The sequence below is a fragment of the Stegostoma tigrinum genome, chromosome 35, assembly GCF_030684315.1.
Source record: "Stegostoma tigrinum isolate sSteTig4 chromosome 35, sSteTig4.hap1, whole genome shotgun sequence".
In the NCBI taxonomy this organism is placed as follows: Eukaryota; Metazoa; Chordata; class Chondrichthyes; order Orectolobiformes; family Stegostomatidae; genus Stegostoma; species Stegostoma tigrinum.
In genome coordinates, this window is record NC_081388.1 from 11,251,611 (window position 1) to 11,323,699 (window position 72,089).

General features: G+C 47.0%; 2 protein-coding genes across 2 annotated transcripts; one reads left to right on the forward strand and one right to left on the reverse strand.

Moving 5' to 3' along the window:
• The first annotated feature begins 20,100 nt into the window (after positions 1–20,100).
• On the forward strand, positions 20,101–31,226 carry LOC125447604 (keratin, type I cytoskeletal 47 kDa-like). The gene is made up of 10 exons (XM_048522156.2): positions 20,101–20,676; positions 22,435–22,517; positions 22,655–22,811; positions 23,806–23,967; positions 26,454–26,579; positions 27,300–27,520; positions 28,239–28,276; positions 29,214–29,247; positions 29,903–29,922; positions 30,715–31,226. Exons 1-10 carry the CDS (start codon positions 20,221–20,223, stop codon positions 30,723–30,725), a joined length of 1,308 nt encoding a protein of 435 aa, XP_048378113.1. The 5' UTR covers positions 20,101–20,220; the 3' UTR covers positions 30,726–31,226.
• A 13,997-nt stretch (positions 31,227–45,223) lies between these two features.
• Positions 45,224–56,846, reverse strand: LOC125447618 (keratin, type I cytoskeletal 14-like). Its single transcript, XM_048522183.2, has 10 exons — positions 56,248–56,846; positions 52,982–53,064; positions 52,107–52,263; positions 51,696–51,857; positions 50,151–50,276; positions 49,814–50,031; positions 47,937–47,995; positions 47,397–47,424; positions 46,838–46,854; positions 45,224–46,085 (listed from the first exon to the last, which is right to left on the reverse strand). Exons 1-10 carry the CDS (start codon positions 56,692–56,694, stop codon positions 46,066–46,068), a joined length of 1,317 nt encoding a protein of 438 aa, XP_048378140.1. The 5' UTR covers positions 56,695–56,846; the 3' UTR covers positions 45,224–46,065.
• Positions 56,847–72,089: the final 15,243 nt, after the last annotated feature.

The window sequence follows — 72,089 nt, forward strand, 5'->3', positions numbered from 1 at the left end:
GCCTGGGATGGGGGTGAGGGAGGAGGTGTGGGGACAAGTGTAGCATTTCCTGCGGTTGCAGGGGAAGGTGCCGGGTGTGGTGGGGTTGGAGGGCAGTGTGGAGCGAACAAGGGAGTCACGGAGAGAGTGGTCTCTCCGGAAAGCAGACAGGGGAGGGGATGGAAAAATGTCTTGGGTGGTGGGGTCGGATTGTAAATGGCGGAAGTGTCGGAGGATAATGCGTTGTATCCGGAGGTTGGTAGGGTGGTGTGTGAGAACGAGGGGGATCCTCTTGGGGCGGTTGTGGCAGGGGCGGGGTGTGAGGGATGTGTCGCGGGAAATGCGGGATACGCGGTCAAGGGCGTTCTCGATCACTGTGGGGGAAAGTTGCGGTCCTTAAAGAACTTGGACATCTGGGATGTGCGGGAGTGGAATGTCTTATCGTGGGAGCAGATGCGGCGGAGGCGGAGGAATTGGGAATAGGGGATGGAATTTTTGCAGGAGGGTGGGTGGGAGGAGGTGTATTCTAGGTAGCTGTGGGAGTCGCTGGGCTTGAAATGGACATCAGTTACAAGCTGGTTTCCTGAGATGGAGACTGAGAGGTCCAGGAAGGTGAGGGATGTGCTGGAGATGGCCCAGGTGAACTGAAGGTTGGGGTGGAAGGTGTTGGTGAAGTGGACGAACTGTTCGAGCTCCTCTGGGGAGCAAGAGGCAGCGCCGATACAGTCATCAATGTACCGGAGGAAGAGGTGGGGTTTGGGGCCTTTGTAGGTGCGGAAGAGGGACTGTTCCACGTAACCTACAAAGAGGCAGGCATAGCTGGGGCCCATGCGGGTGCCCATGGCCACCCCCTTAGTCTGTAGGAAGTGGGAGGAGTCAAAAGAGAAGTTGTTGAGTGTGAGGACGAGTTCAGCTAGGCGGATGAGAGTGTCGGTGGAGGGGGCCTGGTCGTGCCTGCGGGACAGGAAGAAGCGGAGGGCCTTGAGGCCATCTCCATGCGGAATGCAGGTGTACAGGGACTGGACGTCCATGGTGAATATGAGGTGTTGGGGGCCAGGGAATTGGAAGTCCTGGAGGAGGTGGAGGGCGTGGGTGGTGTCACGGACATAGGTGGGGAGTTCCTGGACCAAAGGGGAGAAAATGGAGTCCAGATAGGTGGAGATGAGTTCGGTGGGGCAGGAGCAGGCTGAGACGATGGGTCGACCAGGGCAGGCAGGTTTGTGGATTTTGGGAAGGAGATAGAAACGGGCCGTGCGGGGTTGGGGAACAATGAGGTTGGAGGCTGTGGGTGGGAGGTCCCCTGAGGTGATGAGGTCATGAATGGTGTTGGAGATGATGGTGTGGTGCTCGGGTGTGGGGTCATGATCGAGGAGGCGGTAGGAGGTGGTGTCGGAGAGTTGGCGTCTGGCCTCGGCGATCTCTCTCTCCCCACCTCAAAGACAGCAATGGCTTAAAGAAAGCAACTCAGCATCACTTTTTAAGAGCTGCATAATAAACTGTGTCCACATCTTGTGCCTAAATCAAAAATAAATGAGTTATCAACCCGTAACTTCATCCAATGATATAATTTACACACACACGTCATCTCTTTGAGGAAAGTTGTGAAATATATATAAAAATTTTTCTTAAGACTTTGAATTTCAAACTCATGACATACAGGTTTTGATCTATTTTGTGATTAGGTCACTTTCTCCAGAACCATAACTTTAAACCATTAAGTACCTCCTGGAGCATTAATGGATGTTTGTTTATATTGTGAGTGTTTATTACAAGAGAGGGAAAAGCTTAGAAAAGTATGAGCCTCCTTTTGTTTTTCGGTATTCAAAAATTCACTTCAGCTTAGATTTAGTAAATAAGGAAGCTGTAGTAGGAGTAGTAAAACAAACTGTGAGTAAGAACTGCAGTTGCTGGAGTCAGAGATAACACAGCGTGGAGCTGGAGGAACACAGCAGGCCAGGCAACATCTGAGGAGATCAAGGAAGCAGGAATTTGAGGGACACAGATAAGAGATAAGATGGATAGGTCAAGGAGGCGGCAATGAGCCCTCCCACTCCCTGGACAATATGTCCCTCCTAAGCCTCCTCCATGGTCACAACGATGCCACCCAGAAACTGGAGGAACAGCACCTCACATTCTGCCTTGGGAGCCTACAACCCAATGGTCTCAACGTGGACTTTACTAGCCTCAAAATCTCCCCACCCTGGCCTCATCCCATGACCAATCCTCCTTTACATCCCCGCCTCCTTGACCTGTCCGTCTTCTCTCCCACCTATCCACTCCTCCCACTTCACTGACCAATCCCACCGCTGCCTACCTGCACTCACCTATCACCATCCTACCTACCTTTCTCAGCCCCACCCCTCCTCTCTCTATTTATTTCAGAGCTCTCTTCCCCCTCCCCCATTTCTGAAGAAGGATCTAGGCCTGAAATGTCAGCCTTCTTGCTCCTCTGATGCGGCCTGGCCTGCTGTGTTCATCCACCTCCACACTGTGTTATTCCAAGAGGGGGAATTGATTTTATCTTGAGATGACCCAGCAAGTTCAAAAATATTGGCTTCACGGAGGATATTGGAATAATTATTGAGAAACGAAAGATGATCCCTCATGCCAGATTTTTTTCTGAGAACTGACTGCCATGGGAAAAAAAGGCATGTAAAACAGCTCAATCACCTGATCAGAAATGTTTAGCTTGTTCAACTTCCAGAAGAGGGGTGCATGATGAGAAGTCTGGAGGACATTAGAAACAAGCACCATGTACTCACAGACACACACAATACACCATCCACCACATTCACATCAATCACTCACACAAACACACCACTCACTTACTTAGTCACATACCACTCTGACTCTCACACCAATCACTCACTCACATACACATCACTCACATGTATACACACACACCATTCACTTAAATCACTTACGTGCACGCACGCATGCATGTGCACACCGTTTGGGCACGCGCACACACACCACTCGCAAAGACACATACACATTCACATTTTCTCTCTCACACCACTCACTCATTCATACACACACTCTCTCACACTCACATACCATCACTCACTTATGCAAAAACATGCATTAGTGGACGCCCCATTCACTTGCACAAACACATGCACACACCACTCACTTTCGCATATGCATGCACAAATGCCTCATTCTCAAAGACACACACTACTCACACTCTCTCATTCAGACAGACACTGCTCACTCATTTACACACATACATGAACGTGCACACATACCACACCGTGACACACACACCACTTTCTCACAGAAACACATACACAACACTGACTTACACATGTACGCCACTGACCAATGCACATGTATACACAAGTATACACACTACTCACTTCCACACCACTTCATCACAAACATGCACATGCAATATTCACTTACACACATGCGCATGTGCACATACCATTCATATGTACACCACTCACACATGTGCACTGCTCACGTGCATTCATTGCTGACTCACATTCACACACATGTACCACACATAAACACTTACACCACTCATTCTGTCACACATATATGTACACCACTCACATACACAAACACCTCTCACTCTCTGACTGACATGCACACGTACACTACTTACTCTTTCACACACATGCATACCACTCACTTGCACACACTCTCACAGACACACACATGCACACACCACATACATGCAAAAACCACTCTCTCACATACACCACTCTCACACAAGGACACCTCTCAGTCATTTGTGCATATAACATGCACGTGTGCCACTCACTCTCAATCACACATACACAAAGATACACACACACCACTTTTCTCAAACACACACACACACCACTGACAAGCATACATGCACACCACATGCACATACTACTCACTCGTGCTAACATACACAGCACATTCTCAATAAAACACACACACCGGTTACATATGCTCAGCACTCCCGCTTACTTATTCTCACACCACGCACACACAATATTGACTTACACATGCACACCACTCACATGCACATGAGAGCATACACACCACGCGCTTTCACAGACACGAGACACCACTTGCTTTCCCAGACACACACAATTCATTCACAAACATGCACACATACCATTCATTTACACATGTGTGTGCATGGACCACACACACTATACCACTCACTCTCACACACATGTAAACCACTCACTCACAAACACACAACACTCACTCACAATCCCACAGACACACAGATATACACACCACTCACTTGCAAACACCACACACACACCACTCACTCATCAACACATACTCACACACCATTCCCTGGCAAACACTCACACATCACTCACTGACAGACACACACATACCATTCACTCTGTCGCAAATACACACACATACACAACACACACGTTAACACTCATTGCTCACTCTCTCAGACACCAATCACTCACAAATACACGCCTGACTTGCAAACGCACGCATGCATGCCACATAAGTACGTGCACTGTCACAGGCACACACCACACACATAAAACTCTCTCACAGACATTCATCACTCACTCGCAAACACACACATGCCACTCACTCGCAAACACGTGCATGTACCACTCACTCGCAAACACACACATGCCACTCACTCGCAAACACGTGCATGTACCACTCACTCGCAAACACACACATGCCACTCACTCGCAAACACGTGCATGTACCACTCACTCGCAAACACACACATGCCACTCACTCGCAAACACGTGCATGTACCACTCACTCGCAAACAAACACATGCCACTCACTCGCAAACACGTGCATGTACCACTCACTCGCAAACACGTGCATGTACCACTCACTCGCAAACATGTGCATGTACCACACACACACACACACATGTACATTGCTCACTCTCACTCATGCAAACATGTACACTGTTCACACACACACACACACACGCGTACGCTGCACACTCTCTCTCACCACACACATGCACACCACTCACTCACTCACACACGTATACACCTCACTCACACATGCACACTGCTCATTCTCTCACACATGCACACTGCTCATACACACACAAATATGCTGCTCACTTTCTCACTCATGCACACCATTCACACACACGTGTGCTTCTCACTCACGCACACATGCACACCGCTCACACATGCATGCATGTACGCTTTTCACTCACTCGCACACTTTCACACTGCTTGCACACACACACGTACGCTGCGCAGTCTCTCACTCACACATGCACACCACTCACTCTCTCACTCACATACCCATACATCGCTCACTGTCTCACTCACACACACACATATGCTGCTCATTCTTTCACTCAAACACATACACCACTCAGTTGAAAACGCGCCCGCACACCATTCGCTTGCAGATGCACCCACGTACTGCTCATTACCTCTCTCATGCTCACGCACCCTTCTTTCCCCTCTCATGCCCACATGCCCTCCCTCTATCTCTCTTACCCTGTCTCTCTCTGCACACCCTCCCACCCCTTTCTCACTGTCTCCCTCTCACTTCTCCCTCTCTGCGCTTTCCCACTCACCCTCTCCTTCTCTGCGCTCTCCCTCTCCCCACTCCCTCTCTATTGTGCATGCTCTCCCTCTTGTGCACAGTGTCGCTCTCTTGTATACACACCACTCGCAAAAACACACAGCACCCACTCACAAACACACAGCACCCACTCACAAACACACAGCACCCACTCACAAAAACACACAGCACCCACTCGCAAACACACAGCACCCACTCGCAAACACACAGCACCCACTTGCAAAAACACACAGCACCCACTCGCAAACACACAGCACCTACTCGCAAACACACAGCACCCACTCGCAAAAACACACAGCACCCACTCGCAAACACACAGCACCCACTCGCAAACACACAGCACCCACTCACAAACACACAGCACCCACTCGCAAACACACAGCACCCACTCGCAAAAACACACAGCACCCACTCGCAAACACACAGCACCCACTTGCAAACACACGGCACCCACTCACAAACACACAGCACCCCTCGCAAACACACAGCACCCACTCGCAAACACACAGCACCCACTCGCAAACACACAGCACCCACTTGCAAACACAGACTCAGACACCACCATCTCGCCAACACACATTCTGACACCACTCGCTCGCCAACACGCATACACACAGCACTCGCCAACACGCATACACACAGCACTCGCCAACACGCATGCACAAACCTGTCACTCACCAACACTTGCTTGTAAAAAAAAGCACACTACTCGTGCATACTCACAGACACTCACCACTCACTCACAGACTCTCATGCTCACAGACACACACTACTCATTCATCAACACACACACCACTCACTCGCAAACATGCTCACATACCACTCACTCGCAAATAGGCACCACCCACTCTTTCTCAAACACACACACACAACACTCACATGCATACTTATAGACACATATATACACAGCACTCATGCTCACAGACACTCACCACTCGCTCTCTCACACACACACAACTAACTCACAAACACATGCACACCATTCACTTGCGTGGACTCAGACACACACAGATACTCACCACTTACTCTCACAGATATACAACACTTACATTCTCATAGACATGCACCAATCGTTCTCTCACGGACACACTCACTTGTCAACACACACTCACACACCGTTCGTTCATCAACACACACTCATGCATTACTCACTCGCAAACAGATGGGCACACACCACTCACTGTCTCAAACAACACACATGCCACTCATTCTTAAACACACACACACCACTTCCTTGCATGCAATCTCGACAACGATATGCACAACACTCACTTTCGCAAACACTCTCAGACACCACTCAGAGATAATGGCATCTCAGGCAACCAGCTTGTAACTGATGTCCATTTCAAGCCCACCAACTCCCACAGCTACCTAGAATACACCTCCTCCCACCCACCCTCCTGCAAAAATTCCATCCCCTATTCCCAATTCCTCCGCCTCCGCCGCATCTGCTCCCACGATAAGACATTCCACTCCCGCACATCCCAGATGTCCAAGTTCTTTAAGGACCACAACTTTCCCCCCACGGTGATCGAGAACGCCCTTGACCGCGTCTCCCGCATTTCCCGCAACACATCCCTCACACCCCGCCCCCGCCACAACCGCCCCAAGAGGATCCCCCTCGTTCTCACACACCGCCCCACCAACCTCGGGATACAACGCATCATCCTCCGACACTTCCGCCATTTACAATCCAACCCCACCACCCAAGACATTTTTCCATCCCCACCCCTGTCTGCTTTCCGGAGAGACCACTCTCTCCGTGACTCCCTTGTTCGCTCCACACTGCCCTCCAACCCCACCACACCCGGCACCTTCCCCTGCAACCGCAGGAAATGCTACACTTGCCCCCACACCTCCTCCCTCACCCCTATCCCAGGCCCCAAGATGACATTCCACATTAAGCAGAGGTTCACCTGCACATCTGCCAATGTGGTATACTGCATCCACTGTACCCGGTGTGGCTTCCTCTACGTTGGGGAAACCAAGCGGAGGCTTGGAGACCGCTTTGCAGAACACCTCCGCTCAGTTCGCAACAAACAACTGCACCTCCCAGTCGCAAACCATTTCCACTCCCCCTCCCATTCTTTAGATGACATGTCCATGATGGGCCTCCTGCAGTGCCACAATGATGCCACCCGAAGGTTGCAGGAACAGCAACTCATATTCCGCCTGGGAACCCTGCAGCCTAATGGTATCAATGTGGATTTCACCAGTTTCAAAATCTCCCCTTCCCCTACTGCATCCCTAAACCAGCCCAGTTCGTCCCCTCCCCCCACTGCACCACACAACCAGCCCAGCTCTTCCCCCCCACCCACTGCATCCCAAAACCAGTCCAACCAGTCTCTGCCTCCCTAACCTGTTCTTCCTCTCACCCATCCCTTCCGCCCACCCCAAGCTGCACCCCCAGCTACCTACTAACCTCATCCCACCTCCTTGACCTGTCCGTCTTCCCTGGACTGACCTATCCCCTCCCTACCTCCCCACCTATACTCTCTCCACCTATCTTCTTTACTCTCCATCTTCGGTCCGCCTCCCCCTCTCTCCCTATTTATTCCAGAACCCTCACCCCATCCCCCTCTCTGATGAAGGGTCTAGGCCCGAAACGTCAGCTTTTGTGCTCCTGAGATGCTGCTTGGCCTGCTGTGTTCATCCAGCCTCACATTTTATTATCTCAGACACCACTCACTCTCTTTTAAGCCCATATGCACCCACCACTCACAAACACACACATGCACACTACTCACTTGCAAACACTCTCACAGACAGACACACACCACTCACTCTCTCACATTCAGTCGCTCACAGACACACACCAGTCAGTTGTCAACACACATACACACATACACACTCACTTGCAAACACACTCACATACCACTCACTTGCCAAAGTGCATGCACACACCACTCACTCTTGCAAACACACACACATAACACTCACTTTGAAACACAAACACACACCGCTCACTTGCAAACGGACAGGCACACACCACTCACTCGCAAACACACACACACACACACACACACACCACTCTCACCATCTTGCAAATACACACGCTCACACCACTCACACTCAAACACACATATACACCACTCACTTGCAAGTAATCTCATAAACACACAGGTATAGACAAAATAACAAAGTGTGGAGCTGGATGAACACAGCAGGCCAAGCAGCATCTCAGGAGCACAAAAGCTGACGTTTCGGGCCTAGACCTACATCAGAGAGGGATATAGACAAAACTCCCTTTTACAGACACACATCACTTACCCACAAACACACACTCACACACCATTCACTCTCTTTCAAACAAACAAGCACACATCACTGTCTCAAATATACACACCACACACTGTCAAACACATATGCACATACCACTACTCACAAACACACACCTCATTCGCAAACACACACGTGCATGCCATTTCACGCATGTGCACTTTCACAGACATACACACACACAACACTCTCACAGATACACATCACTCACTCACAAACACACACATGCACCTTTCACTCTCACAAGCCACTCACTCAAACACATGCACACTACTCGCAGAGACACACAACACTCACTCGCCAATACACACACTCCACTCACTCACCAAAATGCACATACCATTCACTTGCACGTACTTTCACAGACACTCACCACTCATTGTCACACATTCACATCACTCAGTCTGTCATAGACACACACCACTCACTCATCAACACACACGCACGCACCACACGTTCTCTCTCAAACACATATGCTGCTCCATTCACTCTGAAACACGCATGCACACCACTCACTTACGCACAACCTCACAGACACACATCACTCACTTGCAAACAGACACACACACCACTGGCTCTGTCAAACACATTCTAATACATGACACTGACCTCTCACTCCATCACACCCACACCCACACACACACACACACACACACACCACTCACTCTCAAGCCACGTGCTCATGGCTCACTTGCACACACTCTCAGACACTCACCACTCACTCTGTCACACACTCATGCACATCTCACTCGCAAACAAGACATGCATAGACCACTCACTTGCGATCCTTCACAGATACACAGAGACACTCACCACTCAGTTTCACAGACACAGAAAATTCACTCTCTCACAGACACACAGCACTGACTCGTCAACACATACTCACCACTAATGCACAATCATTCACTCGCACAGCAATCATTCACAAACACACGTGCACACCATTCACTTGCACACATTCTCACACTCATCACGCACTCACACCACTCTCTCTCAGACACATACCACTCACTCGACAACACACTTGCACTGTTCACACTCTCTCAAACACACATGCACACACTTTCGCACATACCACTCATTCTCAAGCACACACCTCACTTGCACACACTCTTGTAGAGACACTCACGTACACATCACTCTCTCTCACAACAGTCACCACTCATTCTCTTACACACATACCACTCACTCACAAACAAAACACTCATAAACCACTCATTTGTGTGCACTCACAGACACTACATTCTCTCACAGACACACACCACTCAGTCGTCAACACACACTAGTCACTCGCAGACACGCTCACATACCATGCACTTGCCAACACACACTCACACACTGCTCACTAGCAAAGACACGCACACATCACTCACTCTATGTCAACCACACACAAACACCACTCACTCACAAACATAGACACCTATTACACACTCTTAAAGACATACAGAGACAGTCACCATTCCCTCTCACAGACACATACGCACACACCACTCTCTCCAACACACAACACTCATGTAACGTATACTCACACACCACTCTCAAGCATGTACATGACACACTTGCACGCATTGTTACAGACACACACACGTATACAATAGTTACTCTCACAGACAATCACCACTCACTCTTTCACACACTATTCACTCGAAAACAATACATACTTAGACCACTCACTTGCATGCATTCACAGACACACGTAGGCACTCATCACTCTGTTTCACACAGAAAACTCAACTGTCTCACTGACACACAGTACTCACTCGTAAACATATACTAAAACACCACTCAAACTTAAACACACACACTCACCAAACACTCAATCTCAAACACACACACACATTCACCAAACATTCTGTCTCAAACACATTCGCACACACCACTCACTCCCCAACACACACATGCACACCACTCATTTGCCAGCACAAATACACACACCACTCACTTGCATGTATTCTCACAGACACTCAATCTCACAGATACTTACTACTCACACTCATACACCACTCACTCGCCAACACACATATTCTCACAAATACTCACTCACAGACACATACTGCTGAATCTCACAGACACTCACGATTCACACTCCCATACCCACTCGCTTGCAAACACATGCACCAGTCACTCACATGAACTCAGACACATACACTCACTCTCAGAGACACACCACACTCACTCTCGCAGACACACCACACTCACTCTCTCGCAGACACACCACACTCACTCTCAGAGACACACCACACTCACTCTCGCAGACACACCACACTCACTCTCTCGCAGACACACCACACTCACTCTCAGAGACACACCACACTCACTCTCGCAGACACACCACACTCACTCTCAGAGACACACCACACTCACTCTCGCAGACACACCACACTCACTCTCTCGCAGACACACCACACTCACTCTCAGAGACACACTACACTCACTCTCTCACAGACACACCACACTCACTCTCAGAGACACACCACACTCACTCTCTCACAGACACACCACACTCACTCTCTCGCAGACACACCACACTCACTCTCTCGCAGACACACCACACTCACTCTCGCACAGACACACCACACTCACTCTCACAGACACACCACACTCACTCTCAGAGACACACCACACTCACTTTCACAGACACACCACACTCACTCTCTCGCAGACACACCACACTCACTCTCTCGCAGACACACCACACTCACTCTCACAGACACACCACACTCACTCTCGCAGACACACCACACTCACTCTCGCAGACACACCACACTCACTTTCACAGACACACCACACTCACTCTCTCGCAGACACACCACACTCACTCTCTCACAGACACACCACACTCACTCTCTCAGACACACCACACTCACTCTCTCGCAGACACACCACACTCACTTTCACAGACACACCACACTCACTCTCTCGCAGACACACCACACTCACTCTCTCGCAGACACACCACACTCACTCTCAGAGACACACCACACTCACTCTCTCACAGACACACCACACTCACTCTCTCGCAGACACACCACACTCACTCTCAGAGACACACCACACTCACTCTCGCGCAGACACACCACACTCACTCTCTCGCAGACACACCACACTCACTCTCACAGACACACCACACTCACTCTCTCACAGACACACCACACTCACTCTCGCAGACACACCACACTCACTCTCACAGACACACCACACTCACTCTCGCAGACACACCACACTCACTTTCACAGACACACCACACTCACTCTCTCACAGACACACCACACTCACTCTCTCACAGACACACCACACTCACTCTCACAGACACACCACACTCACTCTCTCACAGACACACCACACTCACTCTCGCAGACACACCACACTCACTCTCACAGACACACCACACTCACTCTCGCAGACACACCACACTCACTTTCACAGACACACCACACTCACTCTCTCACAGACACACCACACTCACTCTCTCACAGACACACCACACTCACTTTCACAGACACACCACACTCACTCTCTCGCAGACACACCACACTCACTTTCACAGACACACCACACTCACTTTCACAGACACACCACACTCACTCTCTCACAGACACACCACACTCACTCTCAGAGACACACCACACTCACTCTCGCGCAGACACATAACACTGACTCATCAGCACACACATCATTGACTTGCCAACACACAGGCACACACCGTTCACTCTCTTGCAAACATACATGTAAACACCATTCACTTGCGTGCGCTCTCACAGACGCACACATACACCACACTCACCCTCATGGAGACTCACTCCTCACTCTCTCACACACTCACACACCACTCACTCATTTGAACTGAGACACACCACACTCACTCTCACAGACACATTACACTTGCACTCAATCTCACAGACAGACACATACTAAGAGATAACACTCACTCAAACATAGATGTACATATCACTGAATCACAAATTCACTTGCGTGCAGTCTCACAAACACACATACACAACACTCACTTTATAGGCACACACTACTCACTCACAAACACACACATGCACACAGTACACACTCTCAAACACATGCGTATGCACCACTGACTTGCAAACATGAGTATAACACTCACTCACAAACACACACTCATACACTATTCACTCGCAAACATACCACTCTAAAAATCTGTGCAACCACTTTCTCACAAACACACGCACCACTCACTTCCAAAACACACACACCACTCACGAGTGCGCAATCTCACAGACACACACACACAGCACTCACTCTCACAGGCACAGACCACTTACTCACCAGCACACATGCACATACCACTAACTAGCCAAGACACACACACCACGCACTTGCTCATACACATGTAACTCACTCACATGAGTGTAACTAACACACACACACACACACACACACACACACACTCACCACTCTCTCTCACAAGCACTCAGACACACATATATACGTAACACTCACTTTCACATACACGCACCACTCACTCATAAACGCATACTGACACACTGCTCACACTATCTCAAACACACACACACACTCACCAAACAGTCTGAATCAAACACATTCGTATACACCACTCATTTGCCAACACAAATGTACACATCACTCACTCGCCAACATACAGCACTCACTGCACATTATCTCACAGATACTCACTCTCGCAGACACACACCACTCACTCGTCAACACACATACACCACTCAATCTTACACACTCACTATTCACAGTCACACACCAATCACTCGCACACACATGCACACCACTCAGTTGCACAAACTCAGACACTCAGACACACTACACAATCTCTCAAAAACGCCACATTCATACGCTCAGATACACCACACTCACTCTCACAGACACACACTTTTGCTATCCCACAAACAACACTCATCAGCACACACATACTACTCACTTGCAAACACACACTCACACACCACTGACTCGCCAACACACACTCAAACACCACTATCTCTCAAACATACATGCACACAGTACACACTCTCAAACACACATACACACAAAACTCCCTCACAAACACACATGCACATGCCATTCAGTTGCATGCAGTCTCACAGATTCTCACATACACACGCTTACTCTCACGGACACTCACAAATCACTCTGTCACACACTCACAAACTATTGGCTCACAAGTACGTGCACACACCACTCACTTGCACTCAATCTCGCAGACACACACTAAGACGTAACACATTCACACAGACACACTCCACTCACTCACAAACACATACGCACACACTGTTGACTCGCAAACACATGTGCACACCACTCACTTGCAAACACACCACTCTCTCTCAAATATATACGTGCTCACCACTCACTCTCTCTAACACATGCACACCACTTTCTCACACATATACCACTCACACTACAAAAACACACACACAGCACACACTTGCACGCAATCTCACAGATGCACACACGCAACACTCACTCTCAAAGACACAGTCCACTCATTTGCCAACACACCACTCGCTCACAAACACACAGTCTCGCTCTCAAACACATATGCACACACCACTGACTCGTGAACACAAGTGCAGCCCACTCACTTGCAAACACACACCACTCATGACAGATGGTGAAATTTGAATTAAATAAATATCGGGAATTGAGTCTAACGATGACCGTGAATCCATCCTCGATTGTTGAAAAAAATGCACGTTATTCACTAATGCCCTTTAGGGAAGGAACCTGCCATCCTTACCTGGTCTGGCCTACATGTGACTCCAAAGCAGTGTGGTTGACTCTTAACTGCCCTTAGGGCAATTAGGGACGGGGCAATAAACACTGTCTGGTCAGCGACGCCCTCATCCCGTGAATGAATTAAAAAAAGCACAAGCACACCACCCACTTGTGCACTCACAGACACACAGACAGAAAACTCACTATCGCATTCATTCACCATGTGCTCTCTCATAGACCACTGGCAAACACATACACAATTCACTTGCAAAGACACACTCACAGAGCACTCACCCGCAGATACACTTCCACACCACTCACTCACATAACTCACACTAAGCACTCTCTCACACACGCCATTCACTCTCTCACAAACCATTCACTCACACTCTCACACACACACTATTCTCTCACTCACCAACACACGTGCACACCACTCACTCTCAAGCACACACACACATGTGGCTTACTTGCATGCACACTCACAGACATACACAAACACAATAGTCACTATCCCAGACACTCACCGCTCACTTTCTCACACACTCTCACACATACTCACATAATACTCATTCACAAAGACACGTGCACAGCGCTCACTCTCTCACAAATACACACACACACACACACACACACACACACACACCAATCACTCTCAAACACATACTGCACACAGGACTTGCACATCACTCACTTGTGCACAATCTCGCAGACACACTCACTCTCACAGATACACACCACTCAATCGCCAACACACACCACTCACTTGTCAACACACATGCTCACACTGCTCACGTGGACACACACAAACACACGTGTGCATGCCACTCACAGTACACACCATTGACTCGTAAACACATACACACACTACACACTGGCAAACACACAACTGACTCACCAACACACACTGCTCACTCGCCACCACAAACTTACGCACCACTCACTCATACACATAGACTTGCAAACACACACAACTCTCTCACACGCTCACAACACACTCTTTCTCAAACACATACACATGTACCACTGGCTCGCAAACATGCACTCACACCACTCAGTCGCAAATACACACTCACCATTCACTCGCACACACACCACTCACTTTGTCAAATGCACACAGCACATGCTCTCTCTCAAACACACACACACACACACACACACACAGACTCAATCTTAGACACTCACTACTCTCACTGCTTTCGCTGTCCCACAGACAAACAACACTCATCGGCAATCACATACTACTCACTTGCAAACACACACTCACACACCACTGACTCGCCAACACACACTCAAACACCACTATCTCTCAAACATACATTCACACAGTACACACGCACACACACCATTTAATTGTAAACACACACAGCAATTCACACTCTGGCAACCACACAAGCACACACCACTCACTCTCAAACACACCACACACTCTCTCAAACACATATGCACACACCACTCAATTGCAACCACATGAATGCACACTACTCCTTCACTCATTTGCTTGCACTCTCAGAAACACTCGCAAACACGCACCACTCACCACCAACATTCACTACTCACTCACCAACACACACACACACCAGTCGCTCACAAACACACACGCACACTCCACTCATGCTCAAGCACACATGCAGAGGCTCACTTCCACTCCTTCTCATGGTTTAGTTTTCAAAAGCTTGAAAGTATGTTACCACATCCTTAAAGAAGGTAACACAGTCAAAATTCTGTCTCTAAGTTAGGTGCCTGGGGCTTCAATTCACAATGTCATGAATTTTCTGTCAGTTGCTTGAGGAGTTAGCTGTGAGAACAATAACATTCTTTTTTTCCCCATTTGCCAGGTGTTCCTTGAACTGACATGCCCTGAAAGTGCTCTGCGCCCCACCCCAGATTGTTGTTGTTAAAGAATTTCTTCAGCTTTTATTGCTAGCCAACTCATTTGGGCATGACCATACCTATTCGAGTTACTCATGGAGAGCTGGGTGTCTTCGCTGTTGTTCCCTGACCACCCTTAAAACTGCTTGGAAGGTGTCACAACTCAGTGTGAGAAACTTTAGCATCACTGGCAGATATTCAGAGGACCTCTGCCACTATAAAGACAGCATAAGCACAGCCACTAATGGGAAGAGCGGGGTGTTAGAACTGGAGGATTTGAGTGATCTGAGGGTTGCCATGGGGCCAAAGGAGTGTAGTGCAGCATTGCCTGAAGACTGTAATGAAGTGACACTAATTAGCAGAGGTGAGGAGACAGACAGCACACCCAAGGAGGTCAGATGGTGTCCAGAGCCTGGACTCTATGCTTTAAAAGCACTTCCAAATATGCGATACCTCCCATTATAAGGACAAGTTCAGCAGATAAATGGGAATACCACCGCCCACAAATTCCCTTCTAAGCCCATCACCATTGTCACTTCACAATCCAAGAATTCCCTCCTTATGGGTCTACCTACAGCACATGGGCTGCAGTGGTTCAAGAAAACACTCCCCACTAGCTTCTCAAGGGCAACTCAGAATGGGCAATACATCCTGGCAATGCCTACCTTAGAGGATAAATAAGTTGGTCTTGGCTCCCTGCCCTCTCTGTCCCTAATACCCTTCCATACTCCCTTCTATTGTCTCAGTCCTTGATGTTGCCAACTTGCTGACTGGCTAGGGTTCTTATAACAGAATGGTTAGGTTTGCTTCTTTGAAGGTGCATTAAGAATAACCTACATTGTGTGGGTCTAGGGCTCTGTGTGGGCACAATCAGGGAGCTGCAGCAGATCCACTTCCCTGAACCAGGTTTGGTTTCTTTGACAACTATGGTGCTGTTCACTCATGAAATGAAGCAAATTGACAGTCTTGTTCTGTTTGGACACCGATGGCAGGATTTGAACTCAGAACTACCGAGAGTACTCACCCAGATCCTTCAGGAATGTGAAAAGCTGGGTCTTTGTTTTTGATTCAGTGCTCAGCGCTATTTCTCTGCACGAGAGTAGTGTATGTCGCGACCGTAATGAGGTCAGTCAGCTGGACATCATAGAATATGAGTTCCCTGATCAGGGCTCTTTATTCTGGTCCAGTCAGGGAGCCCTGGTAACATAAAAAGAGTGAGTGTCACAGATACTGACACTCTGGGCCCTGACTCTATAGGAGTCAGCAGTAAAGTCAAGGACTGTTCCTGTGCAGAGAAGGGGCGAGTTGGTGACAGGATAGCCTGCCCCTGTGGAGTTATTTCAGTCTGCAAGACATGCATTGTGCAGTGTCAAGAAAACCCTGAACAAAATGCAGAGTGAGAGTTAAAGAAAATGTCTAATTTGTTGCCTCTGGATATGTCGGCTCCTGAAAGTCAGTTAATTCCTTCACACAACAATTACATAGGATGTTACCGCACAGAAACAGGCCATTATACCCAACTGGTTCATACTGTCTTTATGTACAACATGAGCCTCCTCTCACCTTATTTAAGCTATTCGGAATGTCTGTTTTCTTTCTCTTTCCCTCTCATGTACTTATACAAACTACACACAAATAACAACATTTAGCATGAGAAAACATGGCAAGGCACTTTCCAGGGAAACTCTAAAATACAACGTGATACTAAACAACACAGATATTAGGATCAATAGCAAAGTTGTTGGTAAAGCCCAGCAGGTTTGGCAGCATCTGTGAAGGAAAAAACAGAGTTAACGTTTCAGATCCGGTGACCCTTCCTCAGAACAGAGATATTAGGACAGGTGACCAGAAGCTTGGTCGGGGTGGGGTGGGGGGGAGGTTAGGATTTGAAGGAGCGTCTTACAGGAGGAAGTGGGATAGACAGGAGCAGAGATGTAAGTGGGGAGAGGGGCCGTGGGAGTTCCAGAGCTTCGGGCCCATGCAGCAGAAGTTACTGTCAATGGAGTAATTAAAATCAAGATTGTCACCGTGGAATCTTGATGCCTGGGAGGATTGTCAAGCAGGAGATTACAGAGAGAGGAAGGGGTTAGGGAACGATTGGAAAACAAGGACGTGAGTTTGAAAATCAAGATGGTCTGGAGCCAGTTCAAAACTCTGAAATGTGGGCTGATCGGAAACAGGATTCAGGTCATGTTGAGACAAGGGCTGCAGTAATTTGGATCAAATCAGGTTTACACAGGCTGGAATTTTTGGGTTGGGGTGGTTGCTGAGAGCAGCTATAAAGAAGTACAGATTGTTACTTCACAAATTTCAAGTTTCAAACTTGAAAGGAAGTAAATTCATCTTCAGATCACAAATTTACTATCTAAATGAGGAAAGAACTGAGTCGCACTTCACTATTACATTGCCCCCATGCTAACTGTTCCTTCTTCCATTTATATATAACAAACCTAAAACCAGTGCAATATTTTGCCGTGTCGCTGTTAGATGAACTATTTCAACCAACTACTCACTTGGTTTGGAGAATTTCAGAAAATTATCCATGCTTTATCTCTAGTTCTCCAACACTCATGATTTCCTTCATTCCACTTACGATGGTTGTGCCTTCAATAAATCCATTTTCTATCTTTTGGAATGTAATCTCCAAAACTTTGTGGAGGTGTGCAGCAGGGGTGGGGGGCATTTTATTTATTGTACAGAGGCTACACAAATGCAAGTTATTGCTGCTGAACAAAACAGCAGCACAGTTCCCTCACAATCTGAGTCAATGTTCAAGCGACAGCAGACACCAGTGATTACAGGCTTCACTGGCATTTCAAGGTGTGGCTTGGAGAGAATTTCAGTAAACTGGCTAACAAACTTTTCAGGTTGAAGCTTTGGGGATCTGTGTTCAAGTCTCAGAATGTGCAAAATCTGTATTAATTTATTTTAAAAATTAAACTCGTCTAATTGCACTGTTTAATTGTCATAACAGCATTAACACTCTCTCCTCAGACCTGCTGACATTTTCCAGCACTTTGGATTCCAGTATTTCCCTTTAGTTCACGCTCTGCGGAAGCAGTCGTCGTTCTTCATTTCAAAACTGTTATTTGTACATCTCACGTTCAGTTAGCTTCTAGATATGAAACACATATTTCTATATATATATATGTGTGTATTATATGTATTTAATCAACATGTTGAGTGATGTTACTACACACCTTAGGAGCAGGTGGGTCTTGACGCTATGTCTCCTGGCTCAAAGGCAGGTGCCACAGGAAGCCCGTTACAGAGAAACTGTGGGACCACTAGCAATATCCACTGAATACAATTAACATTCGATGAACAACCTGGTCCCTTCCATTCTTTCAGCCCTGACCCACTTGCCTGGATATACAGAAGCACCCCGACTCCCGCACCCTAGCGCACCCTAGGGAAGGGTGGAGGGAGATCAGGACCACCCCCAAACTGGGGCCAATGCACCTTTCCCTTCCACCCTTTTTTGCTGCCTGCAACACACAAACCCAAACTTTTACATTCCCACCCTCATTGCTCCTGGAGAGGGGGGGTTGGTGGTGGGTGTGAGGTGGGGACACTTGGCCCAGCCCGTGGGTGGGAGCACTGTCTCGTGTGATTTTTTTTAGGGAATGTTATTTGAAATGGAAGGGAGGAGGGTGTTGGATGTTGGGCTTAAGCCAATCGGTTCAGACAGTGGGTGGGCTATCCAGGCGGCTCTTCCCTCTTGGTGCCTGCGATAAATGGGGCTGGCGGAGCCTTGTCTCTGAGTGCAGCGCAGTGAGTGAGCTGGTGCACTGTTTCAGTTCGTTTGTGTAGCAGCTTCCCCCTCCCAAGTCCCTCTCCAACATCATGTCAGCGAGTTCGCGAACGCGCACCACCTTCAGCAGCGGCGGGGGCCGCTTGAGACCGACGCAGTCTTCAATGAGCATGTATCAGTTTTCATCCAGACCGTCCATCTCCACCTCGGCCATCAGCATGGCCGGAGGGGGGTTGTCGGCTTATGGGAGAGGTTACGGGGGAGGGCTCGGCGCAGGTTACGGGGGAGGGCTCGGCGCAGGTTACGGGGGAGGGCTCGTCGGGGTGTCTTCTGGCAGCGCGATGTTGCTGGGCTCCAGCACCCTGGTTGATGAGAAGAACACGCTGCAGAATCTGAACGAGCGCCTGGCCTCTTTCCTGAGCCGGGTCAAGTCACTGGAGGATTGCAACAAGGACCTGGAGAGGCAGATCCGAGAGTTCGGCACCAGAAGCATCGAGGGCTTTGACTGGTCCATCTACGAGAAGACCGTCAAACCCATCCAGCAGCAGGTAAAGGGCTGAGGGTTGGGGAGGGGGGCGGGATTGCACTGGGATCGTGGCTAACCCGACAGCCCCCAACCCCGCACCTGACTCATCTCCAGAACCCTGGATTCTGGAGAACATGGGCCATTCAGCCCATCGACCCCCATCTCATCCTTCGTGACTGATCTGATAGTCCTCAACTCTACCTATGCCTCCTTTCCCAGACAGGAAGCAATTATCAGGACCCATTTCGGGGTGGCGGGGTGGCTCAGTGGTTAGCACTGCTGCCTCAGAGTGCTAGGGACCCGGGTTTGATTCCACCCTGTCTGTGTGCAGTTTGTACATTGTCCCCGTGTCTGCGTGGGTTTCCTCCCACAGTCCAAAGATGTGCAGGCTAGGTGGATTGGCTATGCCAAAGTGTCCAGGGATGTTTGGGTTAGGTGGGTTAGACATGGGGAAATCGGGAATGGGTGGGATGCTCTTCAGCAGAGTGGTGTGGACCGGTTGGGCCGAATGGCCTGTTCCCACACAGTAGGGATTCTATGATGATGACTAAGTTGTAAGTAGACTCAAAGGTGCCATGCTGAGATTCAGACTGTATTACAGAGGCCATGTCTCCTCTTCTTTGGGAACTCTCCCACTACCAGACCAGGGGCTGAAAACACTGGGTGTGACCTTGCTTGCAAACTGGTCTTGTCCTCCCTTGAACTACAGGGTGTCCTAGGTGTTGTCTTTGTGCCTGTGGCTGGCTGCCTTTAGAGGAGAGGTTTTAATAAACCCAGGAGATCTCCAGATTGTGAGCTAGGATGGGTTTGAGTGGGATGGGGTATTTTTTCTTGTTCAGTGCCAGTGTACCTTGAAGCAACAGTCATCCAAGCATTGTGTCCAAAATCTGATCCTGGATCTCTTGCTCACAAGCGCAAAAGACTGAGAGAAGGTAAGGGAATGCATCTGCTTCCTGTAGGACTAGCTTGCCTGCGTGATGAAAGGTAGGCTGCCTGAACTTGCAAGAGGGGAAATCAAACTGTTTGTGAGGAGACAAGAATGGCGAGAGTCTCTGGCTAGTTTCCACTGGAGTTCAAAAGAGTGTGGAGTGACTTGGGGGTAGACAGAAATGTGGAATTTGAAATCTCGCCAACAGACTGTGATCTTGTTGAATGGCAGAGCAGATTTGAGGGGCCGAATGTTCTGATTCTGCTTCTGTTGCGTCTGTCTCATACACCTCGATTTGTCTCGTGGCACAACCTAAATCTGACCTTGCAGTGGGTATGATAGCCTTTTCCTCAGCTTGACCAGCCCCGAATATCTGCAGGGGCAGGCAGCTGTAGCTCTGGAAAGGAGTTACGTACAAAGCTGGAGAGTTCCCACACAGCAGGAGCAAACCTTGGTGCGAAAAGAGATGTCTCCCATTCTCCAGCTTCTCGCTGGGAAGGCTGTGGATGGAACTCGCAACTAATGCAGTTCTTTGCAACAAAAATTGACCACAGCATAGTTCCACCGTGCCCCTCCCTGCGCTCAGAAGCTGACAATGTGTGCACCAAATGACACGGCTGCAGAGGGGGAAGACCTCTCTGAGACACTGCACAGTGCCTGCTTGTGTGGGCATCAGGTGGGCGTGGCATAGTCTGCTCTGTCAGCCTCCTCTTTGACCTTAAGTTATCTATCCTTGTCACACCAGCTTTGACTGATTGAAGTACCCTCAGTTAGGTTGCTGTACAAATGCACACTGTAACTGGAGTCCTTGCTCCCTTTGGGTGACCACTGTCCCTTTTTCACTTTATGCAGATCCTTGAGGCCACATTGCAGAATTCCCGCATTGCATTGGAGATCGATAACGCTAAACTGGCAGCTGAAGACTTCAAGAACAAGTAATTTCCCTCCTCCTCTCTCCCTGGCTCGCTCGAGATGATTTCCCTGTCTTGCTGAAAGGAGCTGGTCCTTTCTTGCCTTTCTCTCTAGAACATGCTCCCGGGCTGATCTTGTTTTCTCGGCTCCTCTATTGCAGGTGGGATTCGGAGCAGATGCTGAGACTGTCTGTGGAGAATGATATTGATGGACTGCGCCAACTGAAGGACACATACATGCAGTTACAGTCTAGTCTGGTTGATGAGATTGCTGGTCTGGAGGACGAGATTGCCTTCATGAAGAAGGATCATGAAGAGGTGGGATCCTGAGGTGTCCCTGTATCAAACAAATTCATGTTTTTCCTCTCACATTTTGTCTCTCTCCCGCTCTCAGTCTCTCATTTCCTCTGTGTCACCCCCTATCTCCAACCAGTATCCCAGTCTGTCCCTCTCACTTTCTCTCTCTCCTGCACTCAGTCTGTGTCACACAGTCGCTGGCACTCACACTGTATCACTTTCACTCACTGTCTCACTCTGCTCCCCTTTTCCCACCCCCAACACACTCTTCCCCTCTCCCCGACACACTCTTGTCTCACCCTCCCCACCCTACACAGTCTCTTTCTCCCTGACACACACTGCATCTCTTCTCCTCACTCTCTGTCTGTCTTCCCACTGGGTGACCCTGAATGAAGATCTACATCTTCACCCCCCCCCCCGCCCAGTTCCAAAGAATGGGAATATCTCTCCATGCCTTACGTCAGCCTCATCTGCCAATGGATATCTGATCCTATCTGAATATCTCCCCAGTTGTATTTTCCATCACCGTTGGAAATGGTGGGCATGTGCTAAGGCCAAGGCAGTCAGGACTATGGCCCCGTCGTTGGCTATGTCCTGTAAGTCACAAGCACAACAGTGTCTCTACTTCGTCTGGAGGATAAGGAAATTTGGCATGTCCCCAAGGACTCTTTACAATTTTTATAGGTGCACCACAGAAAGCATTCTACCTGGAAGTATCATTTCTTGTTCTCCCCAAGACAGCAAGAAACTACAGAGAGTTTTGAACCTAGCCCAGTCTATCTCACAAACCAGCTTCCCATCCATTGACTGCATCTAAATTCCCCACAGCCTCAGGACAGCGAACAACATAATCAGAGACCCCTCCCACTCCAGTTATACTCTCTTCCACCAGACAGGTCTTTTCAGCACCCATACTCTTATTCTCACTGAAAAGGTAGAGAGAGCTCACATTTAGGATGTGGCACTGGAGGGTTGGTTTGTATTGTTTTAACGTTTTATCACCTTTGTTCTTCAGCAACTGAGGGTCCTGCGACAGCAGAAGACTGCAGAAATTGATGTCGAAGTCGACTCAGCTCCTTCCATTGACCTGTCTGCGAAACTACAGGAAATGCGCGAAACCTACGCCAAGCTTGCAGACCAGAATAAAAAGGATTTAGACAATTGGTACCAGGAGCAGGTAGGTTTGGGTTCAGCGAGAGTGGCAGTGTCCAAACTCGAAAGGGGCCTGTGAGGGTAGGGCTACGTTTGCCCCTCGGAGAATCTCTGGAGCCGCTCGGCCAACGAGGCGAGACTCCATGGAAACTGTCATTGAAAGTGCGGGGTGAATCAGTTCTGTCTTCACCCTCCTTCTCAGAGTTAGATGATTTGATGGCTCCCAACCCTTTCCAAAGACTTAGCCAGAAAAGGCCAGGCCAAGCCTCCGCACCGAGAGGGGGCTGCATTGCCGGGGACACCAGCTTTCACAGGAGACGTTAAATACTTGAACTTTTCCAGTGCCTCCTGAATGGTGCGTCAGCTCAGCTTTGGTGTCCTTGGACAATGGTTATCCCTCATTAAACTAGACGATCAAACCACAAACGCCATCAGATGACTGTTTATTGGAGCTGCAGTTGGTGAATTATCTTCTGGGATTCTGAATGATAGCAATGACTGCCCAACAACATTGGGAAATAGGATCAGCCCCTCAAGTCTGCTCCTCTATCCAGCGAGAGCATAGCTGATTTTCTCCTGTCTCATCCTTTTCCTGCACTCTCCCATGTCCCTTCCTGTGGTAATCTGTAAAAATCTCTGTCTTGACGTTGACTGAGCCTCCACAGCCTTCTGTGGCAGAGAATTCCAAAGGTTTGCCTGTCTCGGAGTGAGGAAATTCCTCTTTATCTCTGTTCTAATTAGCTATCAATTCTGAGACTGATCCTGGTCTAAGACCAGTCCCAATTCTCCCAGCCAGAGAGACATGTTTAGCTCAGTTGGCTGGAGGGTGGTTTGTACTGCAGTGTGATGCCAACAGTGTGAGCTCAGTTCCCGTACTGTCTGAGCTTACTGTGAATGTCCTGCCTCCTCGACTGTGCCCCTGCTCTGAGGTGCAGGTGACCCTCAAGTTAAACCCCCTACCGACCAGCTGTCTCTGGAATGAGAGGCTGATCCTCTGGGAATGTGGTCACTTCCCTTATCCATGTCCCGAGAGGCGAGGGGAGCTTTACCTGGTTTCTGCTCATTGGAAGCACTTGGCCACAAAGTTCCATTGGCATAATTTAATTGACTCAGTCAAACCAAGTCTTGCGCGGTCATGGTGAGCTGATCTGATTGGTTACTGTCGGCACTGACGTCATCTGGCCAGCCCCACACCGAGTCATTCAGGGCACCCCAAGGAGGCCACTCTGTCCATGGGTTCCATGTTGGCAGTTCTCCAGCCTGTTTGCCTCCTGAACCTCAATCCTCAACACCCACCGAACGCTACTTTCCCCCATGTGCCTATCCCATTTGAAGCCATTGATTGTATTGCGAAATTTGGTAAAATATTTGTGGATTGGAAGGCAGCATGTTATAATTTGATGTGTGTGAAATAATGGATGGGCTGGGGGAAGAAGAGTGCATGGTGCCTTTAAAAGATGTGTTTTTCTAGCTTAGAGATTTTACAAAGTACAGTGCACAGACGGCTGCTGAAATTAAAACATTATATCAAAAGGCTGTGTGGTTTGCAACCGTGGCAATCGTTTATTTTGTTATTAAGGCAGCCAGTTTGAATACCACCCAATTAATCTAAACCAGGCTCTTAGAAACTGAAAACTAATTAAATTTAATCTAATGGTTTTAACAACCCTAGGACCAATTGGATTTTAAGAAATTAATGGACTATCAAGGATGTAAAGGAAGTAGGTATTTGAAAATTGGTGTGAGAGCAACTGCCATCTAATAGCGTTAACAACCTATTAGTCCTAAAGAGAAAATCACTGGCTCCCACAGAATTCTCTAAGCTCTCAGAAAACCATCATCTGACTAAAGGCACAGCAGCAATCTTAGCAAATGTTCCTTACACGAGAATTTGATAGAGAAAGGCATTCCTCACTGAAGAACAGCGGAGAAGGCACCGAACATTCCAGAAGACATCTGCCAGCTATAATTTTGAGAGACTTAGTTTTAAGTTTTGAATTAATTTGGTCTACGTAAGTGGGACTTCTGTTTATTGGAACTGTTTACCATTAGAATTTTGTTTTATATTTAGGACTAATTAGTAGTTAAGGGATGAATTTTTCGGTTTGTTAGTAGTTTGGTAAATTTGTTCGTTGTTAGAGTTAAATAAATAAATTGTTATTTGTTGATTAAAGAATACTGACTGTCAGGAATTCATTTCATTTAAACTCCCTTTTATAACTGATTGGGAGGTGAGGGGCAGACTATACTACTTTTCACTCTTCCTTTAACAGATTAGGAGGCAAAGCAAGTCTCTCTGGGTGTTTTTGGTTTTAAATTATCAGAAGAGTATTGAGCTCCACTTCATGAAAGTTGCTTCTGCCAACCCTTCCCTGCCCTCCGTGTGGACAGTAGGTCAAAGACCATTGTCATTCAATGTGTTCCTCCTCATTCAAAACACATTGAGTAACCCTCTGTCTGTCTGTCTCTGTCTCTCTCTCTCTCTCTCTCTCTCTTTCTCTGATTTCTCAGGTACAGATTCAAGTCACACAGACGACACAGGCTAACCAGGCTTGTCAAGGGGTGAAAGCAGAGCTTGCTGAATACCGTAATCAGTTACAGATCCTGGAAACTGAGCATAGCTCCTTGCTCGGCTCAGTAAGTAACTTCTCACCATTTATTGCAGTGTCAGTCCGGTCAAAATTAAAACCAGTTCAGAGCTTCCATTTTGGCTGGGCTTAATTTATTGTGCACTCTGTTAGTTTAAAACTGACTTGTTTATTTGCTCCTATTTCTTAAGGGAACTGGGATTGTAGTTAATGGACCACTGCTGTCAATTTCTTTCAGAGGTGCCAGTGTTGGAGAGGGGTAGGCAAGGTCACAAGCCACATGACACCAAGTTATTGTCCAACAGGTCTATTTTAAATCAGAAGCTTTCAGAGCACTGCTCCTTTGTCAGGTGATCCTGAAAGCTTGTGATATCAAATAAACCTGTTGGACTAGAACCTGATGTCCTGAGTCCTCTGATTCAATTTGTTTGTCTTTGGGTTGATGTATTTTTTGCAAAACAATCTTCTAGACTTGAACTTTATATTCTGACTGCTACTAAATATTAATTAGTCTTCAATATAATTCTGTGAATTGTATGAAGTTTGACATGTTTTCATGCTCAACCTGTGGTACCCATACTCATGATTGACTATGTTTCAGTTCTTTGTCAATAAAAATAGTTTTCTTAGGTATGCAGTTAGTTTTCAGGTCATCAGTCTTCACTAGCTGTGTGAAGACTGACATAAAACTAACCATTCACTAGCTGCATAGCTAATAAATGGCTTATAAAAAAAAGTAACTGAGTGAAACTTGCTTTGTCATACCCAGCTGAAAGGCCTGGAGAACAACCTAATGAATATTGAGGCCAGATATGACATGGAACTGCAGGGACTACAGTGTAGAATCGCACAGCTGGAGGGAGAGCTGGGACAGATCAGAAACAACATCCTTCAGCAGACGCAGGAGTACGAGAAGCTGCTTAACATGAAGATGAATCTGGAGACTGAGATTCAGCAGTACAGGCGCCTGCTGGGCGGGGGCGGTGAAAGGTACAGCACAGAGATCCCACAGTGCAGATGCATCCTGCTGCTGCAAAACGTTGTTAATGGTGCTTGTTCTAGCTGCGCGTTTTTCAGGTCAAAACTGCGAGCTGACAGGCTGAGGATTCTGTGAGCATTGAGTTAGTTCAGGAAGGTGTCCACATAGACAGGGTGGCACGAGAGAGTTGCGATGCTTACAGTGGACTGAAATTAAGGAAGGGTCACTCAGTCACCATCTCTGTTGCGGATCACCAGAAAGCAAGAATGACCCGCAAGTTGGTGATCGGTGATGCGAGCCCTGACACCAATCTTGAACCAGCACTGGAATAGTCCGGGGATGACCCTGTGGGAAGTGTCATGAGAGGGTGGGTGAGAAGGAACCGAGTCGGCTTTCCAATGGATGGGTGGTCCTAGTTGATGACCAGTGACACATGGAGTGTTAGAATGTCCAGGGGCTGCCCATGAACAGCTGGCAATGCCCCACGAGATCTCAGTTCCCATTAATCCTCCCTGAGGGAGGAGCATGTGTATCGTGAGGCATGAAGACTCCACCGGGATTTCTCTTGGCGATTTGTCTATTGGCCACAGGCACAAACCAGATGAGAGATGGTCACTGACCTGACCAGGCTGCTGGGCAGTGCCCTTTCTCCCTGCCATCCCAGCTGTTTGCAGGTTGGACTACGGTACCCATGTTCAGAAACATTGTTCTTTTTCTCTCTTTCTGCAGCCTGGGGAGTGTTGGAATGTCTTTCTCGTCATTGGGCGGTGAGTAGTTTGACGAAGTGTGCATCTGTGAATCTTTATTATTCTCTAATCTATGACCATCGACACGGCCATCCGGGCAACATACTGCAGGTCCCTTAAAGGGAAGAGGCTCTCCTTCTGTCTGCATCTCTTTCTCTGTCTCCTTGTTCAGCCACTCCCAACTCATGTTTGTCTCTCTTTTTCTTTCTTTCTGACTCATCCTCTCTCTGTCCATTGCCCTTTTCCTCCGGCCTCTCTCTCTGTCTGCGTTTCATTGTTCCACTGTGTGCCTCCAGCAACCCTGGTACCCCTCTACTCCTTTAAACCAAAATCAAAGCTCCCACAACACAAATTCCCCAAACAGCTCCACAATGGGGTTAAGCTCGGAGTAAATCTCCTTTGACATTGTCCCTATCAAACACTGCCCCAACAAGTACAGAATGGGGTTAGATACAGAATAAAGCTGCTTCAGCTCTTTTAACCTGCAACTCGCAAAATGTTTAAACATCTGTCTCTCTAGGCCCGAAAAATCAGCTTTTGCACTCCTAAGCTGTTTGGCCAGCTGTATTCATCCAGCTCCACACTTTGTTGCTGCTGCCTATATATATATTTGTCTTTCTTCTTCCTTTCTTCTCTCTCACTGTGTGCTTTCTCTTGATTTCCCATGTTCTCTCTCCCTATTTAATCAATCCCATGATGAGACTTTATTCTCCCTCCCTGTGACATGATGACCGCAGTTCATTATAGTATCTTTGTTCCTTAATTCACTTTATCCTTCTTTTGGATTTACTTCACCACCTCATTGAGTGTCTTTGAACTCGGAGGCGAGCTGCCGTATGCAGTTTTGGAGGGTGACTGCCGCGGAATGAGGCTGTAGATTATGGTCGTTGAGATGTCAGGCCTTTTGAACTGAAATTCCCCTTGTGGATATTGAGCAGCTTCCTTTTCTGTGTTGCAGGGAAGAGCACCGGAGGTACCACTACAATTATCACGTAAGTCCGTTTTTTGTTACCTCCATTGTAAGGATGAAGGCAATCAGGGGCCGACAACAGGCTTGTCACTGCAAAGCCGAAATGTTACAACAAATGTTGAATAATAAGGGCCGTCCTTCCCTGATATCTGGCATTCCTGAGCCGTCTGAATGATGCCAGTAAATTTACAGAGGCTTCTTCATGTTGATCAAGAGAGGGAAAACCATGATGAGTAGCCTCAGTTGGAGGACCTACGTCCTTCTCAAGCCCCGAAGCACAGATCAGGAGAAGTCCCTAACTCTTTTTTTTTAAATTTCTGTAAAAATATTGTTGTGACCCAAAGGAGAAAAACTTCCAGAAAGAATGATCTGAACTATTTGCCATGCCAAATACCTCCCTTCTGGAGGGCAATAAGATTAGGGGCAATCAACAGCAGGTGGCCCTGCCAGTATTGGCCACATCCCCTCAGAATTTTTAAAATGCCTAAGCTTTTGGTTATATTTTTAAAAAATCGTAATACATGGTCTTTAAACTCAATAGCATAATATCAGACATGGGGATAATTTGGCTCAGGCCTAAGTTCCAGGGCTTGAGGTGAAAGGTTTTAGTTTTGTAATATGTTTGCTGTGTACAGAGAAGTTGCTAACTCATTCTGTTTTTCTTCGTCAAATTTTAGCACCACCAAGACAGAAAAAGGTAATAAAATATCATTTCAGCCTTCTTCACCAACCCACCCCATTTGATGACACTGAGCTGTGTATCATAGACACACAGGCCCGGACTTAACCTGCTCGGTCTGTGCTGCTTGAGCAAAAGTTTCATCCATCTTCAAATATGCCAAATAAATGCAAGATAGCTGAAATAATACATTCCTTTCTACATGACCCTGAACCTGCGGAGCCCGCAGCTCCCATTGTTTACTTCGTGGCCAATCAGAATTGACTCACCAGCCAATCAATATGCTTTTCGTTCTCTTGTGTTTTAACTTATTGTGATAGTTTGCTTGAAATTTGGCATTCACGTGTGTGTCCTGATAAGCTCAAGATGAAAATATTGGACAGTACATTTCTTTGTCTTTCACTCACTCCATTTTGCTTTCTTTCTGTCTTTCTCACTGTCTTTATTTCCTCATTTTATCTCTGCTCTCCCTCTCTTTCTCTCTACTCTTCAGAAATGGGCCAACAATTGGTTGTGGCTTTTAACAGGTGAAATCATTTATTCACCAGGATAAGCAGAAATTACTTGGAACGCTTTAGCCAGATCAGTCTGTGGCCAAAACCAAAATAACAAAGCTGAAAGTAATTTGAGTTGATGTCAGTCCTTGCTTCAAAGTGAAAGGAGGAGGTAATGAGAATGGGGAGGGGGAGTTGAGGGGAAATGAAATTGTAAAACCAAGGTGGGGCCTACATTCACTGTCAAGTTATCTTAGCTTCTGCTGCAAATCTCTTATTGATGAAGTTAATCTGGATTTTTATTTGGCATTTGCAGAAAAGTTTTGAATTCCGTGGCATCTCCCTGGAAGCCCAACACAACTCTTAGCAGCTCACGTGGTTTCTGCTGGAGTCTTGAGAATGTGGGCTATTTGATTGCGACGTTCCTCCCTCATGGATTCCTGCCTTCACATTTATCTTCCTGATGTTCTTGTTATTAACTGAATTTCCTGCAATGCCCACGCACCTTTGCAGAATTGCCCCACTTTCTGACCAAACACTTGGACCTCCCATGGAGCTTGGAGCCAATCTCCATCAGTCTCTGTCATTTCCTTTATCATTTTGAGATGGGGCCCACACCTACCATGTTTAAGGTGCGACCACTCAACACCAGCAGATGAGCTGCTGTCTCCTCTCTGGGCCTCACCTGTCCCGGTGAGCAGCTTCACACCCTTGAGAATCGCTCCAGCTTTGTGTCAGCTCCTGCTCTAGGTTGTTCTGTGTCTGTATTCACGTGTTTACTTTCTGTTTAAAACTGAGAAATAAATGTCTTTCTGATCTCACAGCAAAGCTGTTCCCTTGCAGAGTGATTTTGCAGGAACTGATATGGTATGTCTTCATGCAATTTCTTTTGAGTACTCAATGAATGGCAAGATGCCAGGAAACTCTGAAAAACACGATGAGCTTGTTAGCCAATCCCTGAATGTGGCAGGGCAGCTTAATAGGATAGTTGTGAAGGTATGCAGGACACTTGTCTTTATCAGCCATGGCGTACATTATAAGAGCCGGGGAGGTTATGTTGGAGTTTTACAGGACTTTGGTTAGCCTACAGCTAAAGTTCTGTGTGCTCCTCTGGTCGCCACACTATAGGACAGATGTGAATATCCTGGAGAGGGTGCAGAGGAGATTGACCAGGATGTTGTCTGGGAAGGAGGATTTCAGCGATGAGGAGTGGCTGGATAAGCTCAGGTTGTTTTCTTTGGAGCAGAAAATGTTGCTGAGGGAAGTCCAAGAGGTGTGTAAGATTGAGGGGCATGGACAGGGTGAGTGAAAGCAGCTGTTCCCCTGAGTTGATGGATCAATGACAAGGGGCATCGTTCTAAAGCGAGAGGTTTAGAGGGGATTTAAGGAAAATCCTTTCCAGCCAGAGGGTCTGGGAGTCCAGAATGCATGGCTCGGGAGGGCTGTTTTGGTGGGAAACCTCACAACCTTTAAAAAGAACTTCAATGTGCACTTAGACTGTCCTACCCTTCAAGGATATGGGTCAAGTGCAGGAAAGTGGGCTTGTGTCGCTAGTGAGGTATATTGTTGGTGGGACAGACTTGATGGGCTAAAGGGCCTCTTCTGTACAGGATGACCCTGGGCTTTCGGTGTTTACACTAGATACCTCTGGCACCTGTTTGCCACTGAAGGCAGTAATTGAGCTGCCGGGTTTCCAGTACAGGTGACCCCCTAGCTAGGAGTGTGAGAGATGTCAGCACCATGCCTCCATCTCAAGAGGGAGGAGTAATAAATATAGGAAATAGAGATGGGAGGAGGCCATTCTTGCCCCCTCCCCAGAGTTTGCTACGGTGTTAACCTGGATTGTGGCTGATCTTCCACTTCAACACTATTTCCCTGCACTGCCCCAGGTGTTTTTTACTATCTAGAAATCCCTTGATCTGTTCCTGAACATGCTCAATGACTGAACCTCTACAGCCCTCTGGGTCCGAGAATTCCAAATATTCACATCCAACTGAAGTTCCTCCTAATTTCAATTTTAAATTTCAGGAAGGCTCTGATGGATGAAATGGTGTTAGGACGAAGAATGGAGACTGAGTTGGATGGCAGATCAGGCTGAATGGGCTACTCCTCCGTGTATTTTCTTTGTTTCGACGATGCCCCCCTCATTGCGAGACTGTGCCTCTTGGTTCTAGACCCCCCCGCCATAATTGATGTGGGGGATGAGGAGGGCAGCATTTGTAGACTGGGTACATATTTCTGAGATTGGCTGGCACACACTTCTTTTGGGAAACAAGGAAATGTGAGTTGCTGCCTTTTCCCAGGCAAATCTTGGGCGGCTGCAGTTAATCTCCTGTTTATAATCTGGCCGACAGCTACCAGCTCTGTAACTGTGCTTGATGTGTAACTAGAAGATATTGATGCAGTGGTCTTATTACCATTGTGGGTGGCACAGTGGTAACGTCACTTGACTAGCAATCCAGGTTAATGCGCTGAGGTCATGGATTCGAGTTCCACCACGGCTGAGGGTGAAGTTTGAATCCAATAAATTGCAGGTGACAAAACCTGGAAAAACATGTCCTTGTTGTAAAAACCCATCTGGTTCAGGAATGCTGGCTGGGGTAGGGAACCTGCCCTATTACCCTCTGTAAGACTCCAGGCCCACTGCAATGTGGTTCACTCTGGGCCTGTAACTTTGGGCAATAAATGCTGGACTGGTACTGACTCGCCATGAATGAATTTCAAAAAATGTGCATTTGTGCTTAGCTTCAGTGAAGCTTCAAATAAACCTGCCATCCCTGCACTTCACCTGCATGGTCAGACAGCAAAGGGGCATTGACTCCTAAAGGAAACCTGCAGCATCAGTTCTAACTTCTGACAACAGCGTAGGTGCAAACAAAGATTCGCAAGAACACCGAGGGCTGAAAGGGTTTGATCAGGAAAGGCTGGTTGGTTTATTTTCTCCACAAGGTTGTCTTTAAAAGTGATGCAGGTGGATGCACTAACACACAATTAAGACCATCAAGACTCTGCATCATTCCAGGATGATCTATGTTCCAAATACCACATTCCCATCCATCTCCGATAACTTTTGACTCCTGTGTCTAACTAGATTCTATCCACCTCTGACTTAAAAATATTTAATAATTCTGCCCTCCACCTCGTTTTCAGGCAGTGAGGTCCCACCTTGTAAAACCTTCGGAGAGAAACAAAACTCTCCTGTCCAACATTAAACGGTGACCCTTAATTTTAAACAGTGCCCTCTACAGGACTTGCCCGTATTAGGGAAGCCTCCTTCCCATAGCCACCTACTGCAGACCATTCAGGATCTTACACACTTCAATCAAAGCACCCCTCACTGTTCTTAACTTCAGTGGGAACAAGCCCAGTTTGTCCAACCATTCCTCCTGAGACAACCCATTCATTCCAGGGATCAATCCAGGAAACCTGTTCTGAGCCACTTCCAGAGCATATACATCTTTCCTTAGATAAAAAGACCAAACCTGCACGCACTGTTCAAGCTATGGTCTTACCAATGCCATGTACAACTGAAGCACAACATCCTCACTCTCATGTTCAACTTCTCTCATTATAAAGGACCACGTATGCATTGTCCCCTTCATCAGGGAAGGTGTCTTCTCTGGGAAACTAAAAGAAGAGAGCATAAGATGCTAAAGTCAACAGGGAATTCCGGAGTGAGCTCTTAATGTGAATTCAGGATGTGAGATTCATTTCCTGATCCATAGGGATAGCCTCTCTGCCCAACACAGTAGTTGACAAGCCATGAGCCTAACTCCAAACTACCATTTTAGTTTCTAACCATATCTTCAGCACTTATGGCCTCTGTCCAGCGTCAGTCATGGCTTGGAGCTCACTAGACTGCTTGCTGGTAGATCCTGGACCTTCTTAGGGTACCAAACAATACTTCAATTTATGTATATCTTCCAACCCACCAAAGCTGTGCTGTTCGTGTCAATACAGTGTGGAGCAGGAAGAACAGAGCAGATCAGGCAGCATTGCATTGAATCTGACTCCAGTACCTACAGTTCTTGCTATCAACTGTGCTGTTAGTGTACCCACAAGAGCTCTGTCGCCACTTCAGTCTCTCTGACTGGGACGAGGGGCAGGGTGAGGAGCTGTCACATGACAGAGGGCGACATGATAAGTGGCGTATATCCCCGTTGCAAGTGTGTCACCCATGGGTGATAGAAGATGAGCACCCTGGCCATACTTTGTGCACAAGCAGATTCACAGGAATACCAGCAAATTCAATTCCCCTCAAGCCCATCACCATGCTGATTTGCAAATGCATTGTTGTCCCTTCAGTGTCACTTGATCACAATCCCAGAATTCCCTCCCTATGGGCATTATGGATCTAACATACGGAAAATGGACTGCAGCTCTTCAAGAAGGCAGCTTCCCACCAATTCTAATGGGCAATACATGCTGGCAATGTATTGGTAAATAAGTCAGTCTTGGCTCCCTTCCCTCCCTGTCCCTAATACCCTTTCATACTCCCTTCTATTGTCTCAGTCCTTGATGTTCGCAACTTGCTATCGAGGAAAGTTATAACAGAATGGTTTGGTTTGCCTCATTGGAGGTGTACTAAGAATGAACCTACATTGTGTGGGTCTAGGGCTGTGTGTGGGCACAATCAGGGAGTTGCAGGAGATCCACTTCCCTGAACCAGGTTTGGTTTCTTTGACAGCTGTGGTGCTGTTCACTTGTGGAGTGAAGAAACTTAACAGCCTTGCTCTGTTTGGACACCAATGGCAGGATTTGAACTCACAACCACCCAGAAACATAAAAGGCTGACACCTGGTGTTTAACTCAATGCCCAGCGCTATTTCTCTGCCCGTGAGTAGTGTACGCAATGGCTGTAAGGAGGTCAGCCAGCTGGACACCGTAGAATATGAGTTCCCTGATCAGGGCTCTTTATTCTGGTTCAGCCAAGGACTATAAAAGGATAACTACGGATAAAATGAAAAGAATTCTGAAGTGAGCCCTTAATCTGAATTCAGGACGTGAGGTTCATTTCCTGATCCACCAGGACAGTTCTATATAGTAGTTAACATGCCAAAGTGTTATTCATTAAACCCTGATAATAAAATGTGAGGCTGGATGAACACAGCAGGCCAAGCAGCATCTCAGGAGCACAAAAGCTGACGTTTCGGGCCTAGACCCTTCATCAGAGAGGGGGATGGGGGGAGGGAACTGGAATAAATAGGGAGAGAGGGGGAGGCGGACCGAAGATGGAGAGTAAAGAAGATAGGTGGAGAGAGTGTAGGTGGGGAGGTAGGGAGGGGATAGGTCAGTCCAGGGAAGACGGACAGGTCAAGGAGGTGGGATGAGGTTAGTAGGTAGCGGGGGGTGCGGCTTGGGGTGGGAGGAAGGGATGGGTGAGAGGAAGAACCGGTTAGGGAGGCAGAGACAGGTTGGACTGGTTTTGGGATGCAGTGGGTGGGGGGGAAGAGCTGGGCTGGTTGTGTGGTGCAGTGGGGGGAGGGGACGAACTGGGCTGGTTGAGGGATGCAGTAGGGGAAGGGGAGATTTTGAAACTGGTGAAGTCCACATTGATACCATTAGGCTGCAGGGTTCCCAGGCGGAATATGAGTTGCTGTTCCTGCAACCTTCGGGTGGCATCATTGTGGCAGTGCAGGAGGCCCATGATGGACATGTCATCAAGAGAATGGGAGGGGGAGTGGAAATGGTTTGCGACTGGGAGGTGCAGTTGTTTTTTGCGAACTGAGCGGAGGTGTTCTGCAAAGCGGTCCCCAAGCCTCCGCTTGGTTTCCCCAATGTAGAGGAAGCCGCACCGGGTACAGTGGATGCAGTATACCACATTGGTAGATGTGCAGGTGAACCTCTGCTTGATGTGGAATGTCATCTTGGGGCCTGGGATGGGGGTGAGGGAGGAGGTGTGGGGACAAGTGTAGCATTTCCTGCGGTTGCAGGGGAAGGTGCCGGGTGTGGTGGGGTTGGAGGGCAGTGTGGAGCGAACAAGGGAGTCGCGGAGAGAGTGGTCTCTCCGGAAAGCAGACAGGGGAGGGGATGGAAAAATGTCTTGGGTGGTGGGGTCGGATTGTAAATGGCGGAAGTGTCGGAGGATAATGCGTTGTATCCGGAGGTTGGTAGGGTGGTGTGTGAGAACGAGGGGGATCCTCTTGGGGCGGTTGTGACGGGGGCGGGGTGTGAGGGATGTGTCGCGGGAAATGCGGGAGACGCGGTCAAGGGCGTTCTCGATCACCGTGGGGGGAAAGTTGCGGTCCTTAAAGAACTTGGACATCTGGGATGTGCGGGAGTGGAATGTCTTGTCGTGGGAGCAGATGCGGCGGAGGCGGAGGAATTGGGAATAGGGGATGGAATTTTTGCAGGAGGGTGGGTGGGAGGAGGTGTATTCTAGGTAGCTGTGGGAGTCGGTGGGCTTGAAGTGGACATCAGTTACAAGCTGGTTGCCTGAGATGGAGACTGAGAGGTCCAGGAAGGTGAGGGATGTGCTGGAGATGGCCCAGGTGAACTGAAGGTTGGGGTGGAAGGTGTTGGTGAAGTGGATGAACTGTTCGAGCTCCTCTGGGGAGCAAGAGGCGGCGCCGATACAGTCATCAATGTACCGGAGGAAGAGGTGGGGTTTGGGGCCTGTGTAGGTGCGGAAGAGGGACTGTTCCACGTAACCTACAAAGAGGCAGGCATAGCTGGGGCCCATGCGGGTGCCCATGGCCACCCCCTTAGTCTGTAGGAAGTGGGAGGAGTCAAAAGAGAAGTTGTTGAGTGTGAGGACGAGTTCGGCTAGGCGGATGAGAGTGTCGGTGGAGGGGGACTGGTCGGGCCTGCGGGACAGGAAGAAGCGGAGGGCCTTGAGGCCATCTCCATGCGGAATGCAGGTGTACAGGGACTGGACGTCCATGGTGAATATGAGGTGTTGGGGGCCAGGGAATTGGAAGTCCTGGAGGAGGTGGAGGGCGTGGGTGGTGTCACGGACGTAGGTGGGGAGTTCCTGGACCAAAGGGGAGAAAATGGAGTCCAGATAGGTGGAGATGAGTTCGGTGGGGCAGGAGCAGGCTGAGACGATGGGTCGACCAGGGCAGGCAGGTTTGTGGATTTTGGGAAGGAGATAGAAACGGGCCGTGCGGGGTTGGGGAACAATGAGGTTGGAGGCTGTGGGTGGGAGGTCCCCTGAGGTGATGAGGTCGTGAATGGTGTTGGAGATGATGGTTTGGTGCTCGGGTGTGGGGTCATGATCGAGGAGGCGGTAGGAGGTGGTGTCGGAGAGTTGGCGTCTGGCCTCGGCGATGTAGAGGTCAGTGCGCCATACTACCACTGCGCCACCCTTGTCTGCGGGTTTGATGGTGAGGTTGGGGTTGGAGCGGAGGGAGCGGAGGGCTGCCCGTTCTGCGGGGGAGAGGTTGGAGTGGGTGAGAGGGGTGGAGAGGTATCTGCAATTGGCTAGAAAGCCCATGAATCCCACCTTCCCATAGTACCAACCACAGGACACTGACGATGGGATAGAATTAGGGGAAAAAGATACAGAATGAATATTACTCAGTTTGATGTAAGCTTTAATCCTGCAGATGCAAGCCCAGGTTATACTGAATTACAAGGATGCTACAATTCAAAATCAGGCCATTCAGCCCAAATGGTCCTTGCTAATGCTTACATTCTTTCCAATCCAGCTTAGGTAAAATCACAATAGCCCCAAACAACTGCTCCCTCTTTCATTTAAAGAGAGATGGCTGGTGCTGAGTTTAGCCAAGGGTTAACATACCACAGGCACAGAGTACTGTGAACCTTCGCTGTAATCACAGCCAATTTGGGAGCTGAGCCCATCCTTTCCATATTAATCTACATTGCAAATCAACCATCTCGCTAATTGGCCTGCAAGTCAACTCAATTATATCCTTCATAAAACATATAAATGGCATGTAATAGAGGATTTATTGGACGCAACCTGATGACACATGGACTAATGCAAAATGGAGAGTGCACTTTTATTCAGCTACTTAAAGAGACCAGTGTTTTGCAACATATTCCAACTATTTGTGCACTGAAATATTCACAACTCTGCAAACATTTGAAAACTTTATTTTTATTTTAATCTGCAAGAAACTCTGACCTGTTAATACACAAAATCATTGAGGTGAAAGCTGTATAGATTCAGAGTTACAGAATGACACGAGTGAGAAAGAGATGGAATGTTGCACTACTAGCTTGGAACAGAAAGAATGGAAGCACTTGGGCTGAATGGCCTGATTCTGAGCTTTAATGTAAGTGTAGTCCAATGTAACCGGGGTTAACATTGACAGGATTAAAGATTACATCAAATTGAGTGTCACCAAATGACACTGTCACATCTCTCGCAACAAAAATCCTTCCGTCCTCATGGAGTTAGGTCCCCAGCCAACTGCCCATTGAAAAGACTTACCCAGGATGAAATAACAGGTTAAAAAACCCTGTAAATCTTGGAAATAGTGGGACTGGCCTGAACTGGAGTTCCATTTTCAAGCTTACAATATGAGTTTGGACGAGCCCGATCATTTCCACTTTTGAGAGTTAGTTTCTGGGAAAGATTCTTTAAATCCCTCAGTGAACAAAAGAACATGTGAACGTCAGAAAAAATCTAGGCCATTCAGCCCTTAAGCCTTTCGACAAGATTATGGTTAACCATCTTTCGTTCCAGCTCCCAATAGCCCTTAACTCCCTGATATTTCACAAAATCTATCTGCATGCTGTTTAAAAACTTCCAGCGATCTACACTCCCCTACTTTCTGGAGTAGATATTCCCAAACATTCACAGCCCTAAGACAAGAAATTCTTTTGCACCTCAGTTTTAGATAAGTCTTCACTTATTCTGTATCTATGTGTCAAGTTTGGATTGTCCACTGGTGGAAGCATCTTCTCAATATCTACCCTGTCAAGCCCCCATCAGAATCTTGTATGTTTTAATGAGAGCACCCTTTAGCTTTCTCAATTCTAATCAATAAACACATCACCTGTTTAGCTGTTCGTGATAAGGCAACATCTTCACCAGCAAATATGGACAATGTACCCCTCATCCAAGTCATTAATACAGCAAATTATTTTGGCTAATGGACTAATCCTTGTGGCACTCCATTAGTTTTACTAATTCATTCACAGGGTGAGGGCATCACTGGCTATGCCAGCATTTATTGCCCATCCCTAATTGCCCAGAGGTGCAGTTAAGTGTCAACCGCATTGCTGTGGTTCTGGAGTCACATGCAGGCCAGACCGGGCAAAGATGGTAGATTTCTTTCTCTAAAAGGCATTAGTGAACCACATGGGGTTTTCTGACAATCAGTAATGGATTCACAGTCATCATTAGACTCTTAATCCCAGATATTTATTGAATTCAAATTCCACCATTAGCTATGGTGGGATTCAAACCTAGGTTTCCAGAAGATTGCCCGGGTGTCTGGATTAAGAATCCAGTTTCATCTTTTCAACTCTTCTAAAAGACTCATTACTCTTGACTCTTTAGCTCCTCCGCATTAATCAATCCTTAATCCATGCTAATATATTACCTCAAAATTGTGAGTTCCTAATTCTTTCAAATACCTTTAATGTGAGACCTTATTGAATGCCTTCTGGAAATGCAAATACACCGCATCTACTGGATCCCCTTAATCAACTCTGCTTGATAATATCCTCAAAGAACTCTAGCAAATTTGTCAAAGATGATTTTCCTTTCATAAAACCAAGTTGACTCTGTTTGATTGCCTTAAGCTTTTCTAAATGTCCTGCTATATCTTCCTTTGTAATGGGCTTCAGCATTTCCCAATGACAGGTCTGAGCCTAACTGGCCTACAGTTAACTGCCTCCTGTTTTCTTCACTTGTTGAAATCATGTTAGTGGTTTTCCAATCTGCTGAAACCCTCCTGCAATCCAGTGAGTTGTGGAATATATTCAATAATGCCTCCACCATCCCTGTAGCCACTTCCTTTAAATTCCTTGGGTGCAGGCCATCAGGCCCTGGCGGCTTGACTGCCATTACTTCCATTGCTTTCACAAATACTCTCACAGAGCCTCAGAATCGCAGAATTGCTCCTGCCTAGAAAGAAGCCATTTGGCCAATCGTGCCTGCACTGGCTCTTCAAATGAGCAACATTATCAAGTGCCAATTTCCTGCTTTTTCCCTGCACCCTTGCATGTTATTTTGAACTAAGCAATCATCCAGTCAATGCGCCAGTTGAAACTGCCTCCAGGCAGTGCATTTCAGATCCTAACTATATGCTGCATGCAGACATTTTTCTTACTTTGCAGATCAAATCTATGTCCTCTCGCTCTTGTTCCTTTTACAAGTGAGAATTGCTTCTTCCGTCTACTCTCCATCCACGCTCTATCGGATCTCCTGTCAACTTTCTTCTCTCCATGGAGAACAATCACAACTTCTTTAATCTCTCCTCATTACTGTAGTTCCTGATCCCTGGAACCATTCTTGTAAATCACTTCTGCGTTCTCCCCAATGCATTCATTTCCTTTCTATAATGTGGTACGCAGAACTGTCCACAAAACTCCAACTGAGGTCTTGAATATAAATGCAACATCACCTCTTCACTCTGGTACTCTATGTCTCTATTAAAAATGGGGAGGTCACAGCTGAGTGCTTATCACTGAACTGTTAATCCCAAAACTCAGCTAGTGCTCCAGGGACCTGGGTTCAAATCCTGCCAATGGCAGGTGGTGGAACTTGAATTCAGTAAATATCCTAGAATTAAGAGTTTAGTCATGACCATGAATCCATTGTCAATTGTTGGAAAACCCCATCAAGTTCACCAATGTCCTTTAGGGAAGGAACCTGCCATCCTTACCTGGTCTGGCCTACATGTGACTCTAGACCCGCAGCAATGTGGTTGACTCTTAACTGCCCTCTGGGCAATTAGGGATGGGCAATAAATGCTGTCCTAACCAATGATGCCCTCATCCTGTGGATGAATTTTAGAAACGGTATGTTTTGTTAGCTGTTCTCTATACCTGATCTACTACCTTCAGTGATCTGTGCGCATACATATCCAGTCCCCTCCGCTCCTGTAAACCCTTTACATTTATTCCCTGTTTATATTGTCTTTCAGTGTTCAACCCACTAAAATGCATCACCCAACACTTCTCTGCATTACACATAATCTGCCACTTTTCTGCCCACTCCAACAAGTCTGTGTCCTTTCGATTTCTGCACTGTTTAGAACTTCTCACAGTTGATAGTTTTTCCAAGTTTTGTGTTACCTGCAAACTTTGAAATTATCCCCTGCACACCAACAACTGGACTATACATACCTATCAGGAAAAGCAAGGCTTTCAATGCCGATTCTTGGGAACTCCACTATAAACCTTCCTCCAGCTGGAAACATAAATCTTATGATGATTGTACTGTTTCTTATTCCTCAGTCAATTTTGTAATCATGTCCCTTTTATTCCATGATCTGTAACTTTCTCCATATGCCCGTGGTGTGGCACTGTAGCATAAACTTGCTGGTTGCTCAGATACTTCACATCAACAGTGTCATACTTAACTAGACTTTTTGCTACCTCCTCTCAAAAGCTCCAGTGAGCCATTGAGGCACAATTCCCCTTTTGAGATATGTGCTAACTTCCTCATCATCCCATCTTTTACCGTGTGCTTTCTAATTCTGTCCGTAATAATTGTTTCTACACACTCCCCAACCGCTGACGTGAAGTTCATCGATTTGCGGAATCCCTACAGTGTGGAAGCAGGCCACTCGGCCCATCAAGTCCACACCAACCCTCTGAACAGCATTCCACCCAGATCCATGCCCCTCACCTCTCCCTGTAACCCTGCATTTCTAATGGCTAACCCACCTAGTTTGCACATCTCTGAACACTATGGGAAATGTAGCACGGCCAATCCACCTAAACTACACATCTTTGGACTGTGGGAGAAAACCAGAGCACCCAGACGGGATCCAAACAGACACAGGGAAAACATGCAAACACCACACAGACAGTCGCCCAAGGGTGGAGTCGAACCCAAGTCCCTAACACTGTGAGGTGGCACTGCTAACCACTGGGCCACCGTGCTGCCCCTCTCTATACTCGTATAATTGCTCATCATTTTAGGAAGCTGCAAGATCTTTCTTTGCCTTAGCACCTTGCTTATCCATTACTTTTGGATTGTTTATAGTGTCCTCCACTGTGAAGATTGATGCAAAGCATTGGTTTGAATTATCTGCTATTTTCCCGTTCAGAAGCAGCAGTGGCAGGGGAGGAACCCATTACCCAGACCCTGGGTGTTGTAAAGCAGCAGCACCTGGACGAGCGGAGATGGAGACACCAACAAGAGTGAAATGGAAAACATGAACCGCTGAACCAAAATACAAAGGCCTTTGCAGTTAACACCATGCAATGCAATCAATCATCCAAGGTGGCACCGGAGCATGGCGACACTTTGCCAATAACACGCAAAACAACAGTTTTCACTGTAGCTGGGTACGTGTCAATATTAAATAAATCTAAGTCCATATCATTTGAACCTCTTCAGGTTCCCTATCCTTTGGTAACCACTGTTTTTGCTTTTTTGTGTGGGTTAGTTTTTGTTTGCCTTCATTAACCTTGGGTGGTTCATCCTTCACATCTGATCCTTTTTGAGTGGAAATTTTTTGGTCGGGTGTTATCTTTGAAAGGAGTACAGGAGCAGAGGCACCTTCAGGTTGCTGTGCATAATTCTCTGAAGGTGTCCAGGCATGTTGCAAGAGTTGTTAAGAAGGCTTATAGGATCCTTAGGTTTAGAAATAGAGGCTTAAGGTATAAAAGCAAGGAAGTGCTGTTACATCTCTACTAACCATTGGTCAGACCACTTTTGGAGTGTTACGTTCAGTCGTGGGCACCTTATTTAAAGAAGGATGTTAAAGCCCTGGACAAAGTGAAAAGGACATCTACTAGAATGATACCAGGAATGAGGGATTTTAGATGCAAGGCAAGATTTGAGGCTTATTCAGTTTGGAGCAGGGAAAGTTAAGAGGTGATCTCATTGCAGTGTTCAAAATTATGAACAATTTTAACAAGGAGAAGAATATTCTGTTTCCAATTGCTGGTATGTAGGTAACAAGATGGGTGAGATGTCTTTGCAAATAGACATAAATGAATAACTGATAGGCAGAGTCCTGAAAGCTGTATTGCTGCATGGTGTCAATGTTAAGGACATCTCCTTCAGCTACAGAAAAACCAAGAGTGGGATGGAAAGGATTCAGTTGTCATTGGTACTGATGTGGCCCATGACAATAGATAGGACTGAGACACAGGTTCCACTGAGAGATTATGAGCAGCTCAGGTCTAAATTAAAAAGCAGAACCACAAAAGCAAAAATGTTCAGATTATTGCCTGAGCTCTGTGCAAACTGGCATAATGCAAATAACCTTAGAGGTAATGCATGGCTCAAAGATTGCATGGGAGAAATGGGTTCTGATTCACCGGGCGATGGCATCAGTACTCTGGATAGAGAGAGCTGTTTCATTGCGAATTTTGCTGAAACCAATGGCCTGGCATGTCATATATCTAGGGAGGGGCTTTGAACAAATTAGTGGAGTTGAGGGTGGGGGGGAAAGAGTTCAATTGAAGGGAAGTTTGAAATATTGAGTTCCCAGCTCTGGTCATCTTGAAACCATGTCTCTGTAATAACTACCAAATCATCCATTTACTTCTATGTGCATCATCATCTCTTCTACATTGTTACAAATAAATTTAGATAAAGAGACTGAAGCTTTGACTTTTTCTAAACCTTTGTTACTTCTAATTTCTGCTGCACATTTCAGCTCCTTCCTGTTGCTGCTTATCATTTAGCTCTTTGAATCTCTGCCTTCTCTATAGGTGTTTTCTTTTCCCCAAATATCTAGCACCTTGCCTTTCATAAATACCTCCTCCTTCTCAAGTTCTGTATTCTGTAACTTGACCACTGATAAAAAGTGTTTAACCTTGCAAACTCTTGGTTAGAAATTAATAATTTTTCTTTCTTCCCTACCACTGACTATTAGATGTGTTGTCAAACAAAGAAATCTTGGACTGCAGGTTCATAGATCCTTGAAAGTCAAGTCCCAAGTACACAGGGTGGTGAAGAAGGCATTTGGTATGCTTGTCTTTATTGGTCAGTGTATAGGAGTTGGGAAGTCGCGTCTTGGCTGTGCGGGACATTAGTTAGGCCACTTCTGGAATACTATGCTCAATTCTGGTCTCCCTGCTATAGAAAAAAAAATTGTGAAAGGGTTGGGGGGTTGAAAGGGTTCAGGAAAGATTTACAAGGATGTTGCCAGGGTTGGAGGGTTTGAGCTACAGGAAGATGCTGACTAGGCTGGGGCTATTTTACCTGGAGCATCAGATGAGGATTGACCTTATTGAGGTTTATAAAATCATGAGAGGCATGGATATTAAGGTCATTTCCTCAGACTAGGGGAATCAAAACTAGAGGGCATTGTTTAAGGTGAGGGGGAAAAATTTTCTAAGGGACCTAAGGGGCAACTTTTTTCATGCAAGGGTGATGTGTGTCAGGATTGAGCTGGCAGAGGAAGTAGTGGAGGCTGGTACAAATACAACATTTAAAAAGGTATCTGAATGGGTACATCAACAGGAAGGGTTTAGAGTGATATGGGCCAAATGCTGGCAAAGGGAATTAGGTTCATTGAGGATATCTGGTAGACATGGACAAGTTGGACTGAAAGGTCTGTTTCCTGACTGTATATCTCTATGACTCTATTATCCTTCACCTGTTTGTTACCCTTTGAGAAGATCTCTCTCAATTGGAATACCTCCATCCAACATCTTTCAGGCCTCGCCTGCTTCTGAGAGTTTGACGTTTTCCACAGTAATGACTCACACCACACAACGGGGAGGATGACAAATGTAGCATTTATTGATTGGATTTGAAGCAGAGAATGGACATACAGAAAGGCATTGAGATTTCTAAGCAACCCAGGGCTTTCCACAGACACAGTCAGTCCGGTTCCAGAGGTGAGCCAAGTCAGTCCTATCCCCCAGTTCAGCGGAGTTAATCACTAAGGCCAGTGGTCAGGAAGACTCAGCGAGTTTTCATTCCTCTGCATTAAGGCAGAGTTGAAAGATGTCGACTCACAGGTAAGGTCTGACTCTCATGAGAAAGGCCTGGTTTCTGTAATTTGGTCCTTCTGTGAGGGACTGTCCGCCTGGAGGCTCCCATCAGCCTGGGAATCTCGAGCCAATCCCTCACCTTAGGTTCAGTCTCAAAAGGGGATGAACAGTGATCAGACCCACTGTGCCCCAAGGCCAAAAAATCCAGCCCATAGGCACTACTACCTTTCAGCTGGCCAGGACACATGGCACCACATGGGGAATGGGAATAATCACATTGCCTCCCTAGCAGTGTCTTGCTAGTGTTGGTGTTTCTGCATGAGGCAGATTGGCAACAAGAGCGGTCACATGGAGAAGGGTCAGACTTTTCAGAGAAGGTGGTGATGAAGGTTCTCGTGGAGCAGCAGCCCCCATGGATTGGATTTGGACACGGTGGGTTCTGTCTGAAGGGAGTCGTGGGCGCTCTGTTACAATTTCAGTGCAATAGAAGTTAAGGCTGCGAGACAGAAGCCTCGCAATGAGAAGAGCCCACAACCTGAGATTCTGTAAGAAACCGCAACAGCAAATAATCATGATGGATCTCCAGAAAATGCCTCGCCGAGAGGCCTGGTGCCAGCTGTTGTCATTAATAACGAGTTATTTTTTCTGCAAAGACACCAAATGAAACAAGTATTATTTGTCTATCCTACTGAACATAAAAGAGCCAAGAGCAGGAGTGGGCCATATGGCCCCCCGGGCCTGCTCCTCCAGTCAATAAGATCATGGCTGATCTTTTCATGGACTCAGCTCCACTGACCCAGCAGCTCACCATAACCCCTTAGACCCTCACTGTTTAAAAATCTATCTTTGCCTTAAAAACATTCAACGAAGTAACCTCAACTGCTTCACTGGGCAGGGAACTCCACAGATTTACTTCGCTTTGGGTGAAGAAGTTCCTCCTCAACTCAGTTCTAAACCTGCTCCCCCTTATCTTGAGGCTATACCCCCTTGTTCTACTGAAACAAATCTGAGCTGCTATAAGTACGTCGATCTCGTTCTTCAGTCTAACTTGGCTCTCCATCTCTAAAGTAGATCAAACAGGAAAGGAGTCTGTGTCCCACTGACCACTCACTATGAGCAGCCCAGTGTCCAATCCACAACTTGCCCGTGTGTGACACACCCTCGGGGATTGGAGCCAGCCAATTTCTCCTGCAATAATTGTTGTGATCGTTGGACCGTTGGCGTTCTTGCTTGAGTGCAAGATTAAAAATGCTGCCAACATGCAAGGACAGGAAGTTACAACACAGCCTTATCCAGGATCAGCCAACTGATCACTGACTGAGAGTTCAAGCTTGTGGGTCAAAGAATGTCAGGGCTACAAACAGACTTTACAGAAAATAACCTGAAAGCTTTCTTACCTGTGATAATTTTCGTTCTGTGAAGAAAACAGATAAGGACAAAAGTAGTGAGTATCTGCTCTTAGACACAGAAAATATACATCCTGTCTGAAATTAGCTCTGCCCGAATTGAGCGTCTAATCTTGTAATGCTGCCACTTCCCTTCCTCATAGCGTTTAAGGACATGAAGACCAGCAGTAGTCCCTTCAGGCCATTGGGCCTGCTCTATCATTGAATTCAATCAGAGAGTCCGAACCTCAACAACGCACATTTCCTTCATTAGCACTAACCCAAATAAAATATTGGCCCATCCAAAACTTGAAAAGGTCAAATTATTAGTCAATGACCCCAGCCTCTTTGGAGAATGAACCCTAGATTTTACCGCTCCTTTTACTCTAAATCTAACCCATGCTGCCCCTGTCCTGGGAATGTTTGATGGAAGCTCCTCCCTGTTTGATGGGGGCCCCTCCCGATTTGTGATATCACAGTCAAGCCAAAAATCATTGGGACCAATCACAGCAATTTTTCTGCAATAGCCCAAGTAATGTTCGGTCGCAATAAAAGTGTCAAAATCACTCACGTGGTCGCTGAGCTGCTTAATCCTGTTCCTATAAGGAGAAGCAAAGGACAGCACAGTGAAGATGGAGAGGACAGCGTGAGACATTTAGCAAGATCACTTCCAAAGGTCACGAGAATGAGTAAATAGCACAGTGACCTCCCTTTCCCACTGCCCTATCACCAAAGACATGGGCAGCAGTGCCTTGGCCATGCTCTTCAATCTCTAAAGACACAGCCCATTCCAACTCAGTCATACGCTTGCCAGGATCCTTTGGCATCATTGGGTCAAAATCCTGGAACGTTAGCAGCAGGACAGACTGTGGGGATTCAGAAAGAACACCCACCTGCTCTGGTTTACTGTGGGCAGGGGTGGGAGTATAGCGGGGCCTTGAACCCACCCAGCAATGCTCACACATCAAGAAGGGAACAGCTGCTCACAAGCATCAGTCTACACCAGGCAGAACATGATGGGCACAAGTGGAGAGAATGGCCCACTTGCATTTCCTACTGAGCGCAGAGACATCCCTCATCACACACCTTGCAAAAACACTGGAATACTTACCAGACTGAGATCCTGATCCTGACAAAAAGGAGGAGGAGCTGCTGCCAGATTGGACCGAGCTGAAAAGAGAAACAGGGTACATTGAGTGCACCATTTACCTGTATCCTCCTTGTTAATTTAAATGATAATGTCATTTAGTTAGCCATTGTTTCCTCCTGAAACAGACACTGACTTCTGGCCTGGTTTGTGGATGATCCCTAGGATTCAGACATTGCTCCCCAATCCCCAACGTAGGGAGAATAAAGATTGGTGAGTAATTGTGAGGGGAACCAACTCTCGTCAGAGATAGTTCAGAGGATCTGTCATGAGGCCTGCCACTACTGAGCAGCCCACCACCTTAGAACCCCTGCTATTGTCACGCAACCGTCTATCCTCATGGCAAATCGCGTTCTCCCTGGCCAAAAGGAAAGCAGCCAAGTCTTTGATATGCCCCTGGACATTTTGAAGCGTCCAATAAAACAGGCTGTAACCTATCCAGTCTAAAACATACTTCATTTCAAAGAAAACTAGGCAAAAAAACTCATTTTTTTTATTGGCTCTATGATTTTCTCCTGGCTGTTGCTCAGAATGATGCCAAAGAGATTAATCTATAGTTACTGCAACCTCCAGGGAAATCCTGAGCAGTTGGCGACACTGCCACGGAATTAAACATCTCTCGTCTGGCCTATGTCTGCCCAGGTCTGGACTCGATGGGCTGAATGGCCTGCTTCCTCACTGTAGAGCTTGTGCGATTCTATGGTACGCCAACATCACCGAGTGCGTGGTGCCCCTTTTAATGGTGGGCATTTACACGAAAGCAGTAAGACTGGTCAGTTGGGATGGGACATCATCTACAAGTTGTCCTATGGAAACGTGTAAAGGCTTCTTAGACACATGTTCCAAATAGACAGAAACTAGGGGCAGGAGGAGACCATTCAGCCCTCCGAGTCTGCCCCACCATTAAATATAGTCACGGCTGATCATCCAACTCAGTTCCCTGTTCCCACGTTCTCCCAATACCCTTTGATCCCTTTAGGCCTAAGAAACATATCTAGCTCCTTCTTGAAATCATTCAATGTTTTAGTTTCAACTGCTTTCTGTAGCAGAGAATTCCACAGCCTCTCCACCCTCTGGGTGAAGTCATTTCTCCTCAACTCAGTCCAAAATGGCCTAACCCATATCCTTAAACTGTGATCCCTGGCTCCGGACTCCTCAGCCATTAGGAACGCCTTCCGCAACCACTTTCCATCCAGAAGGACGAAGGCAGCAGATACATGGAAACACAAGCCCCTGCAAGTTCCCCTCCAAGCCACGCACCATCCTGACTTTGGGATTTATCGCTGTTCCTCCAGTGCCACTAGCTCAAAACCTTGGAATTCCCTCCTGAGCTGCATTGTGGGTGTCCCTGGAGCCTAAAGCCAGCATGGGTTTAAGAAGGCAGTTCGCCACCACCTTCCCAAGAGGCAGTTAGGAATGGGGAGCAAATGCTGGGCTTGCCACCAACATTCACATCTTGGGCGATGGTGATGAGCCATAGCCACAGCGAGTAGCACAGCTGCCTCAAAGGGTGGAATGGCCTCCTCCTGCTCCTTTTTTCCAAATTTCAATCGCAAAGGAGCTACACTTAGGCCCAGTCTTCAACCAAACAGTTGAGCTTCCTGGCTTTCCACATGGAGGGAAGCTTGCAGACTTGAGAGCAAGGCATGACAGACAAAAGCTGTTGCTTGCGGGCTCCTGGGCACAGTGTAGGATAATGGTGCTCAGGCCCAATTTGTTTGAATACCAGAGGCAGGGGTGGGGAGCATGGGGAGCAGGGGGTTTTGGGGAATGGGACAGTGGGTAGTTAACTGGGCTCCTCCAGTTTGTAATTCTGCTCCCACTCAGCGACGCTGCCTTACCTTTGGCTTTGATTCAGCAGGCGCCTGTACTGCTGAATCTCAGTCTCCAGAAGCATCTTGATGTTGAGCAGCTTCTGGTACTCCTGCGTCTGCTGAAGGATGTTGTTTCTGATCTGTCCCAGCTCTCCTTCCAGCTGTGCGATTCTACACTGTAGTCCCTGCAGCTCCATGTCGTATCTGGACCCAACGTTCATCAGGTTATTCTCTAGGCCCTTCAGCTGGAAAAGACAAGGCAAGCTTGGGTCAGTCAGATTGTTTCATCCCAGCCCTGCCCGAATGGAGCCTGTTTCAGTACAGGCCGGAATGACTTTAGGATAAACAGTCAGGAATTACTTACAGAGCCGAGCAAGGAGTTATACTCAGCCTCCAGGGTCAGCAACTCCTGACGGTATGTGGCCAGCTCTGCTTTCACGCCTTGACAAGCCTGGTTAGATTGTGTGGTCTGTGTGACTTGAATCTGTACCTGAGAAATGCGAGAGAGACACAGACAGGGTCACTCACTGTGTTCTGAACGGGGAGGGACTCACTGCCCACATGGAAGGCAGGGAGGGGTTGGCAGAAGCAACCGACTGCTTCAAATGGGATAGGCACATGGGGGAAAGTAGCGTTCGGTGGGTGTTGAGGATTGAGGTTCAGGAGGCAAACAGGCTGGAGAACTGCCAACATGGAACCCATGGACAGAGTGGCCTCCTTTGGGTGCCCTGAATGACTCGGTGTGGGGCTGGCCAGATGACGTCAGTGCCGACAGTAACCAATCAGATCAGCTGACCATGACCGCGCAAGACTTGGTTTGACTGAGTCAATTAAATTATGCCAATGGAACTTTGTGGCCAAGTGCTTCCAATGAGCAGAAACCAGGTAAAGCTCCCCTGGCCCCTCGGGGCATGGATAAGGGAAGTGACCACATTCCCAGAGGATCAGCCTCTCATTCCAGAGACAGGTGGCCGGTAGGAGGTTTAACATGAGGGTCACCTGCACCTCAGAGCAGCGGCACAATCAAGAAGGCAGGACTTTCACAGTAAGCTCAGACAGTACGGGAAATGAGCTCACACTGTTGGCATCACACTGCAGTACAAACCACCCTCCAGCCAACTGAGCTAAACATGTCTCTCTGGCTGGGAGAATTGGGACTGGTCTTGGACCAGGATCAGTCTCAGAATTGATGGCTATTTAGAACAGAGATAAAGAGGAATTTCCTCACTCCGAGACAGGCAAACCTTTGGAATTCTCTGCCACAGAAGGCTGTGGAGGCTCAGTCAATGTCAAGACAGAGATTTTTACAGATTACCACAGGAAGGGACATGGGAGAGTGCAGGAAAAGGATGAGACAGGAGAAAATCAGCTATGCTCTCGCTGGATAGAGGAGCAGACTTGAGGGGCTGATCCTATTTCCCAATGTTGTTGGGCAGTCATTGCTATCATTCAGAATCCCAGAAGATAATTCACCAACTGCAGCTCCAATAAACAGTCATCTGATGGCGTTTGTGGTTTGATCGTCTAGTTTAATGAGGGATAACCATTGTCCAAGGACACCAAAGCTGAGCTGACGCACCATTCAGGAGGCACTGGAAAAGTTCAAGTATTTAACGTCTCCTGTGAAAGCTGGTGTCCCCGGCAATGCAGCCCCCTCTCGGTGCGGAGGCTTGGCCTGGCCTCTTCTGGCTAAGTCTTTGGAAAGGGTTGGGAGCCATCAAATCATCTAACTCTGAGAAGGAGGGTGAAGACAGAACTGATTCACCCCGCACTTTCAATGACAGTTTCCATGGAGTCTCGCCTCGTTGGCCGAGCGGCTCCAGAGATTCTCCGAGGGGCAAACGTAGCCCTACCCTCACAGGCCCCTTTCGAGTTTGGACACTGCCACTCTCGCTGAACCCAAACCTACCTGCTCCTGGTACCAATTGTCTAAATCCTTTTTATTCTGGTCTGCAAGCTTGGCGTAGGTTTCGCGCATTTCCTGTAGTTTCGCAGACAGGTCAATGGAAGGAGCTGAGTCGACTTCGACATCAATTTCTGCAGTCTTCTGCTGTCGCAGGACCCTCAGTTGCTGAAGAACAAAGGTGATAAAATGTTAAAACAATACAACCTCTTGCATAACGGAGGATCCAGTTATTATATTCCCAACTATTGATACTAGGGGAGGTCACATCTTTATCGTATTATCCACTATTGTCACAAAGGAGTATCATTGTGTTATTCTATTATCCTCTATTGACACTAGGGGGCATCACATTGCCATTGTACATTCCACTCTTGACACTAGGGGGCAATATCCTGTCATATTTGTGACTCCCACCTCTTCATGGTCCTTCTTCATGATTGCAATCTCGCCTTCCAGTGCAGCAATCTCATCAACCAGACCAGCCTGTAACTGCAGGTATGTGTCCTTCAGTTGGTGCAGTCCATCAATATCCATCTCCACAGACAGTCTCAGTCTCTGCTCGGCCTCCCACCTGCAACAGACACAGGACCGGAGGAAATAAGATCAGCACAAGGCAGGAGCAGTCAACGTTTCTCTCCACGGCTCATCACCCCAATGTCAGAGCCATTGGAAGGCTCCCAACCCTGCGTGCCATTGTTACTTGCACAGAAGTCCAGTGCTCTGCTGACCAAGCTCCCACCTCGCATAGTTTTGTCGACTTTAGCTCATCCCAAAGGGAGCTGCCCTCTATTCCACCTTGTACCACCATTCCTGTCCTCACTGGCAGCCATTCCCAAATTCTCCTCCTGTTTTAGTCAAATCCTGCCGGTAGCCTCACCCCTCCCTCCATGCCCAGAGCCCTCTAGGATACCTGTGCTCCACCCAGTCTTGGTGCCACCTTGACTTTCAACACAAGAGGGCAGACTGGAGCCCTAAATTCCAAAACTCCCTCCGTGACCTCAAAAGATTTTCTTCCTTAATCCTACAGTCTTTCATATGGATCAAAGCTTCTGCTCAATCATTCCCAAGTCGTTTAAAAATGGCTTGAAGCCAGACTTATTGCGAGAGCATTCCTAGGTGCACTTCACGACATCGAAGGCGCTACGCGAGCTCTTCCAGACAGAGATACACCTATGTCCTATGAACCCATAAGGAGATGGGGTGGGGTTCGGGTGGATATGCAGGCTGTATTTGCACCCGCCGGCTGCCACCCTTTGCCAGTGTTTTACAGTGGTAACTGCTTCACTCACTTATTCTTAAAGTCTTCAGCAGCGAGCCTGGCGTTGTCGATCTCCAGGGAGATGCGGGAATTCTGCAGGACTGCGTTGATAATCTGGGGGAGGTGCAGAGGGACAGCATTAGGAGAGATATTTCTAAACCATAAGCCACTGACCCTTCCCATTCCCTGCAGAACCCCGGCTGCCCAACTGAAGCCATACGAGCTCTGCACTGAGCTTGACAGAGCCTGTTCTAAACCTTCAGGCATACACAACCTGCTGCATTGTGAAGTTCAATAATGTTTATTGTCCTGTGCAATCAATCTATTCAGGGACACATACTGCACATCACTAGAGTAGGTGCAGTTTGAACCTGGGCCCAGCAGCAAGGTACTTCCAATAGGCTGCAAGAGAACATGTTGCTTTGGCCACTGCGAAATTGAACCTGTAGCATTAATCTGGGCCTTTGCATTGTGAAGTGACATCCCTGCCTCCTGATTTCACATGGATCTTTCCCTGGCTAAACGCAGTGTGAATTACAGTGAAATCTGAAGGCCATTGATTTTATTTTTTGTAGTCACCTGTACCTAAGTACAGCAAAAGCTTTGTTTTGCCAGTGGCACGGGTGCAAAAAGCAAAATCAACATTGTATGAAGCTATCAAGATCCATTGAAATCTGAAGGGAAATTATTAGAGCGGAAGGCATTTGTAGATATAAATAAAACTGAACTACTTATTCATGAAACTCCAAAACAGCATGCAACACTGCAAGTGACTTCTGAAGAAGGGTCACTGGACCCAAAATGTTGATTCTGTTTCTTTTTCCACAGATGCTGCCAGACCTGCTGATTTTGTTCCAGATTTCCAGCTCTTTGATTCTCATTCAGCATGCAGTATAGGATTGATAGAATCCCTACAGTGTGGAAGCAGGCCATTGGGTCCACTGTGACCGTACCAACCCTCTCTGAAGGGCATCCCAGACCCACCCCCCTACGCCATGCCTGCAACCCTGCATTTCCCATAGCCAATCCAGAACATCCAGGACACTGTGGGCAATTTAGCACAGCCAATCCATCCTAACCTGCACATCTTCAGACTGTGGGAGGAAACTGCAGCACCCGGGTGGAAGCCCCCACACACACACGGAGCATGTGTAAACTGCACACAAGACACAGTCACCCGAGGGTGGGATTGAACCCAGGTCCACACGACTGTGAGGCAGCAGTGCTAACCTCTAAGCCGCCATGCCACGCCATATGGCCCCACAGAAACTATCAAATATACCTACATTGCCAATGTTTCATGTCGCGTGCTCCATTCTTTTTGCGAGTCAATTTTACAGATTTGTACATCTACATCCATAGTCCAAAACTATAAACCAGTGGCTAGTATTAAAGAACAATCATTTAAATGAGCCTGCTCGATTGTAACAATTAATTGTGTAAACTTTTCAGAAAATCATCTGGCGAAGTATTTAAAGAACACAATATTGCATCAAGTCAGCCAATATTACACACTACAATACAAGTCCTATAAAACGCATCCAGCAATGAGAATTGCAATCAGGATCATAATCTTTCTTTTTTGTGAAAAATAAGTCTGTAATTACAAATGCAGAACCTTTACTTTCAGTTTTTGGTGGGTGGGGGTACACACAAGCCTGAAGATTACATCAAGAGTGCCTATTACTTTTTGCACTGACCCTGAGGAACCCAGGACTTTTTGACACGTGTTCTGAATTAACCTGTTATTCCACTCCTTTGGAGCGGCGTGGGGCAGGGGTGTGAGTGGTGGATCATGAACCTGGGACCCCTGGCTCAGATTTGGGAACACTACCACCGTCCCACAACCGCACTTCTCCGTCCCCTTCCCACCTGAAGCACACCCTTTACAATGGGAAGCAGGAGTACTGGCCAGTTTAACCCCTTACTCAGTGCTGGTAAACAGCTAACTGCGTTAAAATCGTGAGCTTAAAATGTTACTTTTGCATCCCCTCATGCAAGGGGAAGATGTTAGGACAATGGTAATGTCACTAGATCAGTATACCTGCCTTCAAATCCCACCACAGATGCCGGTGGAAATTATGGATTCAATTAAGTAACACATCTGTATTTGAAATCCAGATGTATGGCCACATTCGCAAATCTTTCTCCTGTTGGGCTGATTAATGGAAAGAAAGTCTGCCATCCTTATCTGGTCTGGTTTACACCTGAATCAGAAATCATCCACATCAACCTTTCAGATCTGCTAGGCATTGAGAAGATTTATAAGGAAGTCGCTGGGACTGGAGGGTTTAAATTATGGAGAGAGGCTGAATAGGCTGGGGCTATTTTCCCTGGAGCATCAGAGGCTGTGCGGTGACCTCAGAGGTTTGTGAAATCACATGGGGCATGGATAGGGTGAATAGGCAAGGTTCTTCTTCCCCAGGGTGGGGGGGGAGTCCAAAACTTAAGGTGAGAGGGGAAAGATATAACAGGGACCTAAGGGGCAACTTTTTCACACTGAGGGTGGTGTGTGTATGGAATGAGCTGCCAGAGGAAGTGGTGGAGGCTGGTACAGTTACAACATTTAAAAGGCATCTGGATGGGGACATGGATAGGAAGGATTTAGAGGGATATGGGCCAAATACTGGCAAATGGGACTAGGTTTATCTAGGATATCTGATTGGATGAGTTGGACTGAAGGGTCTGTTTCCATGCTGCACAGCTCTGCGACTCTATTGTAGCTCAAGTCAGTGCCAAATTGAGGCCAGTGTTGCTAACACACACTGATTTTACATGGAGCTCCCTCTGCACAGTGACTGGGCAGATTTTCTTTTCCAAAAAAAGACTTGGCCAACTGCATTTTTAAAAGCATATTTTCAAGTCAACCTGTTCAGAGATATTACGACAATACTCTGGAGCAGGGTGAATTCCAGTGGAACCTCAACAGACAATGAAGGCACTCAGTCTGAGGGTGGGCAGCAAAGGCTGAAATGGAAAAAGGGAATTGAACAAAGATAACAAGGTGACAACGTGGGTAGCTGGATGATTCCCATTATCTCTGATCACAAAGATAACAAGGTGTGGAGCTGGATGAACACAGCAGGCCAAGCAGCATCAGAGGAACAGTAAGTCTGACATTTCGGGTCTGGACGCTTCTTCAGAAAATTTTCCAGACCCTTAACGTCAGCTTTTGTGCTCCTGAGATGCTGCTCGGCCTGCTGTGTTCATCCAGCTCCACACCTTGTTACCTCGGCTTCTCCGGCATCGGCAGTTCCTACTATCTCTGAAACAGGGAATTGAACAGCAGTGACCTACCTGATCCTGCAAGGGCTTGACTGTGCTGTTGTAAATGGACCAGTCGAAGCAGTCGATCGTCCTGGCGGAGGCGAACTCGCGAATTTCTTTCTCCAGCTTGCTGTTGTTCAGCTCCAGCGAGCGGACCTGGTCGAGGTAGGTGCCCAGGCGTTGATTGAGATTCTGCATGGCATCTTTCTCGTTCATTCCCAGACCCCCTGACATCAAGGCGAAAGAGCCTGAGCCGCCCCCTGCCGCGAACGAGCTCTTGTAGCCCATAGAGCTGCTTCCACTGCCCAGGCTGACGCGGGGCGCAGATCGAACGGAGCTCAATGAGTAGCTGGAAAAGGATCTTGGCTGAATGCTTGAGCGGATCAAACTGGAACCGGTACTGAAGCCCTGAAGCCCACCGAAACCAGTCCCACTGCGCTTGCTGCTGCTGATAGCCACACTGCTCTTAACAGACATACTGCTGTGATCTGGGCTAACACGCTATCAAACGAAATCCAAGAGATAACCTTGTCCCCTTCCTCCTGAGATCGCAGTTAGAGCTCAGTGCCTCAGTCGTTTATACACTGTGAAAGTGTCTACTCTGAACAGACACACCCATTCCAGCCAAAGGCAGAGAGCCGCACCCACAGGGACGTGTCACACCCTTTCTCCGTGTGGCTCAGATTTAGGGGAACGTGAAATGTGCTGGCGTTGGTGTAAATCTGGTTTATTTTGATTTAGACACAAAAGAGGTCAGCCAGCAACCTCCCCCCATCTCTGACCCAGTCCGCGCCAAACATGATCCCAAACTAAACGAATCTCATCTGCCTGCTCCTGGCCCATGTCTCTCCAAACCTTTCCTATTCCTGTATTTGTCCAAAGGTCTTTTTTCATGTTGTAACTGCACCCATATCCACCACTTCCTCTAAAAGTTCATTCCACACACCAACCACCCTCTGTGTTAAAAAAAACGTCCATGTCTATGTTAAATCCCTCTCCTCACCTTAAATCCACATGTGGAATGAGCTGCTGAAAAAGGTGTTGGATACAGGCACAGTTACACCATCTAAAAGACTTTCGGCCAGGTACATGGTTTGGGAGACTCAGTGGGATATGGGCCAAACATAGGCAAGTGGGATGGGTTTAGATTTGGGAAACCTGGTTGGCATGGACCTCTTGGACCAAAGGGCCTGTTTCCACGCTGTATGACTCTCCAATTCTAATTCTCCTAGTGCCACTGACCCAGTCTACTTCCCAGAACATTGTGAATTCCTCCTTTCTGGATTAGTGCCTTGATTTAACCTGCCTCTGCCACAGTCTCAGGCTGTGCACTTCAGATCCTAACTACCTGCTGCTTGAAAGAGTTTTTTTGTTAAGAGTTTGCAATCATTTCCTTTTGCCACTTAAATTGACATCCATTCACCTCACAATCAGTCGCCGCCCCTTACAGGATGGGTCAGCTTTTATTAGCGGTGCCCGCGCACAGAATATTCTGGGCTCATTTTAAAGGCTGGCACCTTCGCGGAGAGAAGCGCAGGGTGAAACCAGTAACTACCTCAGTTTGGACAGCAACAGCTTGGGTTTATCAGGTGCCTGCAGTTTTGCAAAGTCTCCCAAATGCCCTACACACAGTGACTTAATCAGAAACCTGACAGCTTATAGCATCAGGCTTCATTAAAGAAGGAAGGGGAGTCTTAAAGGAGGAGAGAGGTTCTCAGAAAAAGAGTTATGCTGGAAATTCTGAGAGCCAAGTGTTACTTCTCCTTTCATTGCCTCATGAGAGATGGGCTTTACCAGCATTGGCAGCCCTTGTCCAAATTGAGTGGCTTATTCAGACTATTTCAGAGGGCATTTAACCTTATTGCAGTAGGTGTGGAGTCCCATGTAGGTCAGACCAGTAGCAACAGCAGATTTCCTTCCCTAAAGGGCATTAGCAAACCCAATTGGGTTTTTTTTAAGTGGCAGCAGTTACAAACTATAGCATCACTGAGGCTAAAGGAGGCGGCACGGTGGCTCACTAGTTAGCACTGCTGCCTCACAGCACCAGGGACCAGGGTCCGATTCCTGTCTGTGTGGAGTTTGCACATTCTCCCCATGTCTGCCTGCATTCCCTCCCACAGTCCAAGGATGTGCAGCCTGGGTGGATTGGCCACGCTAAATGGTCCATAGTGTTCAGGGGTGTGAAGTTTGGGTGGGTTTTGGGGGGATGGGTCTGGGTGAGATGCTCTGAGGGTCGGTGTGGACTTGTTGTGACAAAGGGCCTGTTACCCCATTGTTGGGATTCTATGATTCTAAATGCTGTGTGGGATCTGAACTCACATCACCAGCACTTTATCTGCCACCTCTTGATTACAAGATCTAAATGACATGACCACTCTGAGATTGGAGGTGTAGCTGCTAATGGTGGGTATCGGATGTGATGGGGCAGGATTTAGATTAAAGCAAAGTTCTCAAAGGGACGTAGAGTCAGATGCATAGGGAAGAAGTGAGGACATAGAGAGGTTTGAGGCTGAGTTTTTAAATTTACTGCTTTGGGTATATCCAGAAAAGCCACAGAGTGATAAGCTGAGGGTGAAAAAGTTAAATTTGTACAAGTGTCTATGTTGCAAAATCTGTTTGTTCATCATCTGCCCTCTGGCTTTGAGCTTATTATTTCTTTCATATTTTGTAATGAATAGTGGGTGTAGCTGGCAGTATGTCAGCTTGGGGTGATGTGTGCAGACACATCTCACCTGGAAATCTGTCTGAACTCATTGCAAAAGATGCTATAGCCTAGGAATTTGTTTTGTTTCGTATCCAGGAGTCAGTAGTTATCACCGACTCTGCATTCACATTCAATAACTTGACACCCTTATTGTGGTAATGTTGCTAGCATAGCAATTCTTGGACTCCCAGGCTAATGTTCTGAGGGGATGGGCTCAAATTCCACTATGGTGGATGGTAAAGTTTGAATTCAATGAGCAGCTAGCGCAATGGTGTCTGTTCCTGTAAAGACCCTCAATGATGCCCTTTAGGGAAGGAAATCTGCTGTTTCTATGTGGTCTGGCCTACATGGAACTCCAGAGAGAACAGTAGCAGTTGTATGAGGTGTAGCTGGTGGTACAATCTCAGTGTGTGCCCACCTAATCTTGTCTTGCTATTCACTCAGTATGATGAGGGCGTCGCTGGCTCGGCCAACATTCATCGTAGAATCCCTACAGTGTGGAAGCAGGCCATTCGGCTTAACCAGTCTGCACCAACCCTCCAAAGAGCATCCCACCCAAACCCCCAGCCCCCCACCCTGTACCACTGTATTTCCCACGGCTAACCCACCTAGCCTGCATATCGCTGGCCAATACAGGACAACTTAACATGGCCAATCCACCTAAGCTACACATCTTTGGAGTGTGGGATGAAACTGGAGCACCCAGAGGAAATCCATGTAGACAATATACAAACTCCACACAGACTGTCGCCCGAAGGTGGAATCGAACAGAGGACCCTGGCAGTGTGAGGCAGCAGTGCTAACCACAGTGCCACCATGCCAACCATCTCTCATTGCCCGGAGGGCAGTTAAGAGTCAACCACATTGCTTTAGGGCTGGAGTCACATGTAGGCCAGACCAGGTAAGGACAGCAGTTTCCTTCCTTTAAGGACTTGAATGACAATTTTGTGGTGGTCATTAGCCATTCAAGATTGCATTTCAAATTCATATTGCACCATCTGCCATGGGAGGGCTTGAGCCAAGATCGCTAGAACATTACCTGGGTCTCTGTATTAATAGTTTAGTGATAAGTTCTAACAGGATTAGCCAGGGTAGATGCAGGGAGGATGTTCCCAGTGGTGGGTGTGACCAGAACCAGGGGTCACAGTATGAAGATTCCGGGCAGACAACCTGGGACAGAGATGAGGAGACATTCTTCACCCAAACATCGATGAGTCTGTGGGATTTGTGACCACAGGAAGTTGTTTATGCCAAAACGTTGGAAGTATTTAAGAGGTGACTAGATATAGCACTTGGGGTGAATGGAGCAAAGGTTATGAAGAGAAAGCAACTACGAAGTTGGACAATCAGCCATGATCATGAAGAATGGCAGAGCAAGATCAAAGGGCTGAATGGCCTCCTCCTGATCCTATCTTCTATGTTTCTGTGTGACAAGGCTACCCCTTTCCTCTGTAGCCGTGGGGGTAATACCACTAGCAACAAGAAGATGACCATCATAGCCAGCTGGTCTGGGACGGACACGTGCTGAGGGTTCCTGAGCTCTGACTGCCAAAGCACATCTTCAGTGATCTCAAGGAAGGCGCTCAAATGAGAGAAGGACAAAGGAAGAGTTTCATAGACAGCCTGAAGGCTTCCATCAATGTGGATGTCAATGCCTGAGAGACACATGTTCAGAAGAAACCAACTTAGCGGAAGCCCCTGTTCGAAGGGGCACAATTCTTGGAGAGCACTCATTGGCAAGGTGAAGCATGGCAAAGGAACCACAGAAAGCAATGCCAACAATCTCAAGGCCAAGGATCAATTCCAACTGGTGGAAACATCGGAGAGGTGGCTCTAGGATTGGGCCCATCAGTCAGAACTCCCACTCAGTGATGTGCAGTTTCCTAGATGGACAATCATACCTGTTAGAGAGTGATTGTCAATGATGTCATGCTGGAGGTAACGCCCCCCCCCCACCCCCACCCCAACATGCTGGCATCTTACCTAGAGGGAAAACCCAACCAGACATGGTGAGACATGGTGTAGGATGCAGATAGGATGTCCAAAGCTCTGCTCCCTACATATTCCATGAGCAGCAGCCATATAGAGGCAGTGAGAATACGGAGATAATGGGAACTGCAGATGCTGGAGAATTCCAAGATAATAAAATGTGAGGCTGGATGAACACAGCAGGCCAAGCAGCATCTCAACCCAAAACATTGACTGCTCCTTTCCTCCAGATGCTGCTGGGCCTGCTGTGTTCATCCAGCCTCACACTTTATTATGTGAGAATACAGAAGCAGTTTCTGTTTCCCTGTATCAGGACTGCAGAGATTGTATTGAGGTCAGCCAGCTGGACCTCATAGTTAGACAAACAAGAGACTGGAAGAACACAGCCGGCCAGGCAGCATCTGGAGGAAAGGAGCAGTCAATGTTTTGGGTTTTATCCACACCCAGTCCTGATGAAGGGTTATACCCAAAGGGTAATGCCTGGCTTGCTGTGTCCTTCCAGCCTCCTGTTTATCTACCTTGGGTTCCAGCGTCTGCGTTTTTTTTTTGTCTCTGGGCCTCATAGATCCCTAATTGGGGTTGTTAATCTGGTCCAATCAGGGAGCCTTGGCTGACATAAAATGATAACTATCAAGGATATCAAGCCCCTGAATGCCTGACTCAGTCAGAGGCAGTGCTATTGTCAATTTCTATTGAAGTTTTAAATAAAGGGTGATTGAGGATGGGTTGCTGGCCTCTGAAGAGTTATTTCAAGGACAAAGAAACTCTTTGCTAATGTCAAGGTGGCCCAGGACTGAAACAGTAGGAGCGTGGATTCAGTGTATGAGTTTCAAGGACCCAACCAGGTCAGTATGGATGAGTAGAATTGCATTTTCATCTCCATCCAATGTGCATAATTCACTTCTATCTTCTCAAGCTCCACCCATCACTCGTTCCTGCCTCATACTGACACCCAGTGCATTCCCACCACCTCCTCTTTCTGTGCATTTCCTTTTATGCCCTTCAAACTTTCCTACCTACCTCCACTCTCATACAATGTCATGGCTCTCTCTCTCATGACGGGAAGGAGACTAAAGGTGGCCTTCCAGCTGCCTCACATTGGTGGGGACACTGGAGAGCAAGTGGAATCTCTACCTGACTGTTGGAGATGGAGGGATCGGGAGCTCCATTGATTGCAGTACCAGGGGCCAAAAGCCATTATGCTCATTGTTAGAGTGCATCATCAGAGACGTCAGATCATGTCAAAGCATGCATGGTTAGAGACTTGGAGAGAAAGTTTCTAGAAAGGAGAAACAGGGCGGCATGGTGGCTTGGTGATTAGCACTGCAGCTTCATGGTCCCGGGGACACGGGTTCGATTCCACCCTCGGGGGACTTTCTGTGTGGAGTTTGCACTTTCTGCCCGTGTCTGCGTGCAGTTCCCTCGGGTGCTCCAGTTTCTTCTCACCATCCAAAGCTGTGCAGCGTATGTGGATTGGCCATGCAAAATTGCCCTGCAGTGACCAGGGAAGTGCAGACTGGGTCGGTTAGCCATGGGTAGTACAGGGTAGGATCCTCTTTGGACGGTTGGTGCAGACTCGATGGCCTGAATAGCCTGCTTCCGCACTATGGTTCTAGATCCTTCTATGGAGCAGGTGTAGGCCATTCAGTCCTTTGAGCCTGCTCCACCATTCAATATGATCATGGCTGATCGTCCAACTCAGTCCCTTGTTGCTGGTTTCTCCCCCATGACCTTTAACTCCAAAAGCTATAACTCTTTGAAAACATTCAAAATGTATAATTGGCCACAGACAACTGGGTAGAATATTTAAATGTATTTTGTGATGAGTTGGGGAAACAAGAGAAAGACATTTCCTTGATTTGTAACAATTAATATTGCTACCTGATGACACAGAATCCCTGCAAAGCAGAAAGAGGCCTGATTCCTGTTAAGCACCCCGATGCCAAATGGCATTCACTAATGTTAACTTGACTTCACCAGCAACTCAGACGTACGCATTTCCATTCCGAGGTAAGGGAGATGGGCGGGGTGTTAGTGGTAATGTCCCTGGGCTCATAATCCAGGGCCCAATGATGTAGGTTCAAACCACACCCTGACAGCTAAAGTGCTTTAAATGTAATTCTGATAAAATCCTGAGCATAAAGATAGACTCAGGAAAGTGATCATGATCTCCCTGGCCTAGCCTGGTCTTACAACACCACACTAATTTGAAGCAATGAGATTTCCAACATGATTGTAGCCCCAAAAATGTGGCTGAACACGGATGGTAGCAAAAGGAGATATTGAGGTGGCACTCCATTTGAATTATGCCCACTTCTCATTTGGTGCTCCCCCCCCACCAGTTGGTACTTGTGTCCTCAGTATTCCTCCAGTAGTGTGAGGGGTTAGGGTCGGTATTTGCAAGAGGGTATCACAGAACCATGAGGTAGCTTGAAATTCTGCTGCGTCCCAGGTTAATAATGGCCGGGTCCCAATCACCTCACCATATTCCCACTGAGCCTGGATCCCGCTCAAGTAAGATAACGGTTTTGTAATGCAAACTGATGCCTCAAACACAAGGAACCTCACTGTGACGATCTGAGGTGGGCAATGTGGAAATCAGAAGAAATAGTTCATGAGGTTCACAGTTCGTGGGAAATGTGAAAGGGTGACTGAACTCTTCATCCCCTCTTCAGATCAGACACAACTCTGGTTTCTTTGTTAGAAGTTTATTCACGGATGTCGAAAGATGGTGTACAGCTCCAAGTTTACTACCGAAACCAGGGCGATATGCTGTTTATATGGCTTGCGCAGTTCCAATCAGCTATTTCTACCGATAACAATTTCTCGCCAAAAGACTACACATTTACTCACCCTTGCCTCTAATCAACAGTGTTCATGTAGTCTACATTTTAAGGTTGGCACACACAGCTATATCATCCTATCATATCCCAACATGTTCACTCCTAACTGTAAGTACAGTTTTGATTACCAGAAAATCTATGTTGTCCCTTTTTCTCCCCTTTCAAAGAGCAACTTGGGGGAAGATGTGAAGTAAAGGGTTAAGTATTACTCTCAAAATGGCAACTGGGCATGTGCATAAGGAGATCAGGTCACATGGCACTGGACACCGTGTCTGCCTGCAACTCCATAAGATGTCCTCTCTTACAATCCCTTTTACATTGCTATGCCCAATAAAACCTGTTAACGTTCACTCAGCTGGGCGCTTACAGCCCCCTGCACTTTGAGTCTGAGTTACAGGAAAAGGCTGGGTCGGCTGGGACTTTAACCACTGGAGTGTAGGAGGTTGAGGGGTGACCTTACAGGGGTTTATAACATCATGAGGGGCATGGATAGGGAGAGTGGCAGGTGTCTTTTCCCCAGGGTGGGGGATTTCAAGACTGGGGGGCCTATTTTTAAGGTGAGGGGAGAAAGATTTTAAAAAGGACATGGGGACAATTTTTTTACACAGGCCGTGGTTCGTGTGTGGGATGAACTTCCAGAGGAAATGGTGGGTGCAGGCACAGTTAGAACAAGTAAAAGACATTTAGATAAGTACATGAATTCAAAGTATTTGGAGGGATAGCTCTGATATTTAAGGATGACATCAGGGAGGTAGTGAGACATGATTTAAGTTCTATGGGGAATAAGGTTGATTCCATTTGGATGGAAATTAGAAATTCTCAGAAGAAAAAGTCATTGGTAGGTGTAGTCTATAGGCCACTAAATAATAACATTACATTGGGACAGGCAATAAACAAAGAAATAACTAACACCTGTAAAAATAGTACGGCATTTATCATGGGGGATTTTAATCTACATATCGATTGGTCGAATCAGGTCGGCAAAGTCAGCCTCGAAGGAGAGTTCGTTGAATGTATCAGCAATAGTTTTCTTGAACATTGTGTAATGGAACTGACGAGGGAGGAAGCTCTCCCAGAACTGGTCCTCTGTAATGAGACAGGGATAATTAATGATCTCACAGTTAGGGATTCTCTCAGAAGGAGCAATCATAGTATGGTTCAATTTAGAATACAGATGGAAAGTGAGAAGAGAAAATCCATTAGCAGGGTCCTGTGCTTAAACAGAGGAGACTACAAGAGGATGAGGGAGGAATCGGCTAAAGTAGACTGGAAGCAAAGACTTATGGTGGGACAGTGGAGGACTTTCAAAGCACTTTTTCAAAGTGCTCGTCAAAGTGAAAAGGAAGGACTGTGGGAAAAAGTGTAATTAGCCATGGACATGTAAGGAAATAAGGGAGATTTTCAAATTGTAGGATAAGGCTTACAAAGTGGCAAAGACCAGTGGGAAATTAGAAGATTGTGAAAAATTTAAATGTCAGCTAAAAGCCACAAAACAGCTATAAAGAAAAGTAAGACAGATTATGAGAGTAAATTAGTTTACAATATTAAGACAGATAGCAAAAGTTTCTACAAATATTCAAAGCAAAAATGAGTGACTAAGGTAAACATTGGCCCTTTAATTAAGAATGGGAAATGAGGAAAGAGCCAAGGCATTGAACAGAAATTTTGTGTCAGTTTACACAGTGGAGGACACAAATAACATGCCAGTAATTGGTGGCAAGGAGACTAAGGTAGGTGAGGACCTAGACATCATTATCATGAAAGAGGTAGTGTTGGGCACGTTAATGGAGCCAAAGGTAGACAAGTGTCCTGGTTCTGATGGAAAAGAAAAGGTGGGAGAAATAGCAAATGTACTCGTGGTAATTTTCCAAAATTCACTACACTCTGGGGCAAGTATGATACCCCTGTTTAAAAAAGGAGGTAGACAAAAGATGGGGAATTATAGGCCGGTTAGCTTACCTTCGATAGTGGGGAAAATGCTTGAAGCCATCATCAAGGAAGAAATAACTGGACATCTAGGTAGAAATTGCCCCATTGGGCAGACACAGCACGTGTTCATGAAAGGCAGGTCATGTTTAACTAATTTGCTGGATTTCTATGAAAACATTACGAGTGCGGTGGACAATGGAGACCCAGCAGATATGGTGCATCTGGAATTTCAAAAGGCATTCGACGAGACACTGCACAAAAGGCTGCTGCATAAGATAACACATACAATTTTATGGGCAATGTATTAGTATGGATCAAGGATTGGTTAACTAACAGGAAACAAAGAGTGGGAATATATGAGTGCTTAGAGATAACGGGGAATGCAGATGCTGGAGAATCCGAGATAATAAAGTGTGGAGCTGGATGAACACAGCAGGCCCAGCAGCATCTCAGGAGCACAAAAGCTGACGTTTCGGGCCTAGACCCTTCATCAGACTGGCCTGAAACGTCAGCTTTTGTGCTCCTGAGATGCTGCTAGGCCTGCTGTGTTCATCCAGCTTGACACTTTGTTATCTTATATATGAGTGCTTTTCTGGTTGGTGATCAGTGACTAGTGGTATGCCTCAGGGATCGGTGTTGGACGACAAATGTTTACAATTTACGAAGGTGATTTGGGATCACGTGGTGTGTCAAAGTTTGAGGATGACACCAAGATGAGTGGTAGATCAAAGTGTGCAGAGGGACTCTGAAAGTTTGCAGAGGGACACAGATAGTTTAAGTGAATGGACAAAGGTCTGGCAGATGGAGTGCAATGTTGAGACAACAAGGTGTAGAGCTGGATGAACACAGCAGACCAAGCAGTGTCAGAGGAGCAGGAAAGCTAACGTTTCAGGTCTAGACCCTTCTTCAGAAATGAAGTTTCTCCAGCATCAGCAGTTCCTACTATCTCTAGAGTACAGTTTTGGTACATGTGAAGTCATCCATTTTGGTAGGAAAAACAGTAAAAAGGATGATTATTTGAACAGTAAAAAATTGCAGCATTCTCCTGTAAAGAGGGACCTTGTGCATGAATCGCTGAAGGTGGGATTGCAGGTGTGGCAGGTGATTAAAAAGGCACATGGAATTTTGTCTGCCCTTGCTCGAGGGATGGAGTTTAAAAACAGGGAGGCTATCCTGCAGCTGTATAGGATACTGGTGAGGCTACACCTGGAGTACTGTGTGCAGTTTTGGTCTTCTTACTTGAGAAGAGATTTACTAGCACTGGAGGGGGTGCAGAGGATGTTTACTAGGTTGATTCCGGAGTTGAGAGGTTTAGCTCATGAGGAAAGACTAGTAAACTGGGATTGTATTCATTGGAATCTAGACAAATAAGGGGGGATCTTATAGAAACATATAAAATTATGAAGGGGATAATGGGAACTGCAGATGCTGGAGAATCCGAGATAACAAAGTGTGAAGCTGGATGAACACAGCAGGCCAAGCAGCATCTCAGGAGCACAGAAGCTGACGTTTCGGGCCTGAGAGCTGTTCTGGATGTAGAGGTGGTCACGGTTGGGGCCAAATTGGGAAGGCTTGAATGTACACTGTAGTCCACTGGGGATGATTCGGTTCCATAGGCAGGTGCTGAGGAAGGTGATGTGGCTGTGGTATGTGGTTTGCTTCAGGACATGGTTGAGCAGTTTCAAGGCTGAAGAGATTACAAGAGAGTTGCAGTGGGAGAGAGATTCCGTGAGGTTGGTCCGGAGGGTAACTTCTTCAGTTTAGGCATCCTGGAAGAGGCTTTGCAGTGAGGTTAAAATTGTGATCAGAGATAATGGGAACTGCAGATGCTGGAGAATCCAAGATAACAAAGTGTGAAGCTGGATGAACACAGCAGGACAACCAGCATCTCAGGAGCACAAAAGCTGACATTTCGGGTCTAGACCCTTCATCAGACTGGCCCGAAACATCAGCTTTTGTGCTCCTGAGATGCTGCTTGGCCTGTTGTGTTCATCCAGCTTCACACTTTGTTATCTTAAAATTATGAAGGGAATAGATAAGATAGCAGCAGGGAGGTTGTTTTTACTGGCAGGTGAAATTAGAATGAGGGGGGCATCACCTCAATATTTAGGGGGAGCAGATTTGGGACTGAGGTCAGGAAGAACTTCTTCACCCAAAGGGTTGTGAATCAGTGGAATTCCCTGCCCAGTGAAGCAGTTAAAGCTACCTCATTGAATGTTTTTAAGGCAAAGGTAGATAGATTTTTTAGACAGTTAAGGAATTACGGATTATGGTGAGCGGGTGGGTAACTGGACCTGAGTCTGTGATAAGATCAGCCATGACCTTATTGAATGGTGGAGCGGGGTCAATGGGCCAAATGGCCTAATCCTGCTCCTATTTCTTATGTTCTTATGTACTATGATATGGGCCAAGCGCAGGCAGGTGGGACCAGTTTAGTTTGGGATTACGGTCAGCATGGACTGCTTGGACTGAAGGGTCCATTTCTGTGCGATAAGACTCTATCACTTGTTTAAATGATGCCACTGCATCTAATACCTCCACTCAACAAGCAGAGCTGGGTTAATGCTCCACTAGAAAACCAGCACCTCTGACAGTGCAGCATTCCCTCAGCATTGTATTGGAAAAACTTGAGCACAACCTTCTAAAGTTAGCCTTGAACTGCGACCTTTGAGGTGTGCGTGGAAAAACCATGAGGAGAGTCCCTATCTGTCCTATCACACAAACGTATACAATCCCACAGTACAAATATGATCAAAGAGCTCTTAAACCCAGGTGTCCTGAAGAATATTTACCCCTCATTCAGCATGACTGATGAAAGATGATCTGATTATTACTGTATTGCTGCTTGTGGGAGCTTGCTGCACACAAATTGGCTCCTGCATTACAGCAGAGGGAATGCTGTAAATGGGCTTCACTGAGCGTAAAATATTTTGCCGAGTCCCAAGCTCATAAAATGCTTTCTGCAGATGGCTTATTTTGTTTTCATCGCATAAACCTTCCTGAGCTAGCATCATCCTGTTGCAGAGTGTACCAGAAGGCCACTGAGTGTTAGTAGAAATCTCGCACAGTGGTGTGAGTTTCTTTGTGCTTTTCTGCCACATTTGCAATCAGTTCACGATACATGCGCTCGCATCCAGGGCTCTGCAAACTAAATGAATACCTTGAAACTTTGCAGCTTTTTGACTTACACAGAAGCCTGGGGCGTCTATAGTTCATAGTGTGGAAGCAGGCCATTCAAGTGTTTGAGGCTCGCTCACTCCTACTCTATCTCTGTAAATCCATGGCTGACCCCCCAACCAGCCTGCACGTCTTTGGGACTGTGGAGCAAACCGGAGCACCCAGTGAAAACCCACGCAGACATAGGGAGAATGTGCAAACTCCACACAGACACTCAACCAAGCGTGGAGTCAAACCCGGGCCCCTGGCACTGTGAGGCAGCGTTGCTAACCACTGAGCCACCGTGCCACCTCATTGCTTCCCCCTACAACAATGTGTCAGCAAATCAGAGTTATCCAATGGGTATCCTTCTCTCCTGTAATCTAAATTGTTGCAGCCATTGACATTTGGCACTCATGCATATGACCTGATGGGTGCCAGACAATATATTGTGCAACATAAGTTTCATTTATAATAAAATTAAGCATGTTGCAAATTGTCCAATGTTGCCCAGACCTTGTTGCTCAAGGTGTTTAATCTGACCCATCACAGGTCATCCAGGAGCTGACTTCATTAATAGTATCAAATGCGTTTCTAAAGTTCCTGCAACAGAGCAAAGAGCTCTGACCACCCTCTCAGGCGGGTTTACGAGATCACTTGGGACTAATCTGAAGAAGGGCAAGGGAGTTCTCTTTTGCTCAGTATTTATCCCTCAACCAACATCCCCGAACCAGATGGAGCCATCGGTGTCCGTTTCATTGCTGATTGTGGGATCGCACTGTACACAACTTGGCTACTGCATTTCCTGCAAAATTACACAACTACACATCAAAACGGTGTTTCTTCGGTCGCAAATCCCTTTGGGGAGAGGCACTATGTAAATGCACCTGATCCCTCGCATTATGTTGATCATGTCTGTCCTAGTTGAGCTTTGTGTTAGCCTCACTGCCAAACTTCCCTCTCGCACCTGGATTGTAGCCCAAAGCCATGGTACCCAACAGGTTTGGGTGTGTCGGCCAAGCTCCCTGACAGCAAACAAATGAACAATTGAAGTCTTCTTCCACAAAAATGCACAACAATCCTAAATTCTGATGTGCTGTCACTTGGCCTCTTCGGTTTTTAAGCTTCTCACCACACCCAGAAACATGAAGCGTTAACGTTTATCTTTCTGAATCTCTGCAGCCTCACACTTAACTTCCCAGGCTCTGAGAGTGTGTGCTTGTTGAATGTTCATAGAATCCCTTCAGAATGGAAGCAGGCCTTTTGACCCATCAAGTACATACTGACCCTCCAAAGAGCATCCCACCCAATCCCTGTAACTCTGAATTGCCCATGGCTAACCACTCAGCCTGCATATCCCTGGACACTACGGACAATCCCCCTTAACCCGCAGAGTTTTAGATAGACTGTGGGAGGAAACCCAAGCAGATATGAGGAAAATGTGCAAACTGCACACAGGCGGGTACCAAAGGATGGAATTAAACCTGGGTCCCTGTAACTCTGAGGCAGCAGTGCTAACCACCGAGAAACAGTTTACTGCAATACTGATACATGACGGAACCATGCTCTGGTTTCTCTTGCAAATTGGAGATTATATTGCAGAGCAGCATGCATAAACATGTCTGGAGAGTTCAGGTCAATCCTTTTCAGAAAAGATGACTCTGGGGTTGAGGAGAATCTAGGTGTGTGACCTCACCTTTAAAAAGAAGAAAGATTTTGATGGAGCAAACACGGGGAGAGTGTTTCCTATTGTAGAGAAGAGGAGACCATCAACACAAAATAACCACCGAGGAGCCCAACAGGGTTTCAGGAAGAAACACCTTTACTCAAAGAGTGGTGAGAATGTGGAACTCACTACTGCAGGGAATGGTAGATGTCAATCATGTGGATGTATTTAAGGGAATATTAGGTATGCTCATTAGGGAGAAGGGAGTAAAGAGTTAAACTGATACACTTAGATGACAAAGTGTGGGAGGATATCAACATGGACTAGTTGGGCCGAATGGCCTATACCAGCCTAATCCTATGTTAAAAAAAATTACAGCTGGTATCTTCCTAATCCTGCTATCACAGCACATGGAGCACTCACTCACTAAACAATGAGAAGCCATAGTACCCAATTATTTGGTCATTATATCATTGGACACCTACAGTTGTATATAATTTATTTGTACGTGAGCAATTTTTGTTTCTTGCATAAGATGTGGGTATCACTAGCTGAAGCCCACACTAATTGTCTTTGAGAAGGTGAAGCCAATCAAGTGGCTGCTTTGTCCTGGATGGTGTTGGGCTTCCTGAATGTTGTTGGGGCTGCACTCATCCAGGCAAGTGGGGATTATTCGATCACGCTCCTGACTTGAGCCTTGTAGATGGTGAATGGGCTTTGGGGAGTCAGGAGGTGAGCTACTTGCTGCGGGATTCCCAGCCTTTTATCTGCTGTTGTTGTGACAGTATTTGATTGGCTAGTCCAGTCTTGTTACCTAGTGGGAGGTGATGACAGTGGGCACTTAGTGTTAGAGTAAAGGTCAAAGGGAATTTGTTTAGATTCGCTCTTATTGGAAATGGTCATCATGTGGGACTTGTGAATGTTATTCCTCACTCCCCACCCAACCCTGGATATTGACCAGGGTCATCGAGTCATACAGCGCAGAAGCAGTTCCTTCGGTCCAACCAATCCATGCTGACCATAATTCCAAATTAAACTGGTCCCACCTGCCTGCATTTGGCCCATATTCCTCCAAACCTTTCCTGTTCATGTACTTACCCACATGTCCTTTTGAAGCTGTAACCACATCCAACACTTACTCTGGATGTTCATTCCACACACACACACCACTCACCATGTAAAAAAATTTATAAATCTCCCTCCTCTCACCTTGAACATATGTCCCCTAGTCTTGAAACCGCCTACCTTAGGGAAAAGATACCTTCCATTCACTTTATCCATATGTCTCATGATGTAATAAACCTCTATAAGGTCTCCCCTCAACCTGCACTCCAGTGAAAAAGTCCCAGCCTATCCAGCCTCTCCCAATAACTCAAACCTTCCATTCCCAGCAACATCCCGGTAATTTTGTTTCACAAATTCTCTCCAGCTTGATAATATCCTTTCCGATAACAGGGTGACCAGAACTGCACATAATATTCCAGAAGACTCACCAATTTTCTGTACGACCCTAACATGACGTGGCAAATCCTTAATTCAAAAGTCTGAACAATGAAGACAAGTGTACCATCTTAACCACGCTGTC

Bases quoted from the DNA above. Each gene is read 5' to 3' on its own strand.
- LOC125447604 (XM_048522156.2), top strand. From the start codon at position 20,221: ATGTCAGCGAGTTCGCGAACGCGCACCACCTTCAGCAGCGGCGGGGGC. The intron at 20,677-22,434 runs GTAAAGGGCTGA...CACTTTATGCAG, and splicing joins TCAAACCCATCCAGCAGCAG to ATCCTTGAGGCCACATTGCA. The intron at 23,968-26,453 runs GTAGGTTTGGGT...CTGATTTCTCAG, and splicing joins ACAATTGGTACCAGGAGCAG to GTACAGATTCAAGTCACACA.
- LOC125447618 (XM_048522183.2), bottom strand. From the start codon at position 56,694: ATGTCTGTTAAGAGCAGTGTGGCTATCAGCAGCAGCAAGCGCAGTGGG. The intron at 52,264-52,981 runs GTGAGTGAAGCA...TGTCTGTTGCAG, and splicing joins GCTGAAGACTTTAAGAATAA to GTGGGAGGCCGAGCAGAGAC. The intron at 51,858-52,106 runs GTGGGAGTCACA...TTTGTTCTTCAG, and splicing joins TGAAGAAGGACCATGAAGAG to CAACTGAGGGTCCTGCGACA.